A 72,089-nucleotide genomic window follows, 5' to 3' on the forward strand; every position below is an offset into this window, starting at 1 on the left:
TAAAGCAGCAGGCATCGGCGCGCGTATAACCGCATAAAAATTCTTGCAAAGGCCTAGAAAATAAAAATAAATAATTCAAGACACCACCCGAAAATAACCATCCGCCATCTTGGTACTTCACAGAATTAATCATGAAAAATTACGACTAAAACGGCTGACGAAGGAATGTCATCACAATAAACCTCTAATTCTTGTCTGAAAGAGGAAGAAGAATAAATGATTTCGGGATAGGNTTTTTAAAACATTTTCTTGTTTTAGAGTGTTTTCTAAACATTTTGATGCATTTTTTACAGTCATATTCTGAATTTTTGGGGTTTTTAAAACATTTTAATAGATTTTTAGGAGCTTTTAAAAACATTTTCGAAGGTTTTATAGTATTTTTATAGCTTTCCTGGAGTTCTAGAACCTTCCTTAATATTTTAATAAATTTTTAAAATATTGGAATTTTACATTCTCCTTCTTTAACACTTTCCTCAAATTTTATCTTTCAATCCATTGATTTTAACATGTAAATGAAGGTAAACTTACAAAATACTTGCGCTTAAATAATGAAATAAATTAAAATTAAATTTTATTTTAAACTTTTATGGATTTTTCCATAAAATTTTGCCTGATTTTTTGAATTATTTTGATTGTTTTATAACTAAAAGTAAGCCTTAAGCACGCATCAAGTCTACATAATGCATGAGTTTTTAAGCTTAAAAATTAAATTTATAAGCCTTAATTTTAAAAATTCTGATAAAAATAAGAAATATTTATCCATTAATTTATCAATTTATAATTTATTTTTATTTTTATAAATGATTTTAATCCTTAAATCATAGAAACCGCTAACCTTACCTAACTTCCTTGAAAAAATGTTACAGAAAAACCTTGAAAATCACTCGTTAAAATTCTTAAATGGAATTAAAATTAACATTAATTTACGCTTAATTTTTATTTAAAATATTTTAAAATTTTATAAATATTTTTATTTAAAAATCTAATTTATAAAATAAAGTAAATGGCTTAATTTATAGCGTAGACTTCTCATTAAGTCAATAAGTAAGTTTTAATTATGATTGACGAAGATAATAGTGTTCAAGCAGCTTTTTATATTACTTTTTAATGTTAAATCCCTTAAAAATTTTGATTTATAAGCGTTTAAATGAACAAGTTAATGATGCAGAAAGATGGAAGTGATGCTGAGGATCATCTCCACTTTATCCGGATGTAGATAATTAATTTAGCATCGTATCAAAATTCTAGCATAAAATATACTAAAATAAGACCCAAATTCTTAAAATTTGATAAGATTTTAAGGAATTAAATACCTTAAACCCTGTTTAAAATCCATACCCAAAAGCGTACGAAAGAGGCTCACTCTTACGCTAAACAGTAGACTTTTGTGGCTTAATTCCGTATAATATTAATTAAAAAAGTATAAAATTAATTAAATATCCTAAATTAACTTTATAATTCTTAAAAGTTGATAAGTTTTTAAGGGATTAAAGCATTAATTTCTTTAAAAAATGCACGAACTTAGCCTTATGAAGCTTAATTGAAGGTTCGCTCTTATCTTGGAAAATATCAGAAAAATTGTATTTCCTAGATGAAATTAATTAAAAATTTACAATTTAAATACAATTTACTTAATTTAAATTAGTTTTAACGACGATTTTTCTAGATAATTATGCGAAAAAAGTGAAGGGGGGAAAAATATCTTAAAAAATATGCACGATAAAGTAACTCCTCCCGTAAGAAAATATGCAGATGTAAAGGTTTCCCAGGACCGGACGGGAAAAAGGTGGGGAAGGAGGAGAAGGTTTGTGTAGTGACCGTGTGCGGGCATGTGTGCACATAGCTAATGTTGAGGAGACCACACACAAGTAACACAATCTCATCCTGCTAAGTAAACTCACGTGGTCGTGTACTTTCTCTATGCACCCACAATGGTGCCTTTGCTTCCACAATGTTCGACATTATTTACCTCCTGGGCCTTTGTAAGTCGTAAATATCATCGTTAAAGCAACTGAAATGAATGGGATGATATCCGCTGTATTGATATGTTAAATTATATATAAAAATTCTTACGTGTTTCTGGGTGTACGAAAGAGAGAAAATTGGTGGAGATGGAGCGTGTAGTTTTTGCCGCTTTTCCAGAATTTTATCGATTAATTTACACAATTTTCGTGGATTTTAGATAAATTTCAAGCTTTATCTTTAATTTTCTTGTATTTTTTTATAGTAAATAAATAGGAAAATTTATAAAAACATAACAAAACTAGAGAAGGTCGCGCGTAAAGTTTGCTGCTTTTCTCTCAATTTTCAAGCATTTTATTGATTAAAATACAAAATTTTTATAAATTTTATATAAATTTGAGTTTAGAAATTTTAATTTTTTATACATTTTTGTAATAAGTAAGCGAAAAAAAATGTATAAAAAGGTAACAAAACTGGACAAGGTCGTGCTTCTGGTTTGTTTAGTTTTTTCAAATTTTCAAGCATTTTTATTGATTAAATTACTGAATTTTCGTGAATTTTAGATAAATATGAAGGTGGAGGCTTTAATTTTCTAGTATTTCTGTAGTAAATAAGTAGAAAAACACAACAGAACTAGAGAAGATCGCGCGTATAGTTTTCTGCTTTTCTTTTAATTTTTAAGCATTCTATTGATTAAAATATACAATTTTCGTGAATTTTACATCAATTTTGAACTGGAAACTTTAATTTTTTTCTATATTTTTTCAGTAAGTAACGAGAAAATTATGTTTAAAGATAGTCAAAGTGCTTACTGCTCGCTTATTGTAGATGTATCACCGACCAAAGGTCATAGTTTAATTGACGATTATTCTATAGTTTGACCTTAAGTTATAATTAATCATTTTGATTTTTTTGACTAGTTTTCTCGCAGATCTAATTAAAACAATGTAAACGATTCGTTTCAGATTTAATTAACTTCATGCAATAACTTTAGAATTCAAGGCTTTAATTAGCCTAAACCAGCTTTCAACAAGTCCTATAACTCATTGCAGAAGATAGAAAATGGCCCGATTTTTAATATTTTAAATGAAAATTCACGAAATTTCTTTAAAGAAAATCCATTTTTGTAGCCTATTTTAAAGATTTAATTAAGATTAATCAAGGAAAATTGTAATTAAATCAGCCTATAATAGCCTGAAAGTTTATGAGTGGATAGCCTTAAAAATCCTTACTTTTGTGTTGGCCTGGAGGTTTATAAGGCTAGAAATAGGATTTGTTTAATGAATTAAACCTTATTAATTTAAAAAATTATGGATTTATCGAGCTACTCTTACAGGAAAGTATGAAGATGCGAGGCTTGCTATTGCGAGTATGCTTGACATTTAAGCTATTTTAAACTAAAAATAATATAAAAATATTAATTAATTTACGAATTTATTAAAATTAAACGGGTTTACGATGCTTATTTTAGTGATTTAATTCAGATTAATTAAGGAAAATTGAAATTAAATCAGCATAGAATTAGGCTGAGTCACACGTAAGCTTGAGCAAGTTTATCAGTGAATAGCCTTAAAATATCTTGGCCGAAGGCTTAAGAGGCTAGAACTAGGCTTTACTTAATAGAATAAAGCCTTAGTAATTAAATAAATTGTAAATTTATTGTACTCCTCCCGTAGGAATGTATGGAGATGAGAAATTTCTTATGGTAAATACGTTTAACATTTCAGCGATTTTAAACAAAAAATAACATAAAAATATAAATTAATTAATACAAATTAACTTAAAAAATATCATTTTTAATCTTCTACAATAAAAAATTTCGCTTAAAATTTGCTAACAAGCTCAAAATTTCATGCCAATACAATCGCAATTTTAATCGTAATTAAGCCAAGTTAATTAACAATTTAATTTCCGTAACCAAGAAAAATTTAATTATAATTAACGAAGCCATTTTAAATAAAAAAATTGTACGAAAGAATCATGAAAATGGCGCATAAAGTAAGCACAAAATGGCCTAAACATAGTGCGATTTGTAAGGCCCACAATGCTTAAGAATAAGGGGGAGAAAGGAGTCGAATTCAGACATTTGCCTAAGGATATACACTGATCCCTATGCCTAACATTCAATTTATCCTCAATTATATATCTGGATGTATTTTTAAGAGCCCGTCTGGCTATTATTATCCTGAAGTTAGGTCCTGTGCAGACCTATCATTTGTAGGATCCATGCCTATACCAGTTGTAATGGCCGCTAATTGTCTCGACAGAAATATTAAGTTATCACGTTAGACCCTTTACTTTTTACAACTTTCGATGGGTGTATCCGCTATAAATTTATTTCTTGGTACATTTTCTTGGTTCCCATTTAAATAAATAAGCATTAAAATGTGCCCGAAATGAAATCGGAAGCCCGTAAATTGAACAGAAATTGCCCAATAATATGCTCAACTTTACTGTAAAATTATTAAATATTTAGTAAAATTATACGCGTAAAAGGTGTTTTGTATTAAAATTTATGTTCTGTTTTATATATTTCAACGGTTTTTTTTAACATTTATAACGATTCCATGCGTTAAATCGAGTTGAAAATTGGACCAAACTTACGCAAGTTTAGTTGATAATTTGTCAAATTTTAAAGTAAAATTACTAAATTCTAGTTAAATTATACACGTAATACATATTTTATGTTAAAATTTATACTCTAATTTACATAATTTAGCGTTTTTTTCAACGTTTATAACGTTTCTATACGTATTTTTAAACCGTTTTTTGTGTATTAAACGTGTAAAAAGCGAGTCCGAACTTAGTCTCCAGAGGGTTAAATGAAACATTAAAATTAATTTAAATATTTGGTAGGATTAAGGATCTGTTGAAATACTAGGATAGACGAGTCCTAGGATCTAGGCCTCAGTTAACTGAAGCAAAATGCAGTGTACAATTTAAAATTCTATTATAAAATAAAGTATCCCTCGATGTAACGCATGAACTTAATGTAGTGCCTCGATGTAACGTATTAAGCCAATAGAATTCAATTTCCTTCGTGAGATTAGGCCAATAAAAATAAATCTTTCATCAAAAAAAAGAAGAAAAAAAAAGATTAACCAATAAGAATAAAGCATCTGTAAGAATAATCCAATAAGAAAAAGTCTTAAATTAGACTTAATTTCGGCACTGAACCAATAAGAATGCATCCTCCTTAAGATTACACCAATAAGAATACACCTTTGTAGGATTGGGCCAATAGGAATAAATCTTAGAAAATTATATGTAGAAGGATAAGGCCTTTTCATAACGATAGATTATTAAGGCCCTTGCGTAAGGATAAATCGCTAAGGAATGAGGATAAGCTATTAAAGAAGGATAAGGCCTTTTACGAAGAGAATTCATTAAAGGAAGAAGGCCTTTGTAACATTAGGCCAAATAATAACAACACTTCTACACGAACAGCGTGCATAAAATCCTCCACAGATAGGGCCTACAACTTAAACCGAATGCCTGAAGTTTACGATTAAAGTATCCAAAAGTAGGCATAAATTAGGCATTATAAGCAGTAAGTTTGTATCCGTATAACGTTCCATTCGTTTAAAATCATATAAACTAATGCCTCCCGGTTATAGGTATCGTGTTGCCTGCGAGGCATATTTTTTTTAAGGCATAGAAGACGAAGTATTGTGAGCCTGGTGTGTCATAGATAGCGTTAAATTTGCGAAAAAGTCGAGTGCAGCTGTTGCAGAGAAGAGAAGAGGAGCCAAATAATTAATTTGGACAGGGATCAGACTTTCAAAAATTCGAGAGGAACCAAAAAAAAACATATGTAAGGCCCCCCTCTCATTAGACAGTTTCAAGTTCACGTGAAGAGGAGGAGTTTATTGTTAACCAATTACGAGTAGGGATGCTGTTTTATGAATCTAACGTCACGAAAATGATGAAGTAGGGGGGATGACGTAGCCGCGCGCGCCACTTCGTTCTAAGTTTGTTTTTAGTGGGATGCAGAGAAGTCCTTCTTCTTCAATTTCTTCTTCGAATCATCTGATTTTAATGCCTTATTTTGGCTGATTTTCATATTAAATTGCCGGTTTTGACCTCCCCAAAATTTCTGATTTTTAGGCAAATTACTGGCCTGGTGTATGTTAAGTTTGATACTGGAAAATATTAATATTTTACTGTAAAAAAAATGTAATTTTGTTGCCGAAAATCTCATTTTAATGTTAAAAATGCAATGTTTTTATCTCGAAAAAAAATCAAGTTTTGACCCCAGAAAAATCACATTTTCATCAAGGTAAACGTAATTTCGACCCTATAAAAATGTTATGTTCCTCCCATAAAATGTAATTTTGGGCTTAAAAAAATCTAATTTTAAGCCTATAAAACCTAATTTTTAACCCTGTAATATACTCTAAAGTAATGTAAGGCCTACAGGCCTACCGCCATATAGGCCTATGTATTTTCAAATTAACGTAGAGATAAACTATTCATTTCGCTCAGAAATTTAATAAAAACCTAATTTTAGGAAAGGCCTATGAGTTTATTTTTCTACTTATGCCTTTAAAGTTTTGTCTATCCTTAAAAAAAAAAACAGTCATATGTAAGGCCCTATTTACTAAAAGAAACTGCTTAATAAACAGGCCTATACTGATACAGTTATAGTTTATTTATATGTCTGTGTTGACAGGCTACAATTAGCCTAAGCTTGTTAGTTTAGGTTTTATTAAATGAAGAGGAATAATTCAGGCTCAGTGCATGTAGTTATAGCAAACTTTAGATTAAAAGGCCTTCTAGATAAGCTTTACAATGAAGGCCTCTTAGATGAGAATTGCAACGAAAGCCTTCTGTAACAAAGCTTTATTTAAGAGGCTTTATTGTAGCCTGTTTTTCAAGAGTTTATAGCATGTAATTCCTCTCACTTGGTCCTTAATACTGGTGCTACAAAGAGGGTTTACGTTAGCTTAAAAGGCTTCAGTAGCAGGTTTAAGTAGCCTGATACATAAGGCTACGTACTAAGGCTATGTTTAAGAGATTAATTGCAAGTTTTTCGGTCATCCAACGTAATTAGTCCAAGAAAGTACAATTTAAAACGGAATTTTTAAACACAAACAGCTTCAGGGACGTTTGAGAAACACAAAATAGTTTCTATAAGTGCTTCAAGAAGACTGGAAATGTTTCATTAAGTGCTCATAATCGCCTCATTAAGTAAATGGGGTTTTGTACCAGGTAAAATCTTGCTAAGGGCTGACGTACAAGTGAACTTGGTGACAGTTTGACAATAAAACAATTTATGTAGTGGACACCCACGAAGCATAATCTTATCTGGGCCTGAAGCCCTTTTAAAATCCGGTAGTCGGAATTTTACAGCCAGTAAAATATCCAACACGCTAGGAGGGCCAACGGGGCCTTTAATTGCCGGTCATAGGCGGAGGGCATCTTTCTCTCTCTCTCTCTCTCTCTTTCTCTCACTCTCCCTCTTGGCTCCGAGCAGCCTAATTAAAACGAGTAAACCCCGGGATGAATTATAGGGCTTGACTTTATTTTTGGGAGTAAATATTCCCTTCTATGCCTCTTCTAGGCCCCTCTTGTATGCCACCTGTTGGATTTTAATATCTCTTTCTTTGTTAATTTCGATCTCGAAAGGGTAATTAGAGAAATAGCTTAATTGTAGAGGGGTAAATCCTGTATTTTTGCTCCAAAATTGTATTTTTAAGCTTCATAACGTTTGTTTTTTTTATTATTTAAAGTTAAAACCCTTTAAATCGACTTTATTCAATGAATTTTTATGTGCTTTTACGTATATTATGGCATCTAGAGTTGGTTAAAGTATAGCTAAAGCCTGCACAAGCTGCCATGTTTGTTATGAAGACTGTAAACAAATCGGTAAAGCTTTAATTTTTCTAGAGAAAATCCTAGATAAATGTGGTTTATCTTTAATTTTTACGTGTCCAGAAAGGTTACAACTCATTTCCTCTGCTTGAAAACCTGTATAAATCATTAAAAAATTCCCCTTAAAACGACCAACTTTAAACCTGCAAGTAGGACTCCATGATAAATTTCGTCGAAAAAGCATCAATTTCGGATGATTTAGGTGCGATTTAAAAGAAGAAAAATAAATAAGAACGTTGCAAAAACATCCCAAACAGGATCCGAACAATCGACAACACGCGTATCCCCTAAAGAAAAAAAAAAAAGAAAAAGCGTGAAACCCAAAATTGTAAACACTCTCTTCCCCCTTCTTTGATTCCCCCGTTTCATTAGCTTCAATTTTCGAGAATTGGACAGACATGCGGATGGATCGACGAACAAGAATGGATTTATAATCTCTTCAAGAAAATTAGAGGGGGTTAAGTAGAACGCACACAAGACCATTGCTATCAATACGTAAGGGCTTCGGGTGAAACGTGCCAGAAACCGCCAAGTAAGTGCCAAAATAGAGCGATTATAAGAAAAAAATGAAGGGGGGTCATAAGAGGAAATTACAGAATTTTAGAAGGGCTGTCAATAAATCTCCAACATTCCTGCATGGGAAAAGAAACTGGACACAATGACAGATGCACAGAGGAAGGTCAAACTGGCCAAGTATCGCCCCGAGCGGAGTCATTGGCGGTTCTTCTGATCTCTTCCTACCCCTCTGTAGATATCATGCTATTGAAGATTCTACACGTGGGAGTTAACTGTGCCACAGCTGGGAGGTAGGAGAAACCCTAACTGGGTCTGTATGAAGTACTACCTTGTGTCTTCGGAAGGTAAAAACATTTTTGGAAACGCCTGTTATCCCTGTGTCTAGAATCCGAATCCACGTGTTTATTGCTAGTTAGATCCGAAATTGTGGGTCTAACTGGTGTTAACGACCCTCGAATTAACGAATATGATGTCTAATTTACTCAAGTTCGTGCACGAGGGTTGGATTTAAACTTGTTAACGTGCACGTTCCTCCCCAACAAATGATGGTATATGTAAAAATCTGAAGCCCTAAGCTATAGACTGGTAAGGCTGTATCCATAATTGCCCTAAAAACCCTCAAATTAACTAATATAGGGTCTAGTTTACTCGTGCGCAAGTGAGGTTAGATTTAGACTTGTTAACATGCACCTTCCTCCCCACCAAGTAATAGTATATGTAAAAGTTGAGGCCTAAGATACAGTCTCGTAACGCGAGGCCCTAAGCATGTCCCTTCAAAAAATTAACTAATATGGGGTCTATTTTACTCATTAGGTAAATGCATAATGAGAATTGAATCTAGACTCGTTAACACCCACCTTCCTCGCTGCCAAATAAAACTATACGTAAAAAATATGAGGCCTTAAACAGTACACTGATAAATCGAGGCCCTAATCCACAGCTTACCTGAAAATCCGGTCCAGCTCACAGCAGATAAATTTAACAACTAAAACCCGCAAACAAGGCAAAAATAATTTAATTTCCATGCAGTTTATACCCCCAACCTTTTAAAAACCCACTAAATAAGGTCTCACCCCACTAATTTCAAGCCATTTTAGCCCATTAAGGTTACAAGTTTTCTCGACACGTGAGCAGGTATACAAGACATTATCATATAAACTCACTTCCGCGGCAGGGGGTATAAATCACCCTAGTATAGGCCAATTGAATTGGAGGGTGAAGAAGAACGAGGAGAAGAACACAAGAAGAACACTAGAAGAACACGAGGAAGAATAAATAAAAAAAAAGGGGTACAAATGCTAATTCGCCCATTAGCAAGAAGAAGAATTTCACGGTTAATTTCGCAATTTTTCCATTAATGGGGGCAGATCATCTGATACATCTTCTCCAATAAAAACCAAACAGGTAAGAGTGAGAGGTGAAGGTGGAGTGTCCCTAACAATCCTTAAACCACGAACCAATCAGGGGAGTAGCCTCGGACGTCAGTCCAACCCCCCTGCAACTCTACGACAAGATGATGTTGTCTGGCACGAGGAGCGTACAGGAATCGTGTTTTTAAGTGGCATGCGCGCCCGGCAACACTTCACTACCCTTGTGTGTGTGACAATCCTGACATTTAGTGTTTAGTTGGGCATCCGAGTGGCCCACGGCCGCTTCGTACTGCTCTTAAGCAGAAGGCATGGCTGTATCAAGTCCTTTAAACATTAGGCCTTTGTTTACTGGTTACCCTTTCCAAGGTGAGTATCATTTGTTTCTACGACCTTTATTCTTGTTTTTAAGGCCCTCATCTTACTTGATCTTCGTGAATTTCGATTCGTGGTTGCTTTCCGGATCCGGAACTCTTTCCGAATTAATGCGGAATTTGCTCCTAGTTTTCGCGAAATTTACATCTCTACACGCGCTTTTTCTTTCTCCCATCCTTTTCCTTGCATTTAAATTAGAATTAAATCTTTTAATTTTTATAAATCCTGATTAAGGATAGTTTCTAGTTTAATTGATTTTTAAAATTGTTTAACTTTAATTACAATTTAGTGCAGAAAATTCGTCTAATTTTCATTGATGTACAAGCTTTACGCTCATTTTTCTGCGTTTAATTGCAATTAAATTTTAATAATAATTTTGCTAAATTCTAAGCCGTAAGACCTAATTTAATTTTCTTCTAAAATTAATTGCATTTAAGCGCAGAAAATGCGTTTAATTTTCACGAAATTTTCGCTAAACTTCAAATGTGTTATATCGCATTTTATAACGCTATTTTAAATAATTAAATGCGTTTAAAAGCACAAAACCTTTTTTAATTTAAAAAATTTAGGCCTTAATTTAATTAAAAAACCAAAAATTTATTTAATTCCTACCTCTAAATCTTCAAAATTTAGTGCCGAAATTCGAAAATATGTGGCTGCTGTAGGTGTTAACTTTAGGTAATTTTTTTCATTATGAACATACGAATCATTGACCTAAAAGTAAACTCCACTAAATTTTAATGCAAAGCTCATCAGTTTAGAAGGATTTAAACTGTTTAAATCTTAATTAAACCTTAAAAATATATAATTTTAATTAAATTTTAAAATGTTTTCTTAATTAATAAACATTTAAATTTTGAAAATTTAATTAAAATTTAATTAAAATAAATAAAATTCAAATTTAAATTAATTTTATTCCACTTCAGAAATGCACTTTAGGGGCGAGTTCTGATCATCCTTAAAGATGTTCATTACGTATAATTTTAAGGATTATTAGGATTCTTCACTCTAAAATCCCAGAATATGATTTTCAGTGCAGGATATTACATATTAAAAGCTAGGGATAGAATATTCAGTGCAGGATCCTATCCTTCATTCTAAAATCCTGGAGTAGGTTAGTCAATGCAGGACTCATTACTCTAAAATCCTGGAAGAGGATCCTTTGAATTATTTATTCTAAACGCCTGGAGTATGCTGCTGATTACAGAATTCTTTATTTTAAAATCTTGGAATTTGTTTTACTCAGGATTCTTCGTTCAGAAATCATGGGGGTAGGCTACTCAGTAAAGGGTGATCCTGGAGTAGTTAATCAGTGTAGGATTTGTCATCTTAAAAATTCTAGAAGAGGATATTTAGGATTCCTTATTCTAATCGCCTAGAGTACTCAATTTACCACATGACTATTTAAAATCCTTGAGTAAGTAACTCAGGATCCTAAATTTTAAAATCCTCTAATGATCTATTCGGGATTCATTGTAAAATCCTGGAGTAAGGTATTCCAGGATCCTTAGTTCTAAACTCCCGGAGTTACTGTTCAGTATACTATACTGGGCAACTCAGTATACTATACTGAGTATTGTACTGTTACTTATTGAGTACTCTGTTACTGAGCAGTAATAATATACTGAGTATACTACTCAGTATAGTATTATTTACTTTAAATTCCTAAAGTTACTCAGTATTCTCCGTTTTAAAATCCTTCGAATTTTTAAAAATTTTAATATAAAAAATCCTTTTTCCTTAAATTAAATTTCTAGGATTCTTTGTTCTCAAATCGCACATGAGACTAGAATTTGCTACTTTAAAAATATAGCGAGCTAAATGAGTGAAATTTATTTAAAATTCCTTATTTTTTATAGGAAAATAAAGAAAATTTTAGAATTTAATTTAATTTAATTATCTAGGATTCTTTATTATTAAGGATGAACGTAGACAGTAATTATTGGTTTGAGTTTAGCATCGATTTTCAATAATATAACCTCGAGTAATGTCAGGATTCTTCGTTCTTAACGTTATGGAATAAGCTAGGACTTTTTATTATGAAATCCTGATAGAAGCTAGGATTTTGTACGCCAAAATCCTGAGACAGATCCTTCCTAGAGGTGATTAGGATTTTTTACTCTAAAATCCTGCGATTTAGGTTAGGATTTTGTTTTAAAATTTTGGAAATGATTAGGATTTACGGGTAAAAAATAAGATAACCAGGATTCTCTATTTTAAAATCCTAGGATAAACTAGAATCCTTTAGTCTGATTTCATGGGATAGACTAAAAAATTCGTATGTCAAAATCCTTGAGACAGGAATCTTCCTCCGAAATCCTGAAGATAGTCAATATTCTTTAGTATAAAACCATATGAAAAATTTTAAATTATTATTATTTTTAATATTTAGGATTCTATATAGAAATTCTGGTTAGAATTTAGGAGTAAGATATAATCTGGGCTAGGATTCTCTACTATAAAATCTTGGAGATTGGTATAAAACTATGAAAAAGGCTGATTATATGGTTCATAATATTGAAAACGTGTAGAATTCTGGAGTAAAGAATAAGGTACTCTAAAATTCTAGGATAGACTAGGATTTTCTACTGTAAAAGTCCTGGGATAGGCCAAGATTCTATAGTTCAAAGCCATGAAGATGCTATACTATAAAATACTTAAATTATTTAAGAATATTCAAGACTCTCAGCACTTGACTATAGATGCAATGAGGATCATGGCTTTAGAGGAAGAGGAAAAATTCTTCATCCAAAGCCAAGATACTCGAATTAAACCTTAAAATATAATTAAAATACTTAAATATTCGTAAGGATAGGTGTAAAAAATGAGTTAAAACATGAAGATAAGGCAAAATCGTTATATTTTAGGAGAACCGCGCTTAACTCATAGATGCAAAAAGGATATTTTTTTTCTCTTCCTCCGAAGACAAGATACACGAATTAAACCTTTAAATATTTAAATATTCGTAGGGATTTGTGTTAAAAATGAGATAAAAAATTAAGATAGGGAAAGAACCTTATAGTTTAGATAGGAGAATCGATGTTGTAACGCCTGAAGCATTATCAGATTTCTGAATTTCAACTTTTGCAATGAAGATCCTTTCAGGTGTAAAGGACATCCTGAGTAAATTCTCTGAGTAATTATGTATTACACTGCAGGTGGCATTGCCTTAATTTCGGTAATTAATCAAAATTATCGGTAATTATGTCTTGTAGATAAATAATAGGCGGGTAATTATCAACCAATGTATGTCCACGTAACTCCTTTCCGAATAATTTATTCTGTCGTCGATGCCGAATTTCACCATTGATACGTAATATTATGTAAGGATATATATCCTACCTTAATTGTAATTATACATATAGGGCCTTAATTTCATTAATTTAAACGTGTTTATATCATCTTCAGTGTAATTTAGATTGAGCGCTTGTGTATACAACTTTTCGATTTTTTTTACCGCTTTTTTTTGTGAGGTTGAGGCCCTATTTAGGGCCTCTTCTAAATGTGTTTTAATGGAAAATACGCTTAGATTTTTAAATTAACGTATTGCTCTGCATTTACTTGCTTACAGGGCCTTTCAGATGGGCACAGGCCCGAGCCAGTTACCCTGTTTTGTGATCCCCGTGTCGAATAAACCCCCTGTGAGAGGGGTATGATGCTTATTCGTATGCTTTAGATAATATCTGTAAGGCCTATGAAAGGCCTTCATAAAGTTTTGTGTTTTGCTAAAGTCTTTGGTATCATAAAAACAGCCAAGATTTTACTCTTATTAAGGATTTTTTATTCTAAAACTAAGCCTAGAATTTAATTTAGCCTTAAATTTAAGGCTTGAGGCTAAAATCTTTCTTAATAACCTGTAAATAAAGGACAATTATATCCTAAACTTATTGCATAATATACAGTTTAGTTACCTTGTAATGCTATAATAATCATAATATTATTAATTCTGTGATAATTAACTCCTAAATTCTCTCAAAATAAACTTATTTACATAAAAATTATATTAAAAATGAAATATTTAATAAATTTTCCTATTTTAATTTATTTAAATTCCTCTACAGATTAAATTTCAATCAGTTGATCACAATATAAACATCTTATCTGCCTTGTAATACCATAAAATTCAATTACAATTTTATTGATTTAGCTTCTAAATTATCTAATTAATGTTCTAAAAGATATTTTTATATAAAATTATGTAAAAAATTAAATATTTAATTAATTTTCTCGATGATAATTTAGCTCATTCTCTTACAGAAATTCATTACTTGAGTTAACTTTATGCTTAAAAATTCAATAAAATAACTCATTAGATAGGCCTGCCATATTTAAATCTTTCAAATTCCTATAAATTTTATATTATATAGATTTATTTAAAAAAAAAAAATAGCTTATAAATTCTATAGGCCTGCTTGAAAAAGTGATATAATAGAATTTAATGAAACTGGAGATAGCCATAGCATGTAATTAGTTAATTTTTATATAATTAAATTCTACTGATTTAGAAAATTGATAGTCATTAAGATAATTAAACTTAGAGTTTAGATAAGATTAATTAGACTCATATATATATAGGCTTCTATACATTGCTCGCTTCAATAATTTAATTCATTCAGCCTAATGTACACAACAACAACAAAAAAATGGTATTGATGAATTGCTTAATGCCAACAATTAATTTAAAGTGGTTTTTTAAAAGTATTTAAATAATGTAAATAAATTATTATACTAATTATAAATATTAATATGTTGATAGAATTTAAAATTAGGCCTATCATTTAAATCTATCAACTTGTATATAAAGAATGAATGGTTAAAGTGGCATCAATTTCTCATTGTACAGTGTTTTAAGGACATTGCTAGGATCTGTAGTACACTACAGATCCTAGTTTATGTAGATCCTATACAGTTTATGTAATTTTATTATAAATTTATGAAGGCCTTTGCTATAAATTCAGCCTTTAAGCTTGTATTAAACTTATACTAAAGTTTACAAGTTTATAGTAAGATTTCAATGAAGTTTGTACTAAGGGTCTTCATGTACTACAGTGAAGAGGCCTTTATAATGTCTTACTGGTGGTAAAGGTTACTTGTAATCTCTTAGTATCACATTCACAGAAACCTTTATGACAAATTCATAAAACTTTTTACTATAAACTAATGTAAAATGATGAAGGTCCTTTATATAAACTCTATTATAAACTTATGAAGGTCTTTATTATTTTAAGTAATGAAGACTTCTACTATAAATTCATGAGTAGCATTAGTATAAACCTAATAAACATTTATAAGGCTCTTCATTATAAACCCATGAGAACTGTTTAATATAAAGTAAAAAAAAAAAAAAAAAAAACCTTTACTATAAATTTAATAAAAACTTATGAGGCTCTTAATCATAAAATCATGAAAGTCTTTACATTAATTCAATGAGATCTTTAATACAAATTAATAAACTTTGAAGGTTCTTTTTTTATAAACTGATGAACCTTTTGTTATAAATTCATGAAGGCCTTTAAACTCATGAAAGCCTTAAGGGGTTTTTATAAACTCATGAAGACTTTGTACTGTATATGAAATTTTTAACTAAAAATTCATGAAGGATTTTTATTATAAATTCTAAATATAAAATATTTTATTATTTCAAACTAAATGAGGATAATCTAAGAAGGAAAAATAAGATTTAATTAATCATATATATGAGATCAGGAAGTATGTTGCAATATTCTAATACGTTAAGGCTTTCAGACTTTTAATTAAATTTAATTTAATTGAAGGCCTTAAAGCCTCTTTACACCATTAATTAAGTTTACCAAATCCTTAATATTTCCTGCAAAAATCAGACCAGAGCAAAGTAAATATTGGATGATTTAATATAAAATGTCTGACATTCGGTACAGGACTTCTACTTTTTAATCTTACTCAATTAAAAGCTATCATAATAGAATCTCAAAGGAATTTAAATGCTTTAAATATGTTTAAAGCTTAATTATTGTACAAAAATCTAAGGATTATAAAGAGTTAAATTAATATATAATATGTAGAGTGTATGCTTTGTTATTCATGAAGTCTGCTTATTTGATGTTTTGAATTATTAATGCTTTTAATTTATAGAAAAATCTATTTATATGTTGAATAATTTTTTTTTAAGATAGAATTTATATATTTTTACTAGATTTTTCTATAATTCATTAGGTTAATTCTACATGTCATAAGAAAATACATTAATGCAGAATAATTTACCTTAAAAAAAAAGCTTTAAACTTTAAATTTTTTAATGTAAAAACACACATTTTCTTCTTTTGATGCAATTTAATATTATTATGTGAGGAATAAACATATAATTTTTATGCCCAGATGAAGTATAATTTAATTATCGTCATTAACATCCTCTAATAATGATTTTACCATTATATTTCCAATAGGGTATATACTGTATTATATAATAATAATAATAATTTAAGCATTAATTTATGAAATTTAACTTAAATTTTGTTTAATTTTTTAACTTAAAAATGAATTTTTGAGTGTAAAAAAATATTCTTAACCCTTCAAAATTAGTTTAAAGGGTTAAAAATAGGAAGATAATCAGGATGAAGGTGTTGGAATAGATTATCTTTTTATTTTCAACTTAAATTTTCAAAAATTATGTATTTTCTTATTAATTTATCATCAATAATAAGCAATTTTAGATCATTTAATACCTAAAAATCATTAATTTGATGATGATTAAGGGAAAATAATGAAGAGTAATTATGGTAATTCTAAGCTGTAGCAGTAATAGTACTATTGCAAAATTACATATGTATTTTTCCATAATATATCCTTAATTTTAAATAAATAAATTGTTATTTCTCATCTACAATTCATATTAAATTTCTCAATTTAATTTAATTTTAACAGCCTCATTTGTGATGTAACCGTATCACCTTCCAGGTTATCATCAAATAACTTAATTTTAGAAAATTATTTAAAGAAATATTGTAAATTTAGTATTTGTGTCTCATAAGCCTCTAGGCTTTCTGTTTAAACAGTTTTCAACCATTATTAATGGAGTTTTCATCAGTAAAGAGATGACATTTATCCTATTCAGATAGCATCTATAGCCTCATTTAAGATGTAACAGCACTGTTTACATAGAAATATCATCAAATATCTTAATTTTATAAAATAATTTAGAAGAATATTATTAAATTTAAATATCTGTGAGCCTCCTAAACCTGTAGGCTTCTTGTTTGTATAGTTTTGAAGCATTATTAATGGAGAAATTTAACTAAAAGCACCATTTACATATGAGCAAAATGAAATATCTTAATTTTAGAAAATAATTCATGGAAATATTGTAAAATGTAACTATTTATGAGCCTCCTAAGCCTCTAGGCTTCCTGTTTAAACAGTTTGAAACCGTTATTAATGGTGTTTTCGTCAGTAAAGAGCTGCCATTTATCCTATTCAGATAGCATCTTATCTCCTAGCAGATGAGATAAGATGGAGCGGAACGTTAAAATCGTAGCATGTTCAAATAACTTCAGCAACAAATTGCCTTGAGGCATAATTATCTTGTTGATAGTCTCATAAATTTATTTGTTTAGCTAATAACCAATAAGTGATGATTATTCATGCTGATTTCATGGATAGAAACCATGCAAATCGGTTTGCCAAGTCAAATTTGGAGGAGGTCCATATGCTGTACTTATCCTTCCTCTCAACTAAGGAACAAGAATTATTTTCTAATGAATTTTCTGAGATTAAAACTGATATTTTGATAGGATTTATACACACATTTATATATAAAGATTAAGATTTTATTGCTTAATAAATTGTAGGATTTTAACCTAACTGATTTTAAATCATTCCCCCTTCTAAATATATGTGCTCTAGAGTTGATTTATGTGTAGATTTTAAATTCTAATCTACTAAATTTAATTATAAATCCAAAAAAAAATTTTAAAATCCCCCCAAAAAAAAACAAGACCTTAATTGAGTTAGCGAGGCTCTACCTACAGCTGTTGCAAGAGGAATTTAGCTTTATCATACCATTTTAAGCTGTAAAAATTGAACAAAATTCTTAAATAAATTAAAAAGATTCCAGTAGAAAGTTATAAAAACAGTAGAAAAGTCTACTAATTAACTAGTAAAATACTTGTTACTAGAGTTAAAAACAACAGAATCTACTCATTAACTAGTGACTACTTGTAACTGGTGTAGCATCCTTAATTTTGGATCCCTCAGTATACTAAAAGGAAAAAAAAAAATCCTTAAAACTCTTATCAGAAAGGTCCCAACAGGTTATTTTTCATTAAAAGTCCTTTAGCGGCATCCCTTCTATAACTTCCTACTCATTGAAAAACTTATGAGGACTGATTGATAAGGCATTCCACACATCTCTTACATAACCTTGGCAAATAACTCAAGGCTGTTTTGAATGAGATGAAGACCTCGTCACTTGGCTCATTCGCACTATTATCTTCTAAAACTATCTGCTCCATGTTTTAAATACAGAAAACTCGTTAGAAATTATAAAATGATTAGGAGGCCAACATCACCTCATAACTAATGCCTCATACAAAGTAAATAAGGTATAAAGTGATTATATAATAATTACAGCATTCTACAACCCTTCAAAGTAGTGGCAGGAAGGTAGTTTTTTTCTTTTGGAGGGGGTAAATATTTTTGAAATTAAGTCTAATTTTTAAGGTTAGGAGGAACTCAAGTCTTATTTTTAAGCTTGGGAAGGAATTGAATCTCATTTATAAGTTTAAAAATGACTTTTTTAAGTCTAGTTTTTAAGCTCAAGAAGGACTTTTAAGTCTAATTTTTGATCTCAGGAGTGGCTCAAGTGTAATTGCAGAGCTTAGGAAGGACTTTTAAGTTTATTTTTTAAACATTAATTCTGTAGGGTGGGGAGGAGTATTTTTTTAAATAAAACATTAAATAAATTTAATTTAATGTGGGTTAAAAACACGTTATAGAAGGTCTATCGATCAATAATGAGTATTGTTAAAGCTTCGCCAATGTTAGGTGTTGAAGAAGTATAAAAATCGTGACGTAAGTGATCTTTGCTCTTTCCTCTATTGTATTGTTGCAGACGTGGCTTAGCATGTTATTTGGCAGGAAATAATCCAAACAAACTAGTCCTCCATTATGCCTACTTTTTTGTGTAGAGGCATAATTATTAATAACCAATAATTAATCTATTTACAAGTCCAAACTCCATTAAATCTAAAACTAATGGAGTTTACATACAAAAATAATTGATCATGCCCTAGTTTTGGGGATTTAAAACTTATTTTTCTGTATTATTAAGCTACAAAACTTATTTAAATTTATATATTTATAAAAAAAAAACCTCGTTATAACGTATTAATTAAATTATAAAGTAATTTTAGTTAAAAAAAAATCCTTAAATTCCAGCGCTAAAAGGCCGTCAGACTAATCGCTTTATGCCTGATTAATGCCCGTTTTATGTAATTATAATTATTAATATTTAATAATTAATTAATTTATAAATTTTAATGCTTATAAAATTCATTTCGTCAGCTTTTCCTTTGGATTAAACATGTTGTGGCCCTAAGGTACAACATTTAACAGGCCCTTCCTGTCCATCAAAATAATGATACACGTAAAAATGTGAGGTTATAAGATAGACACGCATGACTCGAGGCCCTTTTATTCCACTAAGATAATGTTACACGCAAGAAATGTGAGGCCCTAAGCTAGGCTATAAGCTATACAGGCCCTTCCCTTCCACCAAAACAATGAGACACGTGAAAATGTGAGGTTCCTAAGATATAGGCTCATAATTCCAGGCCATAGCGCTATAGGCCCCAAGCTTTAGATTCGTAAGGCAGGCCCTAATCCGTAGACTCATAACTGGAGGCCCGTAGATGCGACCAACTTATCCGACGTGAAAATCCGGCGCTGCCGATACCCCTTTTTTTTGTAAGGCGGCGACATAAACCTCACTCCATGGCGAGAGGGGGGTGATGTTTACATTTTTCTGGTCGTTAAACATTTTTAAAACTTCGGAAGTGTCGCAATATCGCAACTGTACAGAGTGGGAGTGACGTATTAGTTGTCGATGATGAGGTGCAGGAGGCCTGAGTAACAACAGAAGTTGTATTTACGACCCTTCGGCAGGATGTCCGAGATGTTGTTTGTAAGCATCTTGACAGTAAAACAAGAGCTCCCACTTTTCTCTCTGTCTTTTTTCTGGGGGGGGTGGAACTTTACTACTAAACAAAGCTGTACAGTCCAAATAACGATGCCCCCCGGTATAATGCTAAAGTTTACGACTTCTTTCCCGTTTTTATGACGTCCTACCAATACTGTACCCCCCTTTCCTCTGCAAAGTAAAGTATCACTGAATGAAGTTTTACTACTTTAGACAACGTCTACAAGCAATAAAAGCGTTTGAGACAGTAAAGTGTAATGAAGAGGCCATGATTTAACAGTGAGCTTCAGTTAATGCTACTTAGAGCTGCACTTCTTTAACTAAGCTCCCATAAATCACTGTCGAAAATGGGATAAATGTTTTGAGATGACTTCACCGACCTTACGTGTTTCTCTATTAGTTTCAATGCTTGTTGCTTAATTTTAGTGAAGCCTTCCGCCTCATTTGCACTTAACCGAAGCGGTTTTAAGGTTTCTACAGTTTTATTAATGATCCTTATAGTTGTTACAGGCTGTAGAAAGTGTGTTTAATAAGATTTTCACCCCTTTAGATTTAAAAAAAAGCGATTAAAACATCATAAACACGAGAAGAATCTCTCATCCAGCATCATCTTTCATCTTTTTTATCCATTGAGTTTGCGGATTCTAACCGATAAAAGGCCCTTAAACTACGAAATATAAATCTGTAGATGGGTCCTACTTCGTCCAAAATGTAATATTAGTTAATCAGATCCCGAATTTTCGGCAGTCGTGACCACACACTGTAGAATTTAATCTAAACTTCTGGTTAAGAGAGAGGGCTACCTTATACTTAATGAATTCAAACTCCTATACATTATTAACTCTCTTGATAATTTTAAAACAATAAATTAATATTAAAAATAAGTTTTAATAAAATTTTTTAAGTTTTTAAATTTAAAAAATGCGATTAAAACACCATGAAAACAAGAAGAATCTCTGATCCAGCATCACCTTTCATCATCATTATCCGATGAGATCGTGTATGCTAACTGATAAAAAATCCCTTAAACCATTTAATATAAGCCTGTAGATGGGTCCTACTTTGTCCAAAATGTAATATTAATTACTCAGATACGAATTTTCGGCAACTTGGCCACTCTCAGAAGGAGTTAATTAATCAAAATCTAAACTTCTAGAACTAGTAAAGAGGCCTTATTTATACTTGTGACCTTTAATTAAGCTTCAATATATCATTAACGCTCCTAATAATTTTATAAATAATAAATTAAAAATATTTTTTAATAGAATTTTTAACTTTTTAAATAAAAAAAATGCGATTAAATCTCTCATCTAGCATCATTTTTCATCATCTTTATCTTTTTAATAAGTTCGTGGATAAATGCTTAAAAAGGGAGCCTAAACTGTTAAATGTAAGTCTGTAGGAGGTCCTACTTTGTTCGAAATATAATATTAATTACCATGATCTAAATTTTTGGCAAAGGTATCCCCTTCTTAGGAGTTTAAACTTTCTAGAACCGATTTTCTGGTTAATTTATAAAGATAGGGCTTTCTTCATTGGATCTTTAGATGCACAATTCTCGTATATATCTGCTAGGAAATCGGGCCCTCGTTCAAAAAATAAATAAATAACTTTTGGATCTTAGTTTTAATTGTTTAACCGGCCCGGAACTATATTGTATAAGTAAGGTATTTGCCAACGTCTTGCGTTATTGTCGTTACGAGTAGAGGCAAAGCATCTAAATTGATGGCAGTCACGTGTTCACTTGTGGTAATTAGGATGCAACACAAACAGGCTCTCAACGACCGGATACTGTCTCACTTGCTAAATATGGTTTAATGAAAGAATCTCTTTGTGGACATACCAGTTAGGCCGAGACACCTACACACTCTGGTTGTGATTCGATAAATGTGCCCTCTAAATCGTTTACAGGCGCAAACAACAATGGCTTTTTAATAAATTTATATTATTTGTGAAATATTCCAGCATTTTCGACCAGTTTTAAGTGAAAAAATCTTTTATTTCGATCGCCAAATCCATTCTCCATCTTAGTAGATCGCGCGCGAGATAATCTTTCCATATTTTTCCGGATCGTTTTTTACGCTATATTTTAATTATTTTTAAATATTTTAAAGTTTATAACGATGCATTTACGTGTTTTCTTTTAATGTAATCGTATGAAATTGTCTTAATCGATTAAAATTTTAAATAAATTGAATTTCCCTGAACGTCCTTCAATGCGCTCTCGTAAATCTAACGAATGAGATGTGCGGAGAAGTCGACTCGAAGGGGCCACTAATTGCCCAACTTTTTTAACGTTACGTATTTAATTTACAGTGTTAATTAGACCATAAACGAGCCCTAAATTTGATTAAACTATTTCGAAATTGTAGAATTTACTGTTAGATTTCGAAGTTACGCCGTAGATCTGGAAGAAAACTCAACATAACGTTTTTTTTTTCTTATTTTTCCTTTCAGGTCAAGGCCGTGTAAATCAATTAGGAGGAGTGTTTATCAACGGCCGGCCCCTTCCCAATCATATTAGGTTGAAAATTGTAGAAATGGCCGCAGCAGGGATCCGTCCATGCGTTATTTCGAGGCAATTGAGAGTGTCGCACGGTTGTGTCTCCAAAATCCTCAACCGCTACCAGGTGAGTACTTTGAGGGGGAAAAATCCCTCGTCTCCATCCCCCTCCGTACAATAGCGCGGCTCCGTATTGATTGCACGCATCCCACCTCACGCTTAAATCAATATTCGTGATGTGGGAGGTCCTTCAGGAGGATCAAAGTGCTCGAATGTCTTCGACGTCAATTATAATTAAGGGCGATTGACCTCGTAATACGGTTCCAGTCGGTATTTTTAGTAACCACGTGGTCTGGCGGCGGCGTTAGGACCGCCTTATGCTTTATTTCGAAGCGTGCTTGACAGGCACGTCATACATAATACGGGCCCAGTCGCGAGACACATCAATGGGGTAAGGAACACACTTTTCTTGTAAGCGCGAGCAGTCAAAATGCTAATTGAGCGAGTGTTCTTTTCTTCTTGGGAGAAGTCTTAAGCGTGAACTGCACCCCAATTACCTACTCTTCTTATGTTGCCTAATGAAAGGCACGTGCGGGACAACTCCTGCCAATTAGAAATATTTCTTCTGATTGGTTACCCTCGGGGGGAGAAGAAGATGTCAACGCCCGCGAATTAAAAGACGCTCGGAGAATTAATGAGCTGGGATAGAAAAGGGCTACCTCCCCTAGAAAGACACCCGACCACACACAAAGACAGATCGCAAAAGAAGGCCCGATAATTGAATCGCTTCGTTACAGGCCCTCTGATGTAACAGCGAATCGTTTCGCCTGTTACGGATTGTAACGGGGTATGAATGAGAAGTTTAAACAAACTTTTTTCAATTTATATTTCTCCATTTACATCCGTAACATCATAAGCAATCTTCCCCGAATGTCTCCTCGTAACGGATCTCGCATATACAGCAATTAATAACCAGTTACGAGCCATTAAGCAGCTGAAGTACCTGCGTATTGCAAACGGTTAAAACTTAAATAAGGCTATAGAATATAATTTTAAAGCTGAATCTTAAAGCTATTTACAATAAATTATTATAAAATTTCATATTCTGTTACCTTTAAAGATGGTAAGGAGGAAAAACTGGCATAAATAAGCCTTATTGAGTAGAATGCATGACATTTGACCATTAACAAAAATGAAAGTTCGTGCCTTTAATCAAGCTTCGAGGCCTGCCTTAAGGCTAAAATTAATCTTCTAGTGCTATATTTTTAAGCGGAAAGCCTTAAAATTCTTATTTATGCAAATTTTAGGAAGTTGTAGAGGCCTTCCTTATCTGACTTGAAATTTGTGGTACCGCGCGGTAGATGTAAGTGCTTCAACGTAGCTTATAAGGCTTAAGATCGTTTATAAAGGCTATTCATAATAAAGGCTATTTTAATATATAAATTTTACTTATTTGCAAAAAGGAAATTGCTTTAAAATTGGCATAAATGAGCGAAACATTAGCATTATGTCTGCCAAGAAAATCATTATTTTTTAACTAAAGGCCTTAATTTAAGGCTTTGAGAACCTGGTTTATGCTTAAAACTAAGCATTTTTTCTTTGTAATTTGTAAGAAATTAGTTTTACTCGTCCGAATTTCAAACAGAATCTTTCATAGGTTAAAATTGGCGTGGAGGTATCATTCGGAGGTTTATTTTCCTCTGCTTCAGAGGATGTTTCAGTGGTTTTTATCTTAAAAAGAAGCATTTTTTCGATAATTTTTAAGCATTAACTTAACTAAATCATTTTAGCATATTTTTAAACAGTAGATAATTTTGATGTGAGAGGTATCTTTCGGAGGTTTAGTATGGACTGCCTTACCTCTTCCTCAGAGGATTTCGGAGGCTTTTATCTTAAATTAGCTTGGTCTTTTGATTTTCTTTTTTCTTTTTGATAATTCCTGAATATTTCTAAAATAATTTCCTGGCCAAAATTTCATTTCTACTGGTTACCGTCGAAGTTATTTTTAGCAGAACACATAATTATCCCCTCCGTAAAATAATTCATCCAAAATAAAGGCTATGCCTGTCAAATTTTTTGACTTATGATCGATACAGAGTTACTTCTCTTGTGTTGTTAACACCGTAACACCGACGTAAATCCAAAAGTCAGTCCTCCTGCCAAACGATTTACAATAGAAGGGCACGTCTGCCACTAACACCAGATCCGGTGGTTCCCATCGAAATCCCATATCCCCGCCCTCTGTACAGATCGGCAAGAGGCTCAGCCGATTAATGGCAGCTTTGTGGCCAGCTTGGCCTTTTCATACGGGGGGATTATGTCGGCAGCGTGGGAAATTGCAACCTAAACATCTCCATTTTGAAACCGCAAATGCGGTCCAGGTGCTTGCTGCTTTGATAAACATCCAAATGCGACTTATGAGGATTTCTACTAATAATATATTTTTCTGTCGTGGGGTAAGCCCGTGGCATAAATCCTCACGTGGCATCTGGATAGCGGCATATAACTTTGGAAGGGCATTAAAAAATCTTGTGGGTACCTTGCTTTGTAATACAAGTTAACAAGCCTAAAGCCGTGTTAAAGTCGAGTAATTTAAGAAATTTTTTATATTCTTACGGAAGTTTGAAAGGCCTTTGGTTCGGCTCCGATGCCTTTCGGAGCCGAACCAAAAGCCTTTCTAAGCCATGCTAAACAAGCTCCTTCTCGGACACGAGAAGGAGCTTGTTTAGCATTGAAAAGAAGAATCTTCGTCCATGCTGGATGGGTCTGAAAGGCGTGCGTTCGGCTCCGAATTTAGCATTAAAAACAAGTAAAACATATTTTTCTTGGTCCTGGGAAAGTCTAAAAGACACCGGAACCGAACCCACATCTTTTACACCCATCTAATATCATGAAAGACATTGTTCTTCCTCGTTTTTACGTCTTTAACTGTTATATTTTTCGGATTCGATTTTAGGTTCATATGTCGGATAGTCTGTAAGTTTGTTAAAAAGTTAAAAATTTAAATTTAGGCCCACGAAAACCTATAAAATCGACATCTTCTATAGAGACTTGAGACTTCTTATGCAAGAATTAAAGATATTGATGAATTAAAGATATTGATGAATAAATTACACTTTTATACTTTGTTTTAATAATTTTTAACCATAAAAATGGAGTCTTGGGTTCGGTCTGGATGTAATTTCATAAATTTATGTTCCAGGAAACTGGTAGTATACGACCAGGAGTGATAGGAGGGAGCAAGCCTCGTGTAGCTACACCAGAAATAGAGAAGAAGATTGAGGACTATAAAAGAGAAAATCCTAGTATTTTCAGTTGGGAAATAAGGGATAAGTTAATCAAAGAAGGATTATGTGATAGGAGCACGGCCCCTTCTGTCAGTTCTATCAGTCGTCTTCTTAGAGGAGGAACTGGGAATGGATTGAGAAGTTATCGAGAGGACGAGAAATTGGACAGTGTAGAAGGTCCCACTAAAGGAGGAGGACACAAGCATACAATAGACGGTATCCTGGGAGAGAAAAAGGATGGTAAGTCCTTAAATTACCTTATCAATCTATACAGACTAACATTCTACTAAACCATATTCCGAGAATCGTGGGTTAGGTTCCAGTCCCGAAACAAAGGACACTTTTCGACTTATCTGTAAAAGAAGTGAATTTTTATGAACTGAATTTATGAAAAATTTGAAAATTTCATTCATTTTATGAACTTTTAGGACCATCAAAAATGAATATTTACGGACAAAATGGCAGAAACAGCAAACACTAACATCGATGAAACTCAATGGCTGATGCTGCAGCACTTCAATATCAACTTAAGGCGCAGTTTGATTCAATTTTATGCGTAAATTAAAGGGAAAAAATGTAGCTTGGGCACTCGTTTAAGCGCAGTATATCAAAATAAAGCTGAAATGATGCGGCCCATAGCTTCAGTGGCTCGTACTTTCTCATCATGTTTGAGATTTCTTATCATATTGCCGCGTATAATACACTTGGCCTTCATAAATATAGGCCTTCATATACACTAGGCCTTCATAAATTACCGTGCAACAGGCTTATATTGCCCCTCCACACGTTAAATTTTGACTAATTTTTGTGAAAATAGACAAAATGTAACAGCGCATACAAGGAATATTTATATATTTTAGTACAGGTTATCATATCCATGAAAAAATTCTTCGAATTTATGGGAGGTCTTCTTAGAAAAAAGTAGGACTTTATTCAGGAGCCTTCAGCGAAATTCCATTCGAATGAACAAAACTTAAAGTGGCACGCGCACGGGGGATAATCCATATTTATGAACGGCTAGTCACGAAGAAAAGGGCCTAAAAAAGAAATCATTGTAACACAAAGACTCTCCTCATAAAAATCATTTTTCGGACCTCATAACCAGACAGAAGCCGGTCAGTCATTGCTGGCTCGTTTGACTCATGAAGATGGCCATCAAGAGGAGGAGGGTCACGAGGTCTCATCCATTACATACACCGTGTGATGGAAGACCATAGTGGTATGAGGTCAGTGGTTGGAGAAGGGTTAGATTGCTAGGTCCTAGTTGATCCGTCATACTTGTAACCTCAGTTAACGCCCATAACAGCGGCATTTTGGACGTCGAGGCGGGTTTATAACTGATTAATCTTCTCATTTAAGGACCGCCGCGGATGTTACGTGAGTCTTTAAGAAAAATGGGGGGAAAATAACAAAAAAATAAAAGTAAAAATAAAATAAGAACGTTTATTGTTGTTTGACAGTGTGCAACGTTTTTCCAATCAGTATTGTAAACGCGTAATCCAGCTGCTATGTCACACGTTCGTGACCGGGCCACTATTATTAATGATTTTAATGCTAGTGTTTTCCTGTCGCCCCAAACATTCATTAGAATCTTTTTAAAAGTGCGTTGATATGGTGGGTGGAGGCAAATAAATGCCCTATGCCAGGTGTTATAGATCTTCCTCGATTGCTATCAATAGGCCTACAGTTTAGTAGGGGTATTAAAGTGTGCCACTCGTTGTTTCCTCTGTGTTACGTGCACACTGTGTCTTTAACTATCCAACTTATAATTTAGATAGTTAAAGACTTGGGTTCGGTTCTCACACGCGAATACACTCCTCATTTTAAATCCCGATTTGTTTCGTTAATTGAAACACGAGCGGTTTATCTTGAAACTATTGAAAGGGCCTTTTAATTATATCGCGAGTTTAAAAAGTAGGCCTCCATTTTAAGAATACGTTCCATTATTGGGAATAGGTAACACGCGGGTTTTTTCTTTGCCTTCAGCCATAAAGATATTGATGATGATTCTTTGAAAGGCCTTGGTATTGCACCATAGGCTATGTTACAATGAGTGAAAGCATAGTAATTATTAACTCCGAACAGTATATAGTGACGCAGAAATACATTTCACAGCTGTGTTCTTCGTAAATAATTGATGTAACATAGTTTAAATAGTGTAGGTTAGCCTATAGGCCTGTCGATAATAATTAAAGACTGTGCGTGGTTTGTTTAAGATTTAAATATTTAATATATATACATGTATATACTCGTATTTTCCTTAGGCCTAGAATAATTTAGATAACAGAGAACTTAAATTTCAGGTGTCAGTAGTCAGAGGAGATTAGTAGGGAGTTGAAGAGCTTGGTGATAAACTGGTAAAATGGGAAAGAAAATAGCAAAACACGTTTCCATTTCGGTTAGAATGTCAATGGACACTAATAACACCCCGTGAGTTCGTTTTACCCATCCCCCGTTGGCACTGACCCCTGTAACAACCTATCCCCCTTCTCGTAATCCACCCAACCGCCCGAGGATCAGTTATGCCCGATCACGTTACCACCTGGCTTTGGCAAAAACGGGCCAAAAACTGTCCCCAAACACCTGCTGGATGCGTGCGCTTGTACCTGTTCACAACCGAATTCCCACAACCCGAAAGAGGAAAAAAGGACACCCACACAGCAGGTGTCAACCGGCCGGGGAAGTCTATTCAATTAAGGTTGAAGGTCTATCAACATTTATTAGAATCAAGGTGTTGCTAGCTTAAAGGGCCACACAAGTCGGTGTCGGTAATATGCACGAGATCCCTTAAAACAGGACGACCTTTAAGACATAAGATGGACCCAACTCTTGCTGCGTATTGTGGATGGTGTCCCGCCTAGTGCCCTCCTGCATTCAATGGGTGGTTGGGTGACTGTGTGGGTTCTGAACAGATGAAAGGAAGCCGCTCGCTCGAGAGGGCACGTAACACCCCGAGGCTGAAAGTCGCCAAAGACTGCATCTTTTCTAATCTATCGGCTCTAAATGTAATGAGAATTCACACGGCCAGTTACATCTCTCGATTATCTAAAGGTTAGATAATCAGTTAAAGAGTTGGTAAATTGCAATCCGTGGGGTCATCAGACCCTTCCTCTCGATTAGGTTGATTTCGCCCTTGGGCCTACCAACGAAAAATTGCTCCCGACTAAGTAACGATCGAGGTAATGGTACAGAGAATCGACCCCCTTTAAGGGGTGAAAATAAATAAAACAAAACGAAAATTATATCTATTTATAAATGCCAATTTCGCGCCAATGCGTTGTTTACATTTGAGAAAGCTTCTGTCCGAAACGTTGTTGAAATACTCCAAACAACTAAACATAAGTCATGCAACCAGGGCGTAGTCGCCATGTCGGTGTTCTGTGTATTTTCTCTTTGACGTTGATTAATTATACAACATTAATTTATAAAAAAAAATTCTTTAACTCGACTCGTAGGTGCTTATGATTCAATAGTTCACACATCCTCCAGGGGGTTGTGAGGTCGGTAGCTATTTTCGATTTAGATTTTTGTGGTATGAAAGTCATTCGAGTCTGACAATGGTTTGTCTTCCTGGCTAGGCTGCTGGTATGGAAAAGGGCCAAATTTCTAAACCATCCCTTTTCGATGACAGATTTTTCTTGTATTCTCCTCTCCCCCACTGTGGCTCATTAGTACATCGTTTAGAGAAACATTCCTCGACGTTGGCTTAACAACGGATTGTGACACTCTCGAGTGTTCCCCTTTTTTTTTCTTGTATCTTCTACCGAACATTTCCAGTTATTTTAAGTCAGTTCACTAATTAAATAAAAGAAATTTATTCTATTTGAGAGGTAATTACCTCAGCATTTTTTTTTAAATTTTAAAACGTATTATAAATAATTATTTTTGTAAATTTTTCAAATAATAATCTATATAATTCGTTATTCGTTATAAAAATTTTGTTATTTACAATTTAAAATATAAATTTTTAAAAATATATGTACATTTCTATCGTCAACCAATAGGGACGTATAAATTCAAATATTCAAATATTTAAATTTGAATTTCTACGCTCCTATTGGTTAATAATTATGCGACGGGTAAATTCGAATTTAAATATTTAAATCTATACGTTCGTATTGGTTAATAAATCGACGGATACATTCGAATTTTTAAATTAAACGTCTCCGATTGGTTAATATCGATTGGCCGGATCGGAATTTAAATTTTAAAAGCCACTAATTTGTTTCTTCTTTATTTTCTTAAGACACAAACTTTATCATTATTTTTATTTTTTTCTTTTTAATTTTTAATTTTCGAATTAATATTCATATAATTTTCATTTTTCGGCTTTGAAAAGAAGACTTTTCACAACTCGTTTAGTTTTTTTCGGTCACGTTCAGATCTTGGGAGGTCGGTTTTTAGTAGAAGAAAGAGATAGAAAAGGGGGGAGACGTGATAGAAGAGAGGGTGAAGCACAATAAATTTGATTAAAGCACTCCCTCTAGCACGCAATGGCGGAAAGCATTTTCCTGGTCCGTTTTGCTGCACGCGCGCCAAATTTGCACAGTACAGGACCAAAGTCATAAGAGATAGAAAGAGAGAGAGAGAGAGAGAGAGAGAGGCATCTGGTTAAAGGCTTGGGGCAAGAGCAGGTTAACAAAATGTGGTCCCTGCTACACGCTCTGCCTGCAGCTCGTCGTCCCTGATGTCGGTAATTATTGCTGGTGGTGTAGTAAATGAGTGTTAATGAAGGATCGGTCCAGCACTTTTGCACTTTGTCCAACACCGCCACACGTTGCGGGGCGTGTAAACAGCTGGGGAAAGGAGAACAGATGAAAATCTATTATCCGTTTTAGCTGTTATTATCCGGAATAATATCGTTTAAGAACTATTTTACCACATTACATCCGTTTAAATGGCCTTTTAATCGTTAATTAATAAAATACTCGCTCGGGCGAATGTATTAAAATAATAATAAAATCAATTGTCTGTCTGTTGATTGAAGTTAAATATATTATTATTATTATTATTTAATTTTTTTTTCTGGTGGGTGATTAGATGGATATTTTGATATATTTATTTAAATTAAAATTAAGTTTTTAGAGTTGGGAGAGCATTTTATTATTATTATTATTCTTAAATTTGCCCAGAGAAATAATTAAAATTGAATGATTTTTTTGTAAATATAGGTTATATTATTCTTGTAGGAACAATGCCCTAAAAGAAGTTTATCGTGTGGCATATGGCCTAATGCCCTCAAGAACCTGAAACTTATGCCTATAGGCAAGTCCAGAAAACGATTAAGAGGCCTTTATGTAGGCCTCAATCTCTATCCAACTATAGGGTCTGCTTGGCTAAATTTTTTAGGCCTCAAATATAAAGGAGGCCCAAATTTACTCTTTTATGTGGAAATCGTGATGTAAATTAGTTTTATTATGGCTTTAAGAGAAGAAGGCTTCACATTTTAACTGTCCTGAGGCCTGTTTAACCTCGCTTATGACCTTATATGAGTTTATAGTAGAAATTATAGGTGTAAATGATATTTTAAGCTTGAAAACTTGCGAATACAGCAGATGTTTAGGATGCTGTTACATTGCCGAAGAGGGAGAAAATGATAAAAATATTTTTCTGAGAGTATCAAATTCTTACATAAAAGAGTGAACAAGACACTTACACGCTTAAGAGTCAAGATTTTTATAAAATTTTGCAACAGTAGGCCTTAAAGTAAGCCTGGAGCGCTTTGATTCTTAGCTGATTCAAGGTGCTCCAGGTTTACTGTAATACAAGAAATTCCAACAAAATGTAATTCTGAGGCCTTTTCAGGCCCTATATGTTTTTAAATAAAGGCATAATTTAAGTAAAAATAAGCCAAAAACACTCTATCCAAAAACCCAAAGCCTGAAAGAGGCGTTTAATTAGATTGTTTTCTATTTTTAGATGCAGTTCCAATTGAAAATATTTAAAGAGATTTTTTTTTAATGCTGTCAACCAACAGAAAGGGGGGAAGAGAAAACCTCAGTAAAAATTCGCACGAGGCAATCATTAGGTCCTAAATAGTTTAATTATTAAATTGGGTTCTCACGATATAGACGAAGAGAAATATGCGGCGCATTTCTTTTTATTAGAGCAATAATTGTCCTTAACGACATTGTAAATGTTAATAGAGTTTCCACCTCTTAAACTACTTTGCGTTAATCATCTTTAAACGAAGGCCTGCGACCAGTTTTGGATAAGAAAAATATAGGTTACTACGAAACGGAAGGTTTCATTTCGATTTTAGGAGAAGTTGGTCTCCTTTAATTCCTTCTAGCATCTGAAAAATGGTGTCTGTGCTCATTTCTTTTTTAATTTTTGCAAATTTTTAGATCTTGTATCCTTGCGAGGAGGTTCAAAGATTTGATTTTGAAGAGGTCTCTTTCTCTTTACTGTACAGTACATAGGTTATTTTGTATGTATGAGACGAAAGTCTATTCTCTTTAGGAATGTTCTTTGCAAAATTTAGAGATTTTTCTTGTAAGAAAATGGCTTAGATTATGTAAATCTTGTAGAAATTTGATTGTGGTTGGGATCCCTTTTTTAAATCCTCTTGCAAAATATCACTTTCGAAGATCTGACGACCCTCTTGCAAAAATGTGCTTTGGATTAAGATTCTCTTGTAAAAATATGCTTCAGGTAGAGAACCTATTGAAAAAATAATACTTTCGGAGATCTTCTGATGACCCTCTTGCAGAAATTTGCTTTAGGTTAGGGTCCTCTTTAGATTCTCTGGGATAAAAGGTGCTTCGGGTGGAGTGTTCCTAATGCAAAAATGTTAGTTTCGAAGATCTGAATACCTTGTAGAAATATGTTTTAGGATAGGATCCTCTTGTAAAAAATCTTTATTTTCGAAATTACTGAATGCAAGAGGATTTTAAGAGAAAACCTTTCGCTTTCCCTTGCAAAGAATAATTTAACTTAATGAAAGTTTAATTGAAAAAAAAATCTTGTAATTTTTCTGCAAAAATACAAGTTTTTCTACAAATATTTTTGTGCAAAGCGAGCAAAAATTGCAAAGATATAAGATTTCTTTTTGCAAAATAGTATAGGCTTAATTGATTTTCTTTTTTAATCTTGATGATTCTTATAATTTACTGAAAGAAAAATATCTTGCGCTGATACAGAAAATAGTACTGTACAGACTGAAACAAAATTAAAAGTCATTCAAGTTTTGTCCATAGAAATTTGTCCATAATTCTCATTTTAAAAATTGTTAAAGTAATCCGAAAAATACTGGATATTTTGCAAAGATTATAAATAAACAGATGAAATACTGTATATAAAAATCTTGCCACATCACATTTTGAGGCTTTTCAAAGGGCACCTCTTGGTTTTGCAGTCTCGCAAAGGATAAAAATTGCGTTTTCAGTGCTTTTTAAACGAGAAACACTCAAAAAAATGATAAACACTGAATAACTTTACCCATAGTTTGCAAAGATTAGCGATAAGCAAACGAAATGTGCCACATCTCATTTTGACGCTTTGCAAAGAGTACTTCTTGGTTTTGCAGTCTGGCAAAGGATAAAAACTGAGCTTTCGGGTGAGTTTCTTTGTTTTTTCCGACTAGAAACACGCAAAAAAAATTATAAATACCGAACAATTTTAATGTTATATAAACAGTAAGTCGAACGAATCAATTAGTTTCCTTGGAAATTTCTATCTCGGAACAATCACTCATTTCAATAAAGAGGCCAAAAATGACCACCCAAAATGCAACTTGTGTATTCTGGGGCATAAATCAAGTCATTACTCACTTTACTTTCTAACAGGCGTGTTGATAAATAGCTTTCGTATTAACTCCAACGAAACTCGATCGACGATCCTTTTTTTATATATATATTATTATTATTATGATCGAAAAAAAAGGCCCGATCGATCTCTCCGAAAGCGAATCATTGGGCCTTAGCTAGCTGACGTCATGCCCTGTCGGTAATCAACCCGGATGTTTAGGTAATTTGCCTATTACCCACGGTTATAAATTTGATTAAAGAACATGCCTCTACATCACGCAAGTAACGAGAACTGTAATTACTTGGGACATCTGAAGAGAGAGACCGCTTCGAATATTAAACATATGCGGCCTCACTCGATGTATTGTACATTAGACGTAATTAAAATGGGATAAGGACATCCATGTAGGAGGTCTGACAGACTGACCGTTTATGCCTCTTACGTCTTCCTTCGGTACAGCAGCAGAGAACCATCATAGAGTCTTGGATCCCTGAAGATTCCTCAAGAATTTCTTGGAGAAACAAAGGAACTTCTTGTATTTTTATTTATTTTTTATTTTTATTGTTATTCGTTTCTACGTAACAGGAGATTAATTGAGACGAGGGCGGAGATTGAAAATGTTGATTTAGATAAATGAATCGTGCTTTCAAAAAGGATTCGTAACAAGCACCGTGCTAAACCTGAAACCCTTCAACTTAAAAACTCCTCATGAGTATGGATCGAGTGATATTCTGTATCATAAATCATGTTGTAATGAGAAAATGAGCTTTAAAATTGTATAAATTTTTAAAAAAATATTCATGCTTTTATAAATTTACTTTAAGTTTTTTCAAGGTTTAACCGTACGCCTTAATGAGGTTTCGTTAAATGACACGCGAGAAGATTCACGTCATGTTTTGAGTGTATAAATTGCGTTTTGATGAGGAAATACGCTTTAAAATTATATAAAATTTTATAACATTCATGCTTTTATGAGGTTATTTTAAACTTTTTTCCCGTTACCTCTTGTAAAGTACCCATTTACTTCAACGCGCAGAAAAGGTTTACCTCTTGGTACTTGGGGTGAATAAATCGCGTTTTAACGAGGGAATATGCTTTGAAATTTTATAAGTCTAAGAAATATTCAAGCTTGTACGAATTTATTTTGATTTTTACGAAAACTTTCCTGGTACGTCTTAATGCGGCACCGTAGAGTGGCCATTTATTTCGACATGCAAAAAAAGATTTAGATCTTTGACAACTACCGGAAGCTGATAGGGATTAATAGTCGCGTGTGTCGATGTCATACACAGTAAAAGAGTTGGAGACAAGTAATAGCCGGTTGTTGAAGTGGTCGATGGCATATCTATCAGCTTTACTTACTCTAAGGGGGGTCTTGAAAGGAAAAGAAAAGATATACGATCTTCGGCCTGACATATTTCAAACACTTCTTCACCAAAGACAGAACAGGTGTTTTTCTTTCGACCTTTGACATTAACGAGACAGACTGCATTATTAATTTTCATTTACTGACGCCTGCAACACACCGAGTTTCTTACATGCTCTTGGGAAGGGGAAGAAGAAAAAACCATTTTACTGCCATCCCCCCTCGTAGAATAAATGGTCGATCATTAGAAAGATGTCATTTGTGATGTTGTAACAGGAGAAATTCTCACAACTCCCCCTTCTGTCGAACCTCCTAAAAGTCTGATAATTAAGTTGAGGGACCTCGGTTGCCCTCTTGTTGGGTTTCAGAGCCCTCCTACTCCCCGTTTAGATCCTATTAGTTTAGAGTGTAGCGAGTCCTTACATGAAGTATTGCTGCTTATAACAGGGGGTTTAAAATGTTTTCCTGTGTTTTTATACGAAGAAACGTATTGATTATTCATATGTTTTTTTTTTTTTTGCAAAAATTGCGAGTAAGATTCCTCTATAAACGGTCGCTGCTTGCTGTTTCTGGTAACTTCATGGAAACGTCTGATTTAATGCTTAATATTTATAGAAAATTGATTTATTTTTAAATATTTTAATGTTATTTATTAATCTATTGAATGTTTGTTATTAAAAAATAATGTAATATTTAAATATTTAGCAAAAATTCGTAAACTTTTATGCAGAAATTCTGTTCCAGCACCATCCTATATACCTCCGTTATAGCGAATTAAACATTTATTTTTAATATTTTTAATTGAATTAATAAAGAAAGTGATTTTATTTAATAAAATTCTATAAAATTTAAACGTTTTTAAAGAATTAAATAAGCAATATTTTTTGCACTTTTGACTCCAAAATATTAATTTTTACCTTTTTACACTAATTAAAACAAGTTTAAAGACCCCAAAATATAGATTTGTATTAAAAAAAACATTGCTTATAAAATTTATATTTTAAATAATAATTTCATTCCAAAATTACATTTATAAGACTTATAAATGCCCAAAAATAACAATACTCTCTTATAGAAATATACATTACAGCTATGTTACCTTACGGGAAGACATTTAAGCTATAAAAACACGCTTATAAACCTTAAAATAATTTAAATTTATATTGCAAATTAAATAAATGTTGCTTAAAATTATATTGGGGTGGCTGTTTTTGCGTGTTGTAAGCTGACTTACTGTTCGTTTAGTGCTTAATTTAGAGTGCAGTGGGTCTTTAGATGTGGGTATTAAAGTACGCTAACGAATTTAAAAAAGTGCTTAACTCATTCATTTGTATGGGTTACTATTTCTGTTCGTCGCTAGAGTGGGTTATTTTTCGAATTTTCCTCTCCTCATCGCGTAGCGCACATAGAAACACACACACACGCTCAACCAACGAAGGCATTTCTTACCTCTTTTTCTTTTTTAAGCCCACACGCACGAACAGACAGACGAACGCATAAAAATCTCATAACATTTAGAGTGTAAAAGTAATTAGGAACGTTGAAAACAAGCAAAGGAATGCACTCGTAACAGCAGCAATCGATACAAAAGAAGAATCTCCGCCCTCCCCGAAACCGAGCGAGTTGCCAAATTCGAGGGTTACACGTAAACGAAGACGTTCTTCCCCTCCGAAAACAAAAAAAAAAAAAAAAAATTCGGCTCTTTCCGGCCAGGTGGACCGAAAACATCAACTTTCTGTCGGGGCGGAATGAGAGTGAGGAGATAGCAATCGAGGCGTGCTGATACTATCAGACACGGGAGCTTAACGTCGGGCGCGTGTGTGTGTGGCCCGTTATGTGCATCTTATCCAACTATCAGTAGCCTCCCCCCTAAAGAATGAAGATAACAGCTGGTGCCCTCCCAGGGTAACGTTACCGCTACGATAAAATACCGTTACCTGAAGCAACCCCCCCCCTTTTGTAAGTATTGAGTTAAAGATATGCCTGCGAGTGTTGATTTTTATGATACCCTCGGAGGGGGAAGAAGAGCGAGTAAATTTAGCCCTTGTCTTTTCATTAAGACGTCCCTCTTGCGCCCTCATTTGCATAAGTATGCCTCGTGAATGGGTTCCATTTTCTTTTTCTTTTTTGAATTATTAACTAAAACTTATTGTCTTGGGGTGGATATGCTTCGGGGCATAACGACCTCAATGGACGATAGTAAGCAACTTTATTATTTTTTTTAATGCGAAAATTAGTCTCGTTGGCACTCTTCCGGATTGTTTCTTTGTGAGGATTTTTATTCGACTTCATGCATATTTTTAAAGCGTTTCGTAAATTATTTCAGCTCCAGTGCATTACAGAGAACAATAAAATTGACACTCTTTTATTATTATTTAAAGCAATTATTAAATTTAAAAAAAAAATGAATATTTTACTCATATATTACGTCATCGACCTTCAAAGCGGCACTTCAAAAATAAGTATTTGTGCGAAAAAAATATGGATAAAATTGTTAAAATTAAGCGTGAATACGATCAAGTAAACATATTTCTCACGAAATATTCAGAAGAATTTCGTCAATTAATTGTTTTTTTTTTGTTTAAATTTTACTCATATATTGCGTCATCGACCTACAAAGCGGCACTTTAAAATATATAATTTACATGAATAAAACTGTAAAATTATGCTTAAATATGTTAAAATTATATAAGAAAATAGCATTTTTTAAAACATTTCTTCAATTTTTAATTTAAAAAATATTATACTCATAAAGTACGTCATCGCCACTTCCTTTTAAAGCCTCACTTAAGAATAAAAATTAACATTAAAAAAATACGGATAAATTGTTAAAATTAAAGGTAAATATGATAAAAGAAATTAATTTTTCTTTATAAAATTTCGAAAAAAACTCATAAATTAATTTTTTTTAAATAATTATGCACTGTTAACAAATTTAAATCAATTATTAAATCTTATTGGTTAATTTTAACCTATAGTTAAAACTTAAACCAATAGCAGTTGATAATAAGAAACAGGAGTTAATTTTAAACAAAAGTCAAGTTTTTTTTTATTGGTTAATTATTTACGAGTCACGCGCTTGTTATATTAATCATAATCAGCCTCTGATAATCAATCAATCAAGGGATTTTCTCGTTAAATTTATATTTAATTATCCAAAAAAAAAAAATCCCCAAAATAATGTTTTCTTTTAATAGAATTAAATTTCGTTTTTTTTTTAAATTTAAAATATTTTCTTAATCAATTTTTAAAGCTAATTTAAAACCCGATGAGCATTTAAATATGATATATTTGTTAATTAATTAAGCATTAAAAATCGTATTAATGGCGTTAAATTGCAATCGATAATTAATTGATGTAAAACGTCTAATTGTTATTAATACTATTAACAATTAATTTGTGGTTATGCATGAGTTAATTAGTTTCTTAATATTAATTTACGCTTTAATATAGCAGAAAATATGTAAAGGAATAAGGGGGCCCAAAAGTCGGTTAACCATTCAGGTACACTTTTAAACGTTAAAGGTTAAACTGAGTTTAGAACAACGCGCCTTTCTGTAAATAAATATCCAAATAAGGCAGGAATTTAGACTGTACTGTGGTTAACTGACTTTTGGGCAGGCCCGTGTATAGACTTTAAAGTAAATTTATTATATAGAAATTAATTATATGGGTTAAGCTAGTTAACTGGTGTGTATATGCGCGTGTTTCAAGTGAAATTTGTGAATATGAGTAATAAAAATAAGTTAAAAAAGAGTGTAATTAAGGCAGAAATTGTATTAACTGACTTTTGGGCCACCCTATATATATGTGTGTGTGTTTTAAAGAATAGGGAATTAGCCTTATATACACACAGTTAACCGATTTTAGGTCCACCCCGTGTAATAAATAAATAAATAAATAGAATTTTAAATAATCTGTATTTTTAAGTTACGTTTTTTTTTTTAAACGACTAATTAATAATTCATGAAAAAATAAACAAATAAAATTTTTCTCCTACGTCACGACGAACGATCTCAACGTTTATTGGTCGGACATTCAAATCGTGAGTTAATTATATTCGTTAAGCGAGCCAATAGAAACCTCCGGCGACGAAATCGATGAAAAAAGATTCTATTGGGGGAAGAATTTCGACGTAATTTTATTTTTTTACCAATGAATAATTATGGGCGTGTCCAGTTTTTTTATTATATATATATATCGCCGCCCATTTTAAAAAACGATCCAACCCAAGCGATATTTAATCCTCAAACAATTCTTTATCGTTTTTTTAATATTTTTTAAAACAAATTACGCGCGATAAAATCGAATATTTCTCGCTTTAAAACTGTCATTGTATGAAGTGGAAATAATAATAAAAAATAAAAATAATAATAAAAATAACTGGGGGGGAAGATTTTTACAGAAGAACTTATTCAGACACACCCCTGTTTGGCCCACCCAGGTAGGTTGACACGGAATAAGAGGGCGGAGAGCTGAACATCTGAGAATAATGGGGCCGAGATGATACCTGTTGTTTTCTACATCGTGTCTAATGAAATGTTTAGTTGCGACCTTCTATTAGAACTGGTCTTGTCACAACCGAAATTCAACGCTAATTACAGGCTTTACATCTGCCACTTCCATATATAGGCCCTATATATATATATATATATATATATACGTACATTCTTCGAGTTTAAATTAAAAATAAAAATAATATTTTACTAAAATTTATAAAATATAAATGTTTCTTTGGGGGGGTTTAGTTTTTTAATAATTAGGAGACATTTTTGGGCGGGTCATTAGTAATTGTGGGTTGGGTTTCAGAAGGGTTGATTGTTCGTTTAGGTATTAGGAAATGAATATAAGGTCCTGGTAAAATTATGGATGAGTTGTTTTTTTAATTGTAGTTCTTTGCAAGGGGCCTGGAGGGGCATTTCGTTCCGGGCCTCGTTCTTACGGGGGCTTCGAGATTTATTCATTTGTGTGGAAGATACGGTAATGAAGTGTTATGAAGCAAAATATAAGAGCTTTTGGTTAGACCCCAATAAGGAGGGCCCTCAGAATTTACTCTCTTATGCAAAAGATATGGGGATTATAGGAATTTGAAGGGCAGTGGATTATTTGGTAGAAGGGTCGGACAGGCCCTCAAAATTTTTTCAAAAAATTGATTTTTCCCCCCCGTATGGCCTTCGAATAGAATGAGCTCCTTCATTTATTTTTGGAGCTGGCCCTAGCTCATCTCTGGGGTTTTGGCTCAGTAAATCAGTACTAAATAATTGTTTCGTTATTAAATTAGTATATGATAATTAGTATTTAGTAAATTCATATTATTATTATTATTATTATTATTTAAAAAGTGTCGCGAAACAAATAAAATTTTCTTGCTCTGCCATTGAACTAGATGATTCTCTGCTGCATTTAGATGGCTATAGGGCCTTAATTGCTACAGGTCACTATAAATCCTTAAAGTGGTGTGCCTTAATTCTTCTTCTCTAGCATTTTAAATCTAATTAAAATCAAATATTTATTTGCTAAACGTAGGCATTTTGAATTTTAGAAAGGGAAAGCGAAGACGTGTGCCATTCGGATTGCGATTCTGAACCCGGATTGACATTAAAAAGGAAACAGAGAAGGTCACGAACTACTTTCACTGCTACTCAATTGGACGAATTGGAGAAAGCCTTCGAAAGAACCCAATATCCGGATATTTATACAAGGGAAGAGTTGGCCCAAAGAACTAAATTGACAGAGGCACGAGTTCAGGTGAGAAAAACCAAATTAAAATCCATAAAATTCTTAAAATTATACTTAAATGTATAATTTAAATCGATTTTTTTAAACGTTTTCCTTAATTAAACATCCATCCCGGAGGACCGTAAAGATATTGGGGAATTCGGCAGACTTTAAAGGGATCGCGATCTATCGGTTGGAAAGTCGAATTCGATTAGTTAATTTTTAATTGAACGATTTAATAATTTTTAATCGGTTTATCTTAAAAATTATTTTATTTTTAGTAAGTGTAGAATGGGTACATTTACCCTCGGGTTTGTTTTCTGGCATTTTGAGGAGTTTCATCTACATATTTTTTCGTGCGAACGCTCCTATTTTAGTTTTTAATTTACAACCTCGAATGATAAATGGATAATATCAGGCAATGGGTATCTTGTCGCTTTAGGAAGAGATAACTATCTGATGAATTGATATAGTACTTTTCAGAGAGGGAAAGTGTATTATCTGTGACCCTATATGCAATTTTTCCTTACATATTAATCGATATTAAGCCCTAAAATATTACGAACCCTACTTTAAATTTACTCAGATCTTCATTAACTCATTACGATAATTACGAATAATTCGCGATTTTGAGCTTACTTTTCTTAAAATTTTACATTAAAATATAAATATTTATATTATTTTCTTATCATTTAACTTAATTTCACTTAATATAATTAAAAATATTACCATAAAAATAGTAGAAAATAAGAATTGTTATAGGAAAAAATTTAACGAGAAGATGCTCCAGATTACGAAAGATCATAGGATATTCTAGCATAAATTTTTATATTCTAGGAAACTTATAAAGTTGTTTAGGACCTAAAATATTAATATATAATTTTATTTATTATACAATTAAACTAGGATGTTCTAGATTTCGTTAGGAAGATAAGCTTTCATACCGCGTTAATATACGATTTAATGTAGTTAAGAGCTAAGCTTAATTTAAATAGAATCAACTCTAAACTCAACTCCTTATTAAGAATTTAAATATAAATGCCGCGGGTTCGTATCCTTACGAGGGATGCGAACTCACGACCTGAGTACAAAGGTGGTGAAGGTAATCCGAAGTGCAATGGTGCATTACCTTAACACAGATCTCTGCGAGAATATTACAGAATTTTATTGAATATTTTTAATGATTTCTTATTAATTTTATTTATTAAAAGATTAAAATTTCCATAAATAATTGGGAATTTTTCACTAATTTTAGTTTAACTCGCCGACAAAGCAAGTTTCTTGACAAGTCTGTCTCCATTAGAATATGTTTAATTATTGCTAAAAATAAGGATTAATTATTTAATTTATAATCGAATCAATTAGTAGTTAAATAGAATAGACTTTAGATAATATTTTAATTAATAATTAAACAGTTTTTGGCTCTCCAAAAGCACGAAAAATCGCTGAAATTGATCCGCATATGCATCATTCTCCCATTACTATCGAGCTGAAAACGCTGGGCTTCTACAACGATTTCAACTCGGAATAATGGGAGAATGGTGCTGTTTTATAAATTTTTCTTATGGCAAATTTACACAATAAACAGTTTAGAAATTATCATAACTCATAGATAAGAGCGTTTAGCACAATATGTATGAGGCCCTTACAACATCCGGCCTTGAAGGATCTCTTCCATTTAAACGCTTTAGTAATGTCTGAAGCGTTCTAACTAATTGCCCCTACGAAAGACGAATTCGGTAGTAAATCCATTAAGTACATTTGTCACTGCGAACGGCCACACCTTGCAGCATCAGATGTGGAGATAGACAAGGCCCTAATTGATTCTTGTCCCTTCACACCATTACACGAGGAGTAATAACATCGGATCGGATCATTTGGTGGGTCATAGATTGACTCCGGGGTCACGGATGACAGGAATCCTTAGAGAAGGCGTCAACATGTACATCAAAGGTGAGAAAATGAATGATAGAAAGCTCCGCCTTGTAACACTAGCGCCTAGACTGCGGTAGGTGAGGTGCAAAGGCCTGATTGTATCGCTTGTCCCTTGTCTTCGCTGACATCATCCAGATGGTTACCCTCGGGCCTTATATTAATAGTTTTTTTTTTCTTTTTTTTAGAGGAAACAGGGGGAGAAAGAATCCTTACAAAGGATTTTCTTGCCTGTAAACCGATACGGGATATACAAATATGAGGTGTATTTAACTAATCTATGATTCAAATTTAGGTATGGTTTAGTAATCGTCGAGCCAGATGGAGGAAACAGATGGGCAGCCAGCAGCTAAATGGATTCAGTGCTTTGAGTCTACCTATGGCATTTCCGGCTAGTGGACCTTATTTGTTATCGGATCCCACTTACACTACGCCCACACAAGGTATGAAAAGTGATTTTGAATGGGAAATTTTCAATGGATTCTCATGGCAAAACACTTTATAGATCCGTCCACCTTGCATCATCCGAGCCAGGCCAACACTACTGTTCCTCTACATCATCAAACTGTGGCGGATAATAGGACCTCTATGTCTTACCCTAGCCACATGACTGACTCTGCTTACGTCAACACTGCGTCCACTCTTCCATCTCAGGTAAGAGCATCTTACAGGCCTTCTACGGGGGGGGTGTCGAGTCACCGATTTCTACTCTCCCTATTACATAATATTCGTGTATCCTCCTCAAGTAAGAGAGCATTGACGCACCCTAGACCCAATGTTGTGAGTCTTGGGGGGACAAAGTACAAAATTTCGCTTACTCAAGTTCGTCTGCTCCTCCTCCTCAGGTAGGATGAATTACAACGCCTCAGGCAATTTAAAACCTGTGTGGCTTACCGTGTGCACGTCGAAGGTAGGGTGTAAAATTTGGCTTAATCTAATCACGACTGACTTTGCTCATACATACACCTTTACGAGTAAGAACGTGATACAGATCCTGAATGTGGCTCATGACGTGTAGGATTTAAATTGCGCTTAAACTAGTCACAAGACTGCTTCTGCTCTCTGTAATACTGTAATAATACATTCTTCTTAGGTAAGAATGTGTTACAACATCACAGGCCCTTTGTAAAGCTCATAGCGTGGCTCAACCACGGGCACACGGAGGGTAGAGTATAAAATTTCGTTTCACTCAGCCGTAAAATGGCTCAATATTAAGTAGTGGCATCTGTCGAGTGCTGTAAAGTTCTTTCATCGGAACGATTGAAGATGAAGCGTTATTGTGGCCTTTGAAAGGGAAGACGTTGCAGAACGTTTTGTTGCTCCTTTTCATGGAACAAAACGTACTTCCTCGGGGGAAAGAATTACTTGATGTTGGAGACATGATTAATTGTATAGAGACAACGGTAGCCAGCAACATGTGTGCAAAACAATAAGAGGCGGCCTGTCGGAAGGGGTATACAGGTTCTATTGTTCAAACAAAACAACAGGTGGTTTGTAAATGGACGGAACATTGGGGGAAAGATTATCTGCTATTTCCATTATCTTTCATTTAATTTTGGTTTAGAAACGTATGAAAAATGTTCTTCGATTGAAAATGCATCCGGTTGTAGTGTTGCTCTGTGAAGAATCGTTTGTTGTAAAATCCCCCGTCCCCCTCTTTAATAGTCGCAATCACAAAATGGCGGAACTACGGAAATTTTCCTTTTTATCTTGCCGCTTTTCTGTATATATATATATATACACACAACACATACACATAAAAAGATTTAATTTTAATTAATTTAATGATGAATGCAAAGAGCAGCCTTTGGGTGGAACCTCATTTGCATGAGTGACCATCTAGTAACGAAAATTAAATTACCCGCTTATGAATGCTTAATTTTGCACCCCACATTGCTGGAAATTCATTATAAAAAAATACGGGCCTTTAATTAACATTATTTTTTCCATTTCAGGTAATGAACATGCTGCATGCCAATGTACCCTCTTCTATGCAATCCATCAACAATGCCGACTTTTCGTCCAACCATCAGCTTCATCCGTCCGCATCGTCATCAATGCAACCGGATGAGTGGAACAGATCGGTCAACGGGTGGCCTTCCAGCCAATCTACTCAAGGAACCGATCCCGGAAGCACTACCTTTGCGCCCACCATGTTCCCACATTCGGGTGATCATTATGTATCGAATCATCCATATAACAGCATGACGCACTCGCATCATTCCGGCATGGATTTGAAGACATCTTTCTACTATTCCGGACAGTTTGCTGCTGGAATCCGCGGTCTGACAATCTGACAGGAAGATAAAAGTGCCCGAAACATCAATATAGTGCTTCTGAAGTGCTTGAGAGCTTTGTTAATCTTAGTCTTCTGAGCTTCTAGATCAGTATTTTTCTTGAGGTGTACGCGGAATTTTGGTAACATTTTAACCATTTAAGGGACCCGCGGAATTGAAAATTACGGAGATCTGTTTGTTAAGAAGACTTAAAAGAATCATCCCGAGGATGAGGATCGTCACGTGGTTTATTTTTTATCATTATTAATTTTTTTTTTCTTGGCAGAATTCTTTATCTAACGTTAACGACTCATCGTCTAATATTGTGCCTTCTAAAGCCTTTAACTGTGCCAATCTTGTCCGCAAATGGAAGCCTTTTTTAATATTAATATAAAAATAAAATATTTAGTATACATTGAATTATAAAATGGTTTTATGAGGCCTTGCCTTCAGGAAGAATTATTTTGTAACGTTTGTAAATAAAGCAGATGAATTAGGAAGTTTAAATTTGGTTCCTCCTGAAGTTCTTTTGTGTTGCAATGCGAATTTTACATTATCTTATCGGTTTTTTTTTAAAAAATATTCTAGAAAAATGTTTTAGAAAGCTTAAATCTTCTAGAATTTTTCTATTTTTAGCGTTTCTTCCCGTGATTTTTGGGCGTTAAACACGATTTTTGTGCCGCATATAATAGTTTTGTACAGAAATTAACATGATTTCCGGTAGCATTAAACAGTGTTTTTTTTTTTCGATTTTCGTATGGCGTTAAATAAGGGTTTCGTGTGGCATTAAACACGGTTCTGGGTGACATTGAACGGGGTTTTTACGGCATCAATTCAATTTTATACGGTGTTAAACAGGGTTTTTATCAATATTGTGAGCATAACTTCGTGTGTGATTAAATTCAAATTCGGTTCATACTAAATTGAGTCCCTTATAGCATTGATTAGGGAATAAATTATTATTTAATGCTGATTAAGTGATATTAAACATAGTTTATACAGAACTAAATACTACATCATTAAACAGGGATTTTCTACAGCATTAAACGCAATTTTGGGGAGAAGCGAATTTGCACGCAAGTTAAGCGCAGCTTAGGGCCTCACATATTTGCAATACAAGGCAAGAAGAAGGGCCCGTTGTACGCTATAGAGCCACAAGGCATTAAATACGACTTAACAGTGATTTCGACCTCCCTCTTCTACATTTCTCCCATTTTTAACCATAAAAAAAAAGACGAAATTAGAGAAGAATTTACATATTTTTCACCTAGAAGAAATTCTCCATAGAGCAGGATCTTATTAAAAAGGGCTCCACCACACCAAACTGAAGGTTCCAGATGGGTGAAAAATAATCTTAATTATTGCCAGATGGCACGGAAGAGTACTTTTTTTTTCCTCCCGAAAGAAGAAGAAGAAGACGTAGAAGGTGGGGGATGAATTGCACTCGCTATCTTTGCCTTCTACTTAATGTTAAAAGCCAAGAGATAGGTTGGAAGTTGGTGAAGTCATTCCGATTCAAAGCAGATAACAAGCAGAAAAATGCTCATTTGTATCTCATCGCTGTCTAAATGAGACGAGATATGAAAGCCCTCCCCTATCTTTTGTTCCGTTTCGTTGACTACTTGACTCTATCTTTCTCTTTCACTTCTACACTTCGCTACTTTTTGATGCTATCTACAAAATGGCGACGTCCAGATACGTCTAACGAATTAATTTGCCAATTTTTTTTTTTCTCCCTTCAATTTCTTCGACGTTATAACGAATTACACGGCAAATTTATCTAAAAGTTTCGAATGGGGGATCCAAATAAAATTAGCCCTGAACGTAGTTTAAACGTAATTTCGGGGGATGATGAGCTAAAGATGCTGCGGCTTCTTTAGCTTATCCGCACCCGGAAATTATGCTTTATGTAGTAGGAAACCCTGTGTAATGACGTACTATTAAAGTACCCTGTTTAACGCTACACAAATTATATTGAACGTCATTTAATTAGTAGTAAATGATAATTTGTTCCTAATTAATGCCACGAGGAACCCAGTTTAGTACCGCCGAGAATCTCATTTAATGCCATGTTTAATATGAAACAAATTTAAATTAAATTCCATAAGAAGTCATCACAGTAGAGGGAAAACCCCCGTTTAACGCCGTCTAAAATCCAACGAGTGCCATAAAACCCACCCAGAAGCGCGTTTAAGCCACGCGAAATCCTTATTTAAGATTGTTCGACTCCGAAGGTAAATGGCGTTAAATAGAGGTTTCATATTTTTAATACCGTGTGGAACCCCTATTTAACGCCACAAAGCTTGAAATAATTAGAGATATCACATTCTTTGGATTCATTTGCATGGATCCTAGGAGCGTGGCACCTATTTAATTTAATCAAGTGGGGGGTACCACGATTCTTAGAGCCACGTGGAACTTAATTTAAGTGATTAGAAATGTTATTTAAACTTGATTTTTATGAAATTAGAGCGTGAAATGCTTGAAATTTTGCGTTAAAATTTCGTGAAAATTAGAAGAATCTGAAGGAATCCCTTAATGAACGTATGGTGCCACGCTCGTTGAATCCACATAAAATTACATCTAAATGATTAAAGAATGGTGTTAAATCGTTTTTTTTAATGGAGTTAAAGCATAAAATTCTCGATTTTGTGTGAAAATTTTGTAGGAATTAATGGAGAATCTTAAGAAACTATCGATGAGTAGTGGTGCCACGCTCCTTGGATCTACTTACAATCAATTTTAAATGATTAAAACCTTAAAAATTTGGAATTTTATATGAAAAATACCATAAAATTTAAAGAAAATCTTCTTTAAATTCACTTAAACATATTTATAAACGTATAAAAAAGTAGGATAATTAATTTATTTCCATTTGTTTATAGGATAATTCATCATTAAATATTAAATTAACAATTAATAGCTTCTTAACTACACTGTAAATAGTGTGTGCCACGAATATTTTCATTAATGTAATTGTAATTAAATTTAATTTCCTTTAAATAAACATATTAATTAGTTCAAGAAATTCATTGGCATGTTAATATTCTCCATACTACGTCATAATAATGCTACTAGCTTAGTGTATGATAGTGTTCCTCAACCTTTCTCATTAGTGCGCTAGAAAATCGCGTTAGAGATACGAACCCTGTCGATCGAGAGCTACTGGTTGAGAAGTGTAGTTACAATAAAAAAAATTCGTATAATTTCGTACACATTTTATAACATTAAATATACAAGGTTTATAAACTAAGCTACTTTACGGCTTTATAAACAATATGAAAGCTTTAAAAAAGGGCTTAAAAGGCATAAAGCTTGCTTAAAGAGCAATTTTGTACGAAGCAATACAAGACACTTAAAAATTCCCTATGAAGAGCAAAGGGCACTTAAAACAGTTTTTAACTCTCCTAACTTTATAAGGAACAACTTAAGGGCCTGCGAAGAGCGTAGGGAACTTAAAAGGGCCCTTATGGCCTAACCTTATAGAAAATAGTATATGAATATGTGTCTTAAATAGAACTACATATCCTGACTTTATATGGAATAATATGAGCGCCCTAATTTTATAAGGAACAATATAAAAGTACAGGGACCTAAATAGGGTCTATCTTAAGGTTTTAACCTAATAAGAGCGCCCTACTTTTGTAAGGAACAATATAAGAGCCCTAAGAAGAGTACAAGGGGCTTAATAGGGTCTATCTTAAGTCCTAACCTTATAAGAAACATTAAACTTTGTAGGGAGCAGTAAGAGTTCTTAACCTTATGAAGAACAACATAAGAGCCCTATGAAGAGAATAGAGAGCTTATAAAGGCTTACAAATGCTCTAACTTTACAGAAGAAGAACTTTAGTAGTGTGTTTTAATTAAGATTTACATTAAAAAAACCCTCATGGAGGGGGCTATAAAATAAATGAAACTTTATACAGTATTTAAAACGTAAAGAGCGCATCAAAGAGTAATTTTCGAGTCAAGAACAATTGCAGGAATGTATTTAAACAATGATAAACACGCGAGAAAAGCATTTTAAAAAGAGCACTAATTTAACCGTTGGCGTCACGTTACAACACTCTTTAGTGCTTCTATTTATGATTTTTTTTCGTCTAAAAAAAACTCAATATATATATTAAATTACGTCACACATAAGTAGCCAATGAATAAATGGCAAAAATTCGAATTTTTTTCTTTTTTGAATTTTTTTTTCTAAAAAAACCTGAATGAAAACCAAGTACAGATGTTAAAATGACGTAACACTAGACCTGAATTATGGGAAAAAAATGGATTTTTCTCATTACTCGACGTCTTAAAATATCTTTTCTCCAGTTATTTTCCATGTTTTTTTTTTTTATGGAAATTTTATGCAAATTTAATCTTCTTGCTGTTTACAACAAGGTAATTCGAGCGTTAAGTGAGAATTTCTGGGGTTTTTTTGGGGTTAAAAATGGTTATAAATTCAAAATTTCGTTGAAATTCTTTAATTTTCTTTAAATTAAAGTGAAGATTTCACTTAATTTTATTGAAAATTTCTCATTTTGAGAGGTTTGAATGCTGTGTCAAAGCTCAAAGTTTCTTTGAAATTCTTCTATTATTTGGGCAAGAATGGGAAAACTTGATCGAAATTCCTATTTATATAGTTTAAAACTTCAAAATTTCATTGAAATTTCTTCAAAATTCCCGTTATTATCGTTTAAAAACACGAAATTTCGTTAAAATTCCCAGCAAAACGCATCGATTTTTGGATTAAAAACATGTCATAAAATGAAATCTTCATTCGAATTTCACCATTTCGCACTTTGAAATTCGATAAAAACTTAAAATTTCTTCGCAATTCTTTAACATTGGCTGACCGGAAATGTGTAAGAAAAAAGAAAAGGTGAGAATTTCATCCAAACATCGCCAAAACACCGAAATATTTCTCGCCATTTCTATCATTCTCGAGGAATTTCACGCGAATTTCCGTCGTTTAGAAGACGACGGTGACGATTGAGACTTTTAAATGAAGTTTTTAATGCGAAATTCATGAAGATGAAGCATTCAGGATGAGGAAAAGAAGCGTTGTAACGCTTCATTAATGAGGGTAACAGTCGTGATCTGTGTTACAACTAAGCATTGTAAGTGCGGCGGATCCCCCGGAAAGATATGCAAACCCTAAATAAAGTGTAACATTCAGGGTTGCAGGGTCTAAAAAAACTAAAAAGTAAGAAAATATATAAATATATTTATTCATTTCCATAATTACAAACGGCCGTTCTGTTGTGTAGTTCCTGAATGTATGCACCCTGAGTAAGGAGTCAATGCTTCTACAGTATGAAAGGTCTATGAACTACTTTCCGGATTGGATTCTTTTTTTTTTTTTTTCTTAAAAATAAATTATTATTTTGTTAAATTTCTTCCTCTTAGAGTTAAATTAGAAGAGGCAATACAAAATTTCAAAAAAAATTTGCCTTTTAAAACTAAAGGCCGTGCCTGAAATCTTAAAAATGTATGTTAAAGGCGAAAGACTGAGCATGAAAGCTTAAGAATGCGTTTTAAAGACGGAAGACTGAGTCTGAAAGCTTAAAAATGCGTATTAAAGGCGGAAGACTGAGCCTGAAAGTTTAAGAATGCGTTTTAAAGGCGGAAGATGGAGCCTGAAAGCTCAAAAGTGCATTTTAAAAATAAAGACTAAACATGAAATCTTAAAAAATCAATTATAAGAGCGAAAGATTGTGCCTAATTTATTTTAAAGGCAAAAGACTACACCTGAATGCTTAAAAATTCATTTTAAAGGAAAAAAATTTCGCCTTAAAGCTTGAAAAAATATATTTTAAAGGCGAAAGACTACGCTTAAAAGCCCAAAAGTGCATTTCAAAGGTAAAAAGTCTACACCTGAAAGGTTAAAAAATGCACGTTAAAAGCGGAAGATTGAGCCTGAAAGCTTAAAAAGTGAACCTGAAGTAAAAAGCTACAATTAAACTTTAAAAAGATGTATTCGAAATCTAGAACATTTATTTAAAATTCATTAAAAGATCTTTCACACAGACTTGGCTTAATAATGATATTAACTAGAATTTGGATGGAGCACTGCAACGTGCCACGTGGATGATAAATGACGACGATGATGATAAGGCCAACGAACTTTAAAATATTATATTAAAAGTAATTAAATTTTTAATTTGTGGGTTATTTATATTTAACTCTTAAATGAAACTCTCATTCATTAACAATTTTTTATTTCAATTTTTATGTATATGCCTCTAATCTCCACACTTATTGGGCCTCCATATGGAGCGAATCTTAGCACTTATTTAGGTACGATAAGGCATGAATTTCTGCCCTTATTGGGTCACTATAAATGGCGAATCTCTGCACTTATTGGGCAACTATATGGCATGAATCTCTACACTTATTGGGCAATTATATGGCATAAATCTCTGCACTTATAAGGCGCACATCCTTACCTTTTTACCCACTATAGGGTGAAAAATATGCATTTATTAGGCCGTTACAGGGCGCAAAATTCTACACTTATTAGACCGCTGTATGGTTCGAAGTCTTTGCACTTATTGGACCACTCTAGAGTCCAAATCACTAAAATCACTACACTTGAAGGACCAATTTACTTCTCAAATCCTATACTTACCGGGCACATTCTAAGCTTCTAATTTTTATTATTATTGGGCCACCCCAGGTCTCGAACCTTTACATTAGTTCATCCGATTTACGCCTCAAATCTTCACGCTTATTTGTCCTGCTCTGAGCTCAAGTATTTTATACTTATTGAACAATGTTAAAGCCTCGAACCTCAAAGAACTTTGAGGTTTCAAAACCTCTCTAAAAGTCCTTAAACTTATGTAAGTTTTGAAAGACATTTTGAATCTATTTTTATCGATTCAATTGCAAATATTGGCTTTAAAATTTAAAAAAAAAATTCGAAAAACAAATCACAAAAATTAATTTAAAAGCATACCAAAGTAACGTTGTACAAAAGTACAGTCGAACCTCCAAACAACGGCCATTTTTTCAGGAACGTCGAGCTAAATGTGTACAAAATAACCTCTAAACAACGGCCATTTTTTCACGAACGTCGAGCAAAAATGTGTACAACATAACCTCCAAACAACGGCCATTTTTTCACGAACGTCGAGCAGAAATGTGTACAAAATAACTTCCAAACAACGGTTATTTTTCACGAACGTCGAGCAGAAATGTGCACAAAATAACCTCCAAAGACCATTTTGTACGTTCCCATCAATGTCCGTCGTCGAGAGGTTCGGCTGCGTATAACGTAAATCACCACACGAAAAGTAAATTATAAAAAAAACTACAGTTTTTTCAAGAGAAAAAAAAAGAGAAAAAAAATCTTTGACATGTCCGCCATCATTTGTCATTTTGTCACGTTGCCATCCAAGTTCTCATGCACCGAACCCGGCTCAAACCCAGCTAAAACTCTTCAATTTAAAAAAAATTAATTAAATTTTACGTAATTTTTTTTATAAAGATTTTCCACTCATGAACTCAATGGGTTTAAAATTAGAAGCGTGGCAAAGTGAAGGGCAATGAAGTAAAGTAAAGATGGCATCACCTCGCCCATGACACTTTAGCAACTCTCGATTAATTGACGTCACGTGCTGTACTGGGTTCTTAATTAGTTAGACAGGTGATGGAAGGACCCACCAGATACGAGAAGATCCCACCGCATACCACGTGACATAGCTGACATTAGTTCCAGTTACCCGTGCCCTATTCTCTTTAATACTCCGATCTCCTTACAAAGTAATTACAAGAAGGGAATTTTTGGCTTATTATGGGTCCCTTTTCGGTTTACACAAACATGTGGTCATTGGGGGCCTCCTGATGAATGACCCCAATCTGTTCGGATTAGTGATGCTTACTGCAAAAACTCGGGATTGATTTGCCAAATTCTTAGAAGGCCAAATGACGATTTATTTCCCTAATTCTATAATTAGATCCGGGGTTAAGGGATCCAAATTATCCTTGGGCACTTACTAAAATAGTTTTTTTTTTTTTTTACAATGTTTAAACTTGTCCCGGATCCGAAATTCGATACGAGATCTAGCGATCGCAGGTTCTCGCCTGTGTAATTTCTCATTTTGCACCCTATAAAACGGGGGTTTTTGTTCGTTGCACCACTGTAAAATTTACGTATAATGGGCCCTAATCGCATGAGCCGGAGATCAGCTTTTAAACTCTACCAAATATTGTAGAATCTTAAGAGGAATGCCGGGTTCAAAGGTGATAAGGCATGAATTGGAGTAGATGGGACAATGCGCAGCAAATGGCACGTGACAGATTTAGTTGGATGGAGGAGGAGGGTGGGGATGGATTTGCACGAGAAGCCCCCCATTTACGATAGTATGGGTGGGGACAATCCAGACCGAACCGACCAATGGACGGAAACGTTACGAAGCTAGAACAATATGGCTACGTCGAATTGTGAGAAAGGTTTAGCTCTCTCTCTCTCCTTCCCCCCTTTGGCCCTGGTAATTATACAGTTCCAGCGAATAAAATTAAAACAGAGCATTAATTTCTTTTTTACTTGTAAATTATACAGTAGGATCGAACTGACTAGAACATATGGAAAAATTATACAGGGACATTTCGAAATGTCACGAAATTCGCTTCTACGTTTCTCACCATTAACCCACTTTTTGTCTTGGGGCAATTTTAACGACAATTACAAGTTGGGACAGTTCGTGCTTCAAAGCCATTTTCTAAACGTTAGTGAGGAGAACTATCCACCTTTTTACATAAAAAGTATCAAAGTTTTACAAGAGAAAAAAGAGCCAAAAAGTCGTTACATCGAAGTGAATGGGGAAAAAAACCCCTCCAGTTAATGATGCCAAATTCAAATCCTTAGATAATTGTTTCGTCTTACTTCCTTGCTTCTACTTAACTTTGGGGATTTCCCGTTAAAGCGATGCCTCAACTTAGAGGTACAGATAATCCTATAAACGGGTTGCAGGTGTAGGGCTCAGTGTTAAACCGAGCGTGTGCAAGGTCATGGTAAATTCGCGCTAAAACGGGGTCTTAAAATGCCGAAAAATTGTTAGCGGTGGACGTGTTAGCGAGTTATTAAGGTAGTTCAACCGAATGGCACCCTATTAATTTAGTGTTGGCCGTGTAAAATCGAGTTGCAATGCGCTGACCTTCAAGGCAACTCCGAAAAATTATAAGATTTAAATCAATTTATTAAAAAAAAAACACCATTAAAATTACGCATTATCTTAATTGCGCCCCATTTTATGGCCCATTAAAGGTATTTTTAATGAGGAAGAAGATAAGGGAGATGAGATGTTTAGGGAAGAGTTGGTCGGTTTCGAGGTAGAAAAGCCGAAGAGCAAAGGTCTTTCAACCACCTCGCTTTTAAGTAAAAACTGTATCGACGATTTTCATTGGGCGAATTTTCTTAAAAGAGAAAGTTTTAAAGGATACGTTAAAGGGGGGAATGTGGCGAATTAGAATGATGTTAAACTATAAGGCGAGAAAAGAGAACGAGGAAGAACCGCCCATCTATAAAGTAGAAAAGTCGGGTTTGTCGATAGAAGTAGTCATTTATTACCCACCCCACGATTTCAATTTTCGCAATTCCGACATCTAGAAACCCAGTGGGTGGTTCGTGAGTCCGCTGTGAGGAACACGTTTTGGTAGAAGCAAATGACAGAACAACGTGTTAAACTGAGAGATAGAACATATCATTTTATTGTCTGCCACATTTCGCTAGTAGTTAAAAAGTACAGGGCCCCGGGCAAGGGCGGTCATGGATGATGCTTAAAGGACCGTCATCTAAAATGATATCCTCACGTGATCATTAAGGGGTTTTTCGACGAGTTAGAGATCAACGTGTGCGGCAACGACAATCACAGGGTTACCTACCCTAATGTATATTTCTTTGACTATTTTAAAGATCTCTCTTCCCCCGTCTTTCTTTCGCTCTTCGCTCCTTCCCCCTCTCCCCATTGGGATTCAATTATTTGCGTTTTTGTCAAAGGATAATGAACTGTGTCATGTTTACATTTTATCCTTTTCAATTTTGCCATTAGCCCCAAAGGTAAAATGGCACTTGAAGATCATTTACGGTATGTTCACACGATGGTTTATCGGGGATTCAATCTGGTTTTAAGATAATGGGGGGTTTTTAAGAGGTACATCAATTAGAGCACGAGTCAGCATAAAATATCGGATGAACCCTCACAAGCTGATTAGATTAAGAAAATGGTTTCTTATGGCACCCCTTCCTCTATGGGAGATTTTATGAAAAGTACGCAATTTTGGGCTAAAAAGTGGATTCTTATAGCTCATGGGTGAGCCAGGATAAAATATTAAACGACTCGTCTTAGTAAGGCTCTCTCATAGAATCTCCTCCTCTTGGAAGGGCGATTCTACAAGATAATCTTGTGTATTTTTACTTGAATGGGTAAATAAATGGATTCATACATCTAATTAAGCCCTAATTTTAATAAACATGAATGAAAATTACAAGATAACACACACCAAAAAAAAAGCCTTCCGCAGTAAACGCTCCCCCCAAAAAAATCGCTGTTCAGTTGCAAGAATTTCACAGAAAATTAGGTGGAGCGCCCATATAAGCAGCATAATGTTTTAGAAAATAATTTAGTATAGGGTAGCAATATGCAAATATATGTTGAATTCACGACACAATGGACTGGGGGGTAATCACTCATCATCATTCCGAAGCTGTAGTTCTTTCTATAATTATTCTCCAAGGTATTTATAATCGGGAGAGTAAAATGATGCAACCTAATTATATTCTTATGGCACACTTGATATTTGCATTCGTTACATCGATGTGCGATAATGACTTGGGTTCTGACCCTGCCAATCAAAGTAGAGGGTTACAAGATGGCTTAATTTCGAGCTGCCGCTTAAATTGTAATATTAAAGTAGGTAAAACGGATGTTTAATAATTATACCCATGCAACTATTTAATATTTTAATCTAATTTACTTCCTTATATATTCCAACTTAAGTGAAAACCACAACCGCCAAAGCCGAAATCTCATTGCAAATTCCTCGGGGTCCAACGCCGAGGTGACCATCATATAATTGGCGCAAAATCTTGTGGCCCACGTGGTAAATCGATTTGCAAAGGTAGAATTAAAGAATTTTACTTATTTTTTATATATTAAATTTATTGAGATCTCAATGCAAAGTGCCTCGTGAAGGTACCTAACGGAGCATTTCTCAATAGTAATCTAAATTTTATGTATGCAAACTTACAAACTGCAATTTAACGGGTAAGCTGGAGGCCCTGTAGCAAATTATATTAAAGGAAGTACACAGAAACATTGTATAGGGAACCCCATTATCTTGTGGTCCTGAGCAACTTTTGCACCCATCTTTTGACTAACGAGTAAGCTGTAACATACAACAGGCCTTTGCCTTCCCCAAATAGACATGGAAAAATGAGAGGCCCTAAGCCATAGACACATAATACAAGGCTCTAAGCTGCAGAATGTGTGAAAATTTGGTCCTGCATCCAGGATGATGATGATGATGATGATGATGATGAGAGGCATCGTCAGATGATGGATGCCTCCCATCATGGATTAACTAACTTTAATGCTTCTAAAAGCTCGAAAATTGTTTTTTTTTACCAAGGAGGAGTGGGTAAGATTTTAATTACGAGATTAAAAATGAGCACGCTCCATTTACTTTAAGGTAAATTAAACTGTACAAGGTATCATAGAATCGATTAATCAATTATATACATAATTGCTCATAAACATCAAACATTCTATCATAAATATTCAAGAGAATATAAATCATCTTAATTTATAACCATAAATCAATATTTAATTTATATATATTTATACACAAGCAAGGGTGTTGATCTCGATGGAGTACAGAGTACTGTGGCGCCATCTGTCGAGCGAAATATAAAGTTTTGCTACTTCAGTAATTTAATTAGGAAAAAAATTATTCGAATTTAAATGCCTTAATTAGATTCATTAGGGATAATTTTGTATCCCTAATAAGAATTTCATCTTAAATAATTTTCGTTAAACAAAAAAAAAAAATCGATAAAATATTTACAAGATGGCCCAAAAATCAGTTAACCACGTAGGCTAAAATTGTACTCTTATTCTAATACTTTATTGCTTAAAACTTTTTAAAAATATATACTTTAAAATGGAATTGTGTACGTTCAACAAACAAAAGTTTGGGTAAATCTATTAAAATGTGATTAACTTTTGGGCCTCCCTACATGCCTTAAAAATTTTAAAAACCATGGCCCTCAAGCGAAATAGGTTAGAACCTCCTCCTCCTCCTCCTATCATCCATCCTTCATTGGAGAAGAGCCTTCAATACTTAGAGATACGGCAAAGGCATTTCTTCAAATAGCTTGCCACGTTGACTAATTTTGAAGGCTCCTTGTACATACTGGGAGGCCCTCTTTGCTCCGTTGGCACCATACGGTGGTGGTGACTAACTCTTAAAAAGTAGAGCTTGGCCGGCAAAGTCATTATTATTTGGCAGAGGGATGGGGTCCTGTATATTACAGGTTAAGATAGCAAATCTTGATCTGTAGGATTAATGGGATAAGGAAATGCAACACAAGTGATCTGCTGTAGAAGAATGCCACCTGGGAGGACTTTCTATGGCAAACTGGATCCGCTTAGGCGTTAGACCCAGAAAACTCCATGTCGGCTGGGTGCAAACTCGGCACTAACTATTACCGTTCGGTGGATTCGGCCGCTGGTGGGCACAACTCCAAAATATGACCCGGATACTATTCACGTTTTCTTCATATAAAAACAGAAAAATAAATCAGTAAAACAAAAGCAATAAATTCCAACCTTAACTATAAAAAACTGCAATTTTTAATTTCAAAAGATAAAGTTTTACAAAGAGAAACAAAAGATGAAGAAATTATACAAAGTGCCAAAATTAAAAAAAAAAAAAAAACATTTAAATTGACACACAAGAAGGGGGTGTAGTTTAGATATTTACACACACATATCATAGACACAAATAACTGAATTTTATTGCTACTCTTCTCAAAAAAAATAAAAAAACTTAAACAATAAATACTAGATGCCCCTGTGATACCTTTTCAAAAGAGACTTAATATATATAATATATATATATATATAATTATTTTATATTTATATTTATATATTTANATTTGTACAAATGATGGTCATTTCCATCAATAATGCCCCAATGGTCCATAAAACAAAGACAAGTGTAAATAACAAAAGTTAGATACAAACATTGTTATTTTTCGATATAATCACCATGAAGAATGAGGCATTTGTCATATCTGTTGATGAGCTTTTCCATCCCCTTGTCATAGAATGTTGCTGCAAGTGAATTGAGATTGCCTTAACAACGTTGTTTTGAAGATTGTCATTAATTCATTAGTCTCAAGCCATTGCCCTGCTAGCCACGTTTTCAGTTCAGGAAAGAGGTGGAAGTCTCAACACCTTTAAACACCCAGTGAGCACCGAGCAACTTCGACCTCTTTCCTGAACAGGAAAAGTGGCTAGGAGGGCAAAGGTTTGAGACTAATGGTGATCTTCAAAATGTTAGGATCTCGAGTCATTGGCGGCAACATTCTATGACAAGGGAATGGAAAAGCTCGTCCACAGATATAACAAATTCCTCAATCTTCATGGTGATTATGTCGAAAAGTNCTGATGCAGCAAAAATGTTATTTCACAGCAGTGCTTATAAATCATTGTTGTCGTTATAATATTATTATTTAATTAAGTACAACTGTGCAAGAAAATATATATATAAGACGTTTTATAAATAATTTACAAAACAAAAAAATCATGTAACGTTGAATGTCATTACGATGCCGTGACGTGACTTCTCCTCTCGTAAGTAAATGCAACTCGCGATCGTTGTGGATCTGCGTCCGCCGGTTCCCCTGGTGTGCGGCCGCTCCGACAATTTACAAATTTAATGGGTGTGAAACTTAAAAAAAATTGTGGAAAGTAACCGGAAATTTCGGAACGGATACGCTATGTATACAAAATAACTGCTTCTGAATTACATAAACCGAATGCTTTAGGTGGTACGCTCGATGTCTCTTCGGTTCCTTCCAAACGGCACTCGCTGCACTAAAGCCATTTCATAAAAAATTATGGACTTTTTTTATTTTTATTTAGAAAATCAAAATGTTTTCTTACTTCTCTACTTTTACTAAACTATCTGAAATTTCTCCTTATCCTTTATTTATTTATTTTATTTTTCTTTTGTTTAGTTTCATAAATCTTAATGTTCATCTTCTGTTAAAGAATGAGCAGAAGATGGCATGCAAGGAATAATGGTGGAAAGTAAATTTCTTTTTTTTTTTTTGGCACTTTATATATATATGTTATGTATCTGCATATGTAACATGTATGTAATACCAGTGTGCCACTTCTGGACAAAAATGTCATTGGAATTGCATTGGAATTTAGTAATCAATGATTACTCCATTTAATATGCGTTGGCATTGTTACCTCCTATTCTGATATAAAAGATAACTTCTAAGTGCCGTTGGAAGGTTAAGCTCATGTATACGATGTAGTCTTGCTTTGCCTATCTGCTGTCTTATCACTCTTCTACAGACTTCCTTCAATGGTAATGGTTCAGCTGTGTAAATTAAAAAAAGTAATAATAATAATAATTAATATTAAATTAATAATAAAATCAAAGATAATATATAATACTAGTTTACAACAAAAATGATTGATATGATTTTTCTGCAAGCATTAAGAGGACCCTTCATTGCAAATTCAGCCAGGCCCACAATGGAAATGACACTGGCAAAGGATGGAGCTTGACTTAATTGGGACAACTTAATCTAGGTCCAAAAGTCCCAGAAATCTTTTCTAGGACTTTTGGACTGTTCGGATTCTATCCTGGATTCCCCAGAGTAAGCGGGCTGATGCCTTAACACCAGGGCTGTGGGAGTCATGGAGTTTTGGTGTTTTAGCTGGAGTCGGAGTCGTCAAAAAATCCGCCGACTCCAACTCCCTTTTATTTACCAACTTGTTATGTATATGAAACGGAGTCGAAGTCGGATGGTAAGGAAAAGTTGGAGTCGGTAGATTTTTACACGACTCCACAGCCCTGCTTAACACACTCAGCCAACTGTCCACCAGACATCGAAAAATGCTAATTGTATACATTATAATACTGAAAATTAATTCACATTTTACTCATATAAGAATTGAATATCAAGAGATCAGAGAGGAACAGAGAGGACAAACAGATCAGAGAGAAACTGACTATAATTTAAAGCTAATAATTAAAGAATATACATTTAATTATATTAGCATTTATCCGATTTAGTTTATTAGTGCCTTCAATACCTTTATATACAAATAAGCCATTAAATTATCCCACTTTAAATTAAAGCAGCAATTTATATGAATAAAAATCATGATGCTCCATTGCGTAATTAAATAATCAACAACATAACACTCAATTACTAATGATTAATAGCTTCAGAGTTTAACATGAATATTCAATTAATTGTTTATGTTTACTATTAGAATCTCAATACAAAATAGCATGTGTCAACCATTATTCATCATTATGACTAAAGAGATAATAGTAATTTATGAAACTTTTGCAGATAAAATCTCTATTGACAACTTTCAATTTGTTTAAACTACAAATAAATCCCGCATCTAATTTAAAATACTTACAATGAAATTTTGTGAAACTCTGTGCCATATTGTAATTCAAAAGATCATGCCATTAAGTTTGGTAAGTCAAAATCTTATTCTTTATCAAAGAAACATTTTTGGCCAGCCTACGGCCATCCTCGGCATAAAAAAAAAAAAACAGATTTAAAATGTGTTTTAAATCGCACAATTGTACTTCTTTGTAATCCGAAAATGGCCAAGAAACATTTTTGACATCCTGAAATCAACTGTGAAGTCTTAAAATGTTTTTTGTTATTAGTAACTTTGATGAGCTACCTTGCTTCTTCTTAGTGCTATTAAATTCTTTTTATTTAAGTCATTCTCAAGATATCCATTTGGATCGAAAACTAGTAAATTGCCAATTATCCCTTGTTATTTATTGTAATGGTCAATTGAAATTACTTAAAAAATGCACCAAAAAATCAGGTCATGATAAAATTGTCAAAAAAAAAAAAAAAAAAGAATTATTTTTAAATTGTCAGCAAGATTTTATCCTTTTGTCAACAGGAATTTCAACTTTCAGAGAACTTCAGCATTTTGTAAACAATTTCTTAATCATATTTCATACGAAAGTTTTAAATATTTTTAGAGGATTTGTGCAGGGTCTTTCATATATTACGTATGACCCCCGCTTGCCAGATCAATGTTATGGACCGCTAAAATTAATCCTACATTAAAGGGTCCTGTAAAAACTCTTGCTACAGATTTCCACCTTGTGTTCCTCGACAATTGAGAAACCTCCACACACCTCCCCTAATTTAGTTCAGTGTGTTTATAAGAGGAAACTATAAATATTCAAAAACATTCGAGAAAGCAAGTATTTTGAAACTTTACCTGAGGGTAAAGATTTATTATTTTGATTTAAAGTTCCAAATGAACATCAAAATAATTTTAAAAACTTTGATTCAAAACAATGGGCAAGAAATTAGTCGTGTACATAATAAAATGTTGCTTTGTATAAAAATAAATGTAAGGATACTGAAACCTAATCATGACCTTAATAACAAATCAGATCAGAAACAATACAGCACTTGTTAAATTTCCGAAGTCTTGGCTTTATTTTTCCCGTCAAGAAACCAAATTAACTAAAACTAAAGCCGAGAAACTGTCCTTTTATTAATTGTTATAGTCAATCTAAAGTCAATGTTTACATAGAAGTTTGACTGTTCTAAATATTTTGACATTTGTTTGTATTCTAGAAAATGTTTATATTGAAAAACTAAAACTTAAGTGTTATTTTAATATATAATTTTCATAAATATTTATTCTTCTTATCGAAAAATGCTAATTGTATACATTATAATACTGAAACTTAATTCACATTTTAAGCAAATAAATGTAAATGTATCAGAAATTATTATTTAAATCAATTGTAACTATTATAAAAACACTGCACATCCGAAAATATAACTAAAGATAAAAACTACTTTCTCGAAGTGTTTAATAAGGAAAAAATAGCTTTCAAGCAAACAACAAAGTGGCTTGCCCGAAAGCTCTCTTTGCAACAAACTCGTTGCTTGGTTGAAAATACTAAAACACTAGAATTAAATGCCATTTAAACTCCAAAAAAGCAGTATTATTTCCATTGTAACTTTTATAAATTAATTATAACTGTAAGAAGAAGGTGAGTAAGTTCTAAACGGTCATATTTAAATACTACATTTGCGTACATAGCTTTTCGTTCATTAATATATTTTTAATTATATTCTACTCAAAACTTAACATTTTTATAGAATAAATAATTCACACATTTCGTTTGAAGTGTCAAGACTAAAGTTTGCATTGGGAGTTGTAGGGGTATCATTATGAATTCAGTAGAGAAGTATACTGTAATACCTTTAGACTAATATAATTAATTTCACTTGATATTACACAAGAAGGATAAATAATAATAACAATAAATATAATTTACTTAGCAGAGAGTTTAAATTTGTACCTGTAATTAATAAAGTCTCAAACCATCCATTAATCTAATGTATTGATTGGATCGTAAGCTGAGAAGAATCTCATTCGTTCACTCTCTGGCCGGTTTTGAATTTTTAGTATAAATTAGCAAGGAGAAATGAATTTATAATTCATAAAAACTATAAATTTCTTTATTTTATCCATTAATACTAAATAGTTTGTTTGTAAAGTATAATTTTCTCATTTTCTTTATAGCAATGAAATCTATAAATTTTTAATGTTTATTAACCATTGGAACAGAAAGAAATGTACATAATTAATTGTTACTTCTTGCAAAATATTTATGAAAAATTTTCAAAAACTATTTAAGAATTCTTCATTATCTGGTGATTAAAAGTGTCAATCAAATGATTTGATATTAAAATCTCCTGGTACAGAGTTTAAGAAATGAATATAACAGTTGTAAGTATGAATATACTCATTGCATACAATTCTACATTTTTTAAACAAGCAAGTCCAGTAACAACAAATACACAGGATACAGCTGGTCCGCCTCATACTCAACTGCCTCTCCTTACCAATGTCAACTTCCTGCCTAGTTTACTGCAGACCATCTGTTCGTACTGACAATAAACATGCCTATGATCTAATAATTCCTGTTTTTTTCTCCCCACCTCTCTCTGCTCGGTTTTATTTTTAAATTTATTTTTGATAATAAATCTTAAAGATTAAAACATTATAATTTTAAAAAGATAGTAAAGTTACTTACGGTCCAATCCTCCAATATATTTCATGGTAATTTCACAATGACCCCAGACGGCACTGACAACAGGATAAAGTTTCTTTCCTTTCAAACCACGAAATGCTATTCCCAGATATTGGCCTTCTACGACGAATGCTAGAGTGCCCTCATCCATGTCCAAAACAACGAGGAAATTATCTGGCACAATAAATGTCTCGTCAGATTTCAGTAGGCTTGGATAGACTTGTCCGGGACAATTTTTGGTGTCGTGATAAACTTTGTTACGTCCCAAATCCCAGCCCCAAGATTCGGAATTACTACCGACTAAGGACTGGTAACCGACAGAATGTAGAGGAGCATCTCTGGTTGCCACACCAACCACTGCATGTGTCCCTCGCTGTTTGGTACTCCAGTGAATTTCCCATACGTGAAGACCACGAGTGTACCCCACTCTTCCTCTTATGCAGTCCGTACTCTGGGCAACGGGATGTCTGTGAAATGTTAATTTATCGTCTTCTTTGACGAATACGTTTAGAGAACGGTCCTCGGAATTCCATGCATGCTTCACCTGTACATCGTGATTGGACGGCGGCATATCCAAGAGCATGTCCAATCTGGCCGGTCTGGGCAATTCCTGTCCCAAGTTCAGATCTCTAGGTAGGTGAGAATGGCAGGGTGCCGACGTCTCTCGACTTATGGGTTTGATTCCCGTAGATCCTTTCTGTCCCATGTTGACCAACCAGTGAGGGGTGTAGAAAGGCGGTACGGGTCGGTACACCAAATAGCGATTCCTCGGTTTGGCAGACCTGACGGGTCTTCTACTGGCTCTCCTCGATTGTCTCAGACTAGGTTCATCGTGCAGATATAGACCAAAACCCGAATAGGCTGCCACTACAAACGGTATCGGATAGCTCGGTTCTTTACACCTGAAAAGAGACATGACACTCTGGTGAGTACGGCAAAATGAATAAAAAAGAGGAGCCCCCAAACAGCTGCCTACAGTGCCAGCTGGTCTACTAAGTTTTTGACCACCTGCACGGGGGAGCCTTTGTTTCCTACCCCCTTTCTAATATATCAGCACGTGGCTAATAAGCACATCCTAGCAGTTAGGGACACTTCCATCCGTAAAGGTCTACAACCTCCACCACCTGGTACACTTAATTTTTAATTTATCGTTAAGCAATTTCGCGAATTTGGCGATACAAGGGTCGACACCGTGCGCGAATATCGAGCAGAATCGTAAAATCAGCAGGATAGACGCGAATGCGATCGATAAACCTCGTCGTTCTTGCAGACAACCCAAGAACACCAACTCTTCCCCGTGGCTAGTAACGACATTTAAAACGCGCTACCGGAGCAGGGGGGGGCGGAAATCGAGAAAAATTTGGTAAACAAAAGCCTGGAGAAGGCGAGAGGGGGACCAACCTGGTGTCCATCGATGCTGACCATGTGGACGAAGCAGCATATGTCGACGGATGCGGATAGGGTTCTAAAGCAAACCAACAGGGCCACAGGATCACAGGCTGCACTTGCATTGTTCCATGCTGACAAAAGCACACAATATGTTCACAGTGCAGACTTTCCGAGCAATGAATGAAAGGCGAAACTGCCACTGCGCACGCGCGCGACCCCCACACCGAGCCAAGCGGGAGAGGAGAGAGAGAAGGGGGACGGACGAGAAAAACTCGGGCAGTACCATTCCGTCACAGCGGGGTGGGCGACGCACCAGATCAATACCCAGTCTGCTCCAGTGAAGGAGGTCGATGACCCTCTCGAGGCACACCCGGGTGGGGGGCGTTGCGGGTGGTCTACGTTTGACCCACTCGGACTGCAGACAGACGGGCACGAAGAAAAAAAAAGCGCCAGATACGACCGAAAATAAAGGCACTCGCCAATTAGTGCCGACAGAGTAAAACGTAACGATCTTCCGAACGCCGCGCGCGTAATTTATGTCACTGATGCCAAGGTGTAACGTTCCAGAAACCGAAAAAATCTGTGCCAAGTGCTGAAAATCGCATCCAAGAGCCCCGTTTAACCTCGCAATCAAACAGCAATCGATCAAGAAATCTCACAGAAAACGGATTTCCCCTCGCCCCAAATCAAATATACACAACAGTACCACCACACCATCACTTGAATCGGAAGTAATTCCCGAAAATCCCGACTACATAAATCACGCGCCGAGGGGGAGGAAAGTTTTTTTTTTTTTTTTTTTCAATTGGCTCCTTTCTCCTCTAAACAATGCAGAACATTCGAACCTTTTTCACAGTTCCGTAACGTCACAAAGGGTTCATAGAATTCATTCATTTACCTTGACTTATTAAACGTTTCTGTCGAAAATTTCATTTTTCGTGTAAACAATGCCAACGTTCTAAATAATTACGCCAGGCCTTGATACATATAGACAAAGGGGCCAAGGTCCGTCGGCGATAATCCCAGACCGTTTCGAACCCCCCACGCTATCTGCAAGTGTATTAACAAACCGATAATAAATAAATAAATCACAAAAGTTTCCCAGTGTTCTGAAATCAATTTATCAACCCAACAAAACGGTTTATCGAGTCAAGGTTGAAGTTTAGCGCCGATAAGCCGTAAACATTCAGCATCTGTATAACATTGATTCAATACGAATTTTAGCTTAGGGAGATGTTTAAACACAGGAGAAATCCGACTGTCACGTGAGATCACATCCAAATATAACCGAGATACGAAACAGTGTAGTAACACGACATCTAAGAGACGGGTTTAATGAATTACTACAGGGGGAAGGGACTCACGAGCTACTGAGCACAAACTGTAGAGGCGTACAAACTCTATAATAATAATAATAATGTTCTGCTGTAAGCTAAAATAAATGAGAAACATTAAAAATAAAATTAGCAAATCTCTATATAATTATTCAAGAACTTGGATGATTATTGTGATTAACTTGAGTGGAGAGAGAGAGAAAGCAGAAATTGGATTACACTATGGTAATTAGCACTCGAATTACAGAACAGAATAATTATTCGATGAATTTTGTACACTAAAATATCATTCTGAATGAGAAAAAGTTGGATTTATATGTAATTAACTGTAATTTTTTATATCTGAAAGAAGCAACCTTATACACCTTTATGATATAATTCAGATTATCCATGCACACAAACAGGCTCCAGTGCAGAGTATAAACATAGGATCCAAGACACTAAGGGGTGAGCATTAACAAAGTGTAGGGACCCTTTAGTTCTGGGGCCTGTGTAAAAGCACAGGTCATGAACCCACAAAGCTAGTTCTGTGCATGCACACATTATTCAAACATATTACAGAAATAAAAAATACAGGCAAAAAACAAACTATGTATAATCTTACACACCGGAAACTTTAGAAATTTCCACTATAAGGAAAATATATATTTAATATAAACTTTAGCGTCATTATACACAAAGGATTGCTTATTAACTTAAATTAATACAGTTAATTTGAGCCTTTTAGCATGTTTATATGCAGGTGCACACACGAAATTTATGTTACATTAATTAACAGAATTGTTTTATTTAAAAAAATATATATATATTTATCCTTAAAATGTAATATTTCTAGTAGTAAAAGACATTGACAAATTGGCCATTCAAATTTTGCTTGCATGTTAAATTTCTCCATGACGGATGATTTCCATTATGAGATTCAACAGAAATTCCTGACGGGTATTTTGTAAAGTATAAAATAAAAAATGAAGTGAACAAATAGTACAGGATCTCTTATGTTCCAAACAATGCAAGTTCCTTGATGCAAGCATTATATTAAACAGTTAAAACTGGTTCATAACTAATCAAACATAAAATTACAATCGGCTTTATGTGGATAAACACAGAAAACTTTTAGCCATCATTTTAAATTATACAGTTATAATGAATATAAATACATAAAGATAAAACAGTAGAGGTGTTTAATAACATTGCAAAATTCCATTAGGTATAAAAAAAATTCCCTGACAAATCACTGACACTCGTCCCCTGCATAGACTATTTGGGGAAGAAAAAAAATCTATTTTCATGCATCAAAGCTATATAAATTTATGGTCCTCCTAACAAATTTTGATTCTATACTGGAGACCTTACTGAGGCCCTCCAACACTCTCTTCCAAGGGCAAATGGATAGGACATATTTAGAATAGTGTTTCTCAACCTTTTCTTTGAAATTGACTAGAAAAAACTCTTTTAGTATGCAATGTTTTTCTAATTACTTCATAACAAAATTTAAAATAATATGTGTTTATTACTTAATCGTCATCTTGTCACTCGTATTCTGGCTGATGCAATTTCCTACATTTTTTTTTCCATTTAAAATTAATTTTGCCCACCGAGATATGCCAATTTAGAACGAGATGAGTTTATGCAATGTCCGAATCTACAAATTTTATACATTTTGCATGTTAAAGGTTACTTCTGCGGCCAGATTGTCTCTGTTATTGATTAAGTGCACCAACTATTTATTACTAATTAGGTTATGTGAATAATACTAGCAGCAGAGAAGACAATTGAAACTGTACGTACTTTGTCCGTCACCATTAATCATCAATTTCAACTAATTAATCTCTGCATCACCGTTATTGTTCTAAATTATTAATGTTTTTGTCATATAATATATCATTAAATGATAAAGACATTAATAATTTAAGATGCCTTTCTATTAATTTCAAATTATTCTTCTTGTTAACTTATTAATAATACAATATTTAAACTTTTTTTTTTACTAAATATGCAAAAAGTATTCATTTAAACATTTTTTGTATTGTATCTTATGAACTTAATGCTTTTAAAATGAATGATGTATCTTTGTAATTTCTTATATAATTGCAAAGATTTTCATTAAATGTATAATACAGTAGAGCCTCGAAAACTCGGCACTCCAAATAACTCGGCCACACCTTGGCAGGGCAAAAAAAATCCTTAGTTAATTAATTTTCATTATAGACAGCTTTATGACTCAAAGTATTTTTCTGAGGTCTGTCTTATCAAGTAAATTACTGTACACAGTGTATTAATTAATTTTCATTTTCATGTAGTAAAAGCTCTACTTTTCCTTTCTTTAAGACTACTTGGGCAGTTTATTCTCTGTTGTATTCTCAAGCAAACAATACATACAAGTACAGTACAATATTTTCTGAGGATACACGCATACTTATCCTTTTTTAACCCCATTCCCGATAACCCAGCATTTTCACAAACTCGGCCACCCTTTGTTCCACATTAGGCTGAGTTTTCGAGGCTCTACTGTAAAAATTGGAAATATAACTAAAAATACAGTCTTCCAAATAGAATGCTAACATTTTAAACTATTGTAATTATGTTAATTGTAATTCAAGAATGTTGTAATGTACTGTACATTAAAACATAGGAAAACTGTCCAAGTTTCTCATTTGCCCATTACAATTTTTCAATGTGTGCACCTCGTATTGCCTGGCACAAGTTCAACCAAATCTCAAATTCTTCCAACACTTGCTACCATCACTCCTCCCACAGCAGCCACAATTCTACAGCTACTGCAGTTCCTACTCGTGTTACATGATGAGTGAGTCTGACTTTGCAAATTGCAGTACACAATACATCTCTATTGCATAGTCGCCATTTTTGTTTACATTGCATACTTTTTTGGATAATAATTAACACAATTACAGTAATTTAAAATGGTGACATTCAATTTGAAAGACCATTTATTTGAATTATTTGAAAGAAATATTCTAGTTTATGCAACTCCATATTAAACAGATCAAACAAAAATCATATACTTGCAAGCTTATAATAAGCAAGACAGAGAGAGATTCCCACTTTCAGAACTAACCTCAGTTGGGGGATCAGAAGCTGAGATGGAAAGTCACAAGAACATTTTATCCTTAAATATCTTGGCTTGGTTTTATTCAGTTACAGCAATGCAACACATGGGCAATATGCCGCGGGGGAAATGCCTTCCAGGAGGTCTTTTAAGGGAAACTGGTCCCTATTTAGGTGTTACTAATGTGAAGAAAACCCAGAAAACTTACATGGCCAGCCCACTGGCGAGGCACAAACCCATGACCAACTACCAGTGTTTGGTGGTTTTATCTACTTGACTACTGTGGACTTAGATATCTTGGCTCTTATAATCCTTGAAGTACTTGATTTCTATTCAATGTATCTGACTTACAGAATACTAGTTCTATTGGATTTATCTTTTCAGCCAGCAAATAAAAACCTCAAGCTATGGTATGGTGGCAGTTTCTGCCAGTTTCAGTTCTGACAACATGGATTTTCTGTTTACTCTATGGTTTCGAGTTTCAGTTTTAAATGATGTCTTGCGCATTGTAGCATATTTGCTGGAAAAAAAATAAAACTTGTCCATCATAACAAGTAGATTAGGCTTACACAGTATTTATTTATTAAGATATTTGTCTCGTGTAACTACTTCATCTGTTTTGTTATGTAAAAAATAAAAATAAAATGTTTTATAACTCCCTTGAACAAACACTACAGATCTAAAACTACTATATTAAATTTGTCGAAGATTTACAGTATCACCTATGAAATGACAGCACTTTACAGATCTTGCCATCTTGCTGTTTGTTGCAAGCACTGTAGCCAGATAACCACATAAGAAAATTGTAAAATCTGTGTTCAAAGTAGCCCAAAGCCTTGCACAAAATGACAGGAAATTTTGTGCATTTCCTAACATAATTTTTTTTCTTTTTCTATATGGTATTAAATACATAAAATTTTCAAGTTGGGAAACTTCTTGAGCAAGTCAATTTTTCAGTTGTGGGACAATGATTTCAGTCTACTTAAGTGAGAAATACTCTTAAATAGGAACAATTTATATAATAAAAATTTTAAAATTTCTTACAGGAAAAGAATTGGGATTTTTTCACATTCTATTAGGTTACCAGATGTTCCAGTAAAAGTTTATTAAACTGTTTACCAGTGCATCAGTTGTGAATGAGACTGATGTATACTGGAACGTACCAAATGTTGATATTGTGCAGTTGGCGATCACTGCAAATGAAAAATCATCACATCAGGTTAAGTCCAATGATTTAATCTCACATTTTCTTTGTTTCTACGACCGAAGAAAATTCCAAAAACAAATATTTCACACCTGAGGAGATGGAAGCATACATAACTACAACAACAATAACACCTGTTTAATTGACTGTACTTATACATGGACATTGACCCTATCATAGATGTGTATAGGTCAAGAGAGAATTTTGAGTAAAACAAACCCTCAAAAAGTGTAAAAGATGACAAGGAAAAATTTAGCACTAGCCCACAAATCATGTGATCTACCTTTATGTGAGGCATTGGCACATTTAAGGCTGTATGGGTGGCAAAATTTTGTCTGTTATAGGTAGAATACAAGATCTTGTTACTAATACGTAACTAATAAGAATGAATTAAAACAATGCGAATGAACATCAACGAAAACCGATATTTTGAAATAAGATATTTCCTGCATTGCTACTTCCCGTTACTTTTTTGCTGTTGTGTTAAAGAAAAAGATCAAATTGAATAATTTAACTAAGATTCACGGTTTTTAAAAATATTAAAATTATTCAAAGCTTCATAATTACTTCAAATAACACTTTCAGATACAAGATAAGAAATTTAATTTCTGAAATAAATAAACTTATTAAGCAGACTTCATAGCATTATGCAGCTACATTATAGACAAATTATAATATACCAAACATGCGATCTGCTGGGTTATTTAACAGGCTATATTAAGGCTAACTAATTAGACACAAATCAATTTTGGCTAGTAGTAGGAATGAAGCACCTACCTCTTGCCAAATTGACTCGTATCTATTAGTTACTAGCCTTAACATAGCCTAATAGATAATCCAGCATATCGTTTGACAATATAAATATATCGGATAACTGTTTACTATGTTAAATGTCTGCTTATTTGATGTTTAAATATTGAAAATTATTATACAGGCACACCACTAACTTTCCAGCAACTGATGGTCTGGCACCTTGTTTAATCAGAACAAAACTTCATGAGAAAACTTGAAATTCCTGCAGCTACCAGACTAGTTTACTGGGCATTATATGTAAGGCATACTTATTTACACTGTTGGTAGTGATATTACAGTTTTACAACATTCTTCATTTTACTTAAATTTAATCCTAGCTATGGCTTTCTATGAAAGCTGGAAGTGTTAGTTGTGGTGTCAAATGTAATTTACATTTAATATTTATTTTATTTAAGTTTCTAGCAGTCTACGATATATTTTAGATAATGGGAGATGTTGGATTAGAGCTGTGATGATGAATTATTATTATTATATTGATACATGATCGTGGTTAGTCTGGCAAAACGGTTAATCTGGCAGAGATCTGGAACCAAGGATGCTGGAAATTCAGTGGTATATCTGTATAAAACTTTTGGAAAAAAGATATTCTAATTTTATATTCAATAATGTTTACTAATAATAAACATGTTAACGGATCTTTAATTAAACCCAGAAAAATCATACACAAAACCATCTTTAAAGGTATGACCTTGATACCAACAGGGCCGTGGAGTCGGAGTCGGAGCCGGGAAGAATTTCTGGCCAGAGGAGTCTGAGTCGGAATAAAATGTGCCGACTCCGACTCTCGCATCTTAAATTTACTTTAGTTTTTTTATTTAAATGAAAGAAAATTTATTATATATTTATT

The 72,089-nt window shown here is 33.7% G+C and overlaps 2 protein-coding genes across 2 annotated transcripts; one reads left to right on the forward strand and one right to left on the reverse strand.

Annotated features, from left to right (window-relative positions):
• The first annotated feature begins 9,890 nt into the window (after positions 1 to 9,890).
• On the forward strand, positions 9,891 to 45,591 carry LOC111641518 (protein gooseberry-like). Its single transcript, XM_023387687.1, has 7 exons — positions 9,891 to 10,088; positions 22,723 to 22,895; positions 25,971 to 26,295; positions 40,713 to 40,918; positions 43,116 to 43,263; positions 43,326 to 43,474; positions 44,776 to 45,591. Exons 1-7 carry the CDS (start codon positions 10,031 to 10,033, stop codon positions 45,115 to 45,117), a joined length of 1,401 nt encoding a protein of 466 aa, XP_023243455.1. The 5' UTR covers positions 9,891 to 10,030; the 3' UTR covers positions 45,118 to 45,591.
• Positions 45,592 to 59,357: 13,766 nt separating this feature from the next.
• On the reverse strand, positions 59,358 to 68,065 carry LOC111641519 (protein gustavus-like). The gene is made up of 3 exons (XM_023387688.1): positions 64,837 to 68,065; positions 63,439 to 64,337; positions 59,358 to 59,703 (listed from the first exon to the last, which is right to left on the reverse strand). Exons 1-3 carry the CDS (start codon positions 64,944 to 64,946, stop codon positions 59,567 to 59,569), a joined length of 1,146 nt encoding a protein of 381 aa, XP_023243456.1. The 5' UTR covers positions 64,947 to 68,065; the 3' UTR covers positions 59,358 to 59,566.
• Between the last annotated feature and the right edge of the window lie 4,024 nt (positions 68,066 to 72,089).

Source organism: Centruroides sculpturatus, unplaced genomic scaffold (assembly GCF_000671375.1).
Source record: "Centruroides sculpturatus isolate CEXI.00-Female unplaced genomic scaffold, Cexi_2.0 scaffold1631, whole genome shotgun sequence".
Classification (NCBI taxonomy): domain Eukaryota; kingdom Metazoa; phylum Arthropoda; class Arachnida; order Scorpiones; family Buthidae; genus Centruroides; species Centruroides sculpturatus.

Bases quoted from the DNA above. Each gene is read 5' to 3' on its own strand.
- LOC111641518 (XM_023387687.1), top strand. From the start codon at position 10,031: ATGGCTGTATCAAGTCCTTTAAACATTAGGCCTTTGTTTACTGGTTAC. The intron at 22,896-25,970 runs GTGAGTACTTTG...TTTATGTTCCAG, and splicing joins AAATCCTCAACCGCTACCAG to GAAACTGGTAGTATACGACC. The intron at 43,264-43,325 runs GTATGAAAAGTG...AACACTTTATAG, and splicing joins TTACACTACGCCCACACAAG to ATCCGTCCACCTTGCATCAT.
- LOC111641519 (XM_023387688.1), bottom strand. From the start codon at position 64,946: ATGCAAGTGCAGCCTGTGATCCTGTGGCCCTGTTGGTTTGCTTTAGAA. The intron at 64,338-64,836 runs GTTGGTCCCCCT...GTCTCTTTTCAG, and splicing joins TCAGCATCGATGGACACCAG to GTGTAAAGAACCGAGCTATC. The intron at 59,704-63,438 runs GTAAGTAACTTT...TAATTTACACAG, and splicing joins ATATATTGGAGGATTGGACC to CTGAACCATTACCATTGAAG.